Source organism: Homarus americanus, unplaced genomic scaffold (genome assembly GCF_018991925.1).
Source record: "Homarus americanus isolate GMGI-L3 unplaced genomic scaffold, GMGI_Hamer_2.0 scaffold18044, whole genome shotgun sequence".
Classification (NCBI taxonomy): domain Eukaryota; kingdom Metazoa; phylum Arthropoda; class Malacostraca; order Decapoda; family Nephropidae; genus Homarus; species Homarus americanus.
The window spans coordinates 163,300-235,388 of NW_024746240.1; positions in this window are offsets into that span (position 1 = coordinate 163,300).

The following is a 72,089-nucleotide window of genomic DNA, read 5'->3' on the forward strand; positions in this document are numbered from 1 at the left end:
TTATTTTTTTATTTTTTTTTAGTTTGGGAATCAAGGAAGTTTTTCTTGGAAATGGCAAATAAATGTATTTTTCAAGTGATAATTATCGATAATGTCATACGCCATGGTAATGTTGTATGGTTCACCGTGATAATATTTCTCGGTTCACAGCAGTAATGGTTCACAGTTCACAGCAGAACAGTTCAGCAGTAATGGTTCACAGTTCACAGCAGTAATGGTTCACAGTTCACAGCAGTAATGGTTCACAGTACACAGCAGTAATGGTTCACAGTTCACAGCAGTAATGGTTCGCATTTCACAGCAGTAATGGTTCACAGTTCACAGCAGTAATGGTTCACAGTTCACAGCAGTAGTGGTTCATGGTTCACAGTTCACAACAGCAATATTTCACATTTCACAGCAGTAATGGTTCACAGTTCACAGCAGTAATGGTTCATGGTTCACAGTTCACAACAGCAATATTTCACATTTCACAGCAGTAATGGTTCACAGTTCACAGCAGTAATGGTTCATGGTTCACAGTTCACAACAGCAATATTTCACATTTCACAGCAGTAATGGTTCACAGTTCGCAGCAGTAATGGTTCATGGTTCACAGTTCACAGCAGTAATGGTTCAAGGTTCACAGTTCACAGCAGAAATATTTCATGGTTTACACCCCAAACAATATCCGGGCGGTAAACACATTACTGTATATGATCGTGTCTTGGTTCACAGCTGTTGGTCAATACACGGCCGTCATGATAGGTGTTTTATGGGCTTATATTTCCTTGCAATAGTCGTCTATCTATGTTTATGTAATGTATGTCGACGATATAACTCACACCAAACTTGGCTGGTCCATTCACTGCCTATTATTCATATTTGTCTAAAGTTATGAGCACAGTATGTTATGAATCCTCTTTAAAGTATGATAGATTTCATTTATATACAGACGACGATGTAAAATGCACTTTAAAGTTGTGTTGGTTGTAATTCGAAGGTAAAGTTTGAGATATTCATTGTTGTATTATTTACGGAGTTGAATTTTATAAGTATTAATTTGTTCCTCGTCTCGCTTGTTATTAGGACTGGTCAGAGTCATTCTCTACCGCCGTCCTCTTGAAACCTGAGTGGAAAGTTGGATCCCAAAGTCAAGATGAGAAAACTTTCCTTGTTTAGAGATTTTATCTTTTTTAATTCATCTTGCACACACACACACAAACACACACACACACACACACACACACACACACACACACACACACACACGACACTTCCTCGTCAATTCCGACACATCACTCCTCTCTATATTCATGTACAAGAACTCGTAAAAGAGTCTATAGTCAAACTTCTACATCACAGTAAAAAGTAATACAATTCATATACGAAGTCTGCCGTGGTCACCAAGAACCATAAGCACATTTACAAAGATTTTTGCAGCGGAGTTTCGTTTCGATACGTCAAATCAAAAGTAAATGTCGGTGGTTTCAGAGACACGGTCAAAATATTTTTTTACAAAAACTTTAATAAACCACAGTATGTGTGTGTGTGTGTGTGTGTGTGTGTGTGTGTGTGTGTGTGTGTGTGTGTGTGTGTGTGTTAACTCTAGGTTCAATTTATCTTACATCAGTATTGGTCACCATTTCCCTGCCCCCCACTTAAGAAGATGGTGTACATACATCAGTTTCTGGGGACCGAGGCAACAGGTTAATGGAAGACAAAAAAAAAATTCCTTTCTCCCAACCATTACTCCCTCGATAGTTATTAATATGATAATATGATTGTCTGACCCGGTGCTGAGACTGGGGGTCGCTCTTCCTCTACCTTCTGAACTAACATACCATCAATCACTTCGTTAAAAGCTACTGAAACATAAGGGCCTAGAGACGTATTTTCAGTATCGTACCCATAACTGTTAAGATACTCCTGCACGTGGAAATCTTATATTCAGTTCTACCTTGTGTACCTCTATTCAGGGGAAACAGAGTCGGAGTTGCGTCCATTCCTCTGATAAAATTCTCCTTTTCTCTGCATCCACTACACACTCTATCTCCATTCAAATACAGTTACACTTCTCTTCTTTACCAGAGCACAGAAAACTTGACCCACACCTCCGATAGGCTATTTTTCTGACACACAAACTTGATCAACTTCTGTACTACGAGGTCGGCCTCTCTCTCTCTCTCTCTCTCTCTCTCTCTCTCTCTCTCTCTCTCTCTCTCTCTCTCTCTCTCTCTCCACCCACATATTTCTCTCTTCCTCACAACAAAGATATTTCCCTACCCTTTCTCAGCTCCCTGGCCAACACCATAACTTACATTACTTGGCCTGGCCGTTCTCAGCTCCCTGGCCAACACCATAACTTACATTACTTGGCCTGGCCGTTCTCAGCTCCCTGGCCAACACCATAACTTACATAACTTGGCCTGGCCGTTCTCAGCTCCCTGGCCAACACCATAACCTACATTACTTGGCCTGGCCTCTCCCAGCTTCTCAGTAAACACCTGCTGGCACATGCTCCCAACATGTAAGGCTGCCATGGGTACAGGGAACAGGGGACATGAGAGACAGGGGAGAGGGGAGAGACAGGGGAGAGGGGAGAGACAGGGGAGAGGGGAGAGACAGGGGAGAGACAGGGGAGATAAAAGGGAGGCTGGGGAGAGGAGTAAAAGTGCAGGAACTGGAGTTAAGAGAAGGGTGGAAGCGGGGAGAGAAGATGGAAGGATTGAGAAGAGTAGTTAAGAGAATGTGGAGAATGGGTGGAGAGAAGAGGCAGAGGATACGATGAGAAGAAGAGGGGTGGAAGGTAATAGGAGACGAATAGGTGGAGAGATTATAACACAGAAGGAGAGCGATAAGGCGCTAAAGAGAGGAAGAAGGGTGGAAAATCCGTAGAGAGGGAGGGAAGTAGTGAGGAGGGAGATAATTGAATGATAGCGAGGAAAAGGGATAGCATGAGGTAGGGAGAAAAGGGTGAGAGAATGAGGAACTGTGTGAGGAACTACCAGGGAAAATAAACAGGCTGCCATCCTTTATATTAATACTAAAGCTGAAGTCTCATTTAAACTAACCTAAACCTGTAACATAACATAACATAACAAACTTGGCCTAACCGAACCTAACCTAACCTAACCTAACCTAACCTACCCTACCCTAACCTAACCTAACCTAACCTAAATTGTAGATAACTGAAAGCTTCAAGATAAAGCTCGAGTTCAGTTTTGATGTCACTTTATTCACCAATTTTGTCTCCCAGTCTAATTGAAGTATAAGTTAGGATAAGGTTGCCACTTGAGAATCCAGGTTATGGTTGAAAGAGGAGGTGAGGTGTTTATGGGGCGTGTCATTGCTGATTCGGTCCCCAACCTAGTGTCGGGAGAAGACTTAGAGAGAGAGAGAGAGAGAGAGAGAGAGAGAGAGAGAGAGAGAGAGAGAATAATATTGGCAGGAAAACTACAGAACTGGTGGGAGATTTTTATGTTGTCAAACTATATGACCAGAGGTGTCTGACACGTGTCGATGGGGGTGGGGGAGGGAGGAGGAGGCAGGGGAAGATTGAGATACCATAAAAGAGAGAGAGAACAGGAAAGATTGAAAAAGGGGGAGTAGAATAAAAGAGAAGGGGAAGTGGTTGAGTAAGTGGGGGGCAGGAAGGAAAGGCAGAAAAAAGTATAAAGAACGAATTTACACACACACACACACACACACACACACACACACACACACACACACACACACACACACACACACACACACACACACACACACACACACACACACACACACACACACACACACACACACACACACACACACACACACACACACACACACACACACACACACACACACACACACACACACACACACACACACACACACACACACACACACACACACACACACACACACACACACACACACACACACACACACACACACACACACACACACACACACACACACACACACACACACACACACACACACACACACACACACACACACACACACACACACACACACACACACACACACACACACACACACACACACACACACACACACACACACACACACACACACACACACACACTACTCTCCTCTGACTTGTCCTCACCTTCTATTATGTTGTAGACTCCACCAGAACCGCCAGCGCCACAATAGATAAACAGAATTAAGAAAAACCACGTCAGTGCAAATGTCAAATCATCCAGTTTTCGTCTCCACCTCCGTCATCTTAAGTCCCTCGGAGTTCCATCGCCCTAGCTCCTCAGTGTTTACTCAACATTCATACTTTCCAAACTATGATTCCCCATCTTAGTCTCCCCCCGATATGACACAATGTAAACACCGAGGAAAAGTGCAGAAGAGGGCATGCGAGGTTATTCACCCCCCTCCTACTCCACACATCAAGAAGAGCTTAATACACTGGCCCCCTCAGCTCTCTCTGATCATCACCATGACCTCATCTGCCACTTTGGGGAGAAGCTTCTGCACCATCCTCGTTACCGCTTCTTGCTTCCACCCGAATTCCTCGTCCGCAAATTACTGTTCGACACTACAACCGCATCCAGCCCATACGAACTGCCCGTAAGCCAGATTACTTTAGTTCCCCGCTGACACTTGTATAGAAAAGATGTCTTTAGATACTGTGGAGGAAGTGTTCCAGCGAGGGTTGTTGCAGCGGTATGATGAATGCAACAAGTCTCTTGAGTAAAAGATCGAATGCTACAATATCATGCAAGTTGTAAGATCTGATGCTGCAAGTGACTGTTATTACTCGCCTCGGCAAGTTGATTGATTACAGTAATGATCATGGCCGTGGTAGTCCTTATGAGGGTTAATAACAGGAACCCCAGCCACACACCTTCCAGTGGATGATAACAGGACCCCAGCCACACACCCTCCACTGGTTGATATCAGGACCCTAGCCAAACACCCTCCAGTGGTTGATAACAGGACCCCAGCCACACACCATCCAGTGGTTGATAACAGGACCCCAGCCACACACCCTCCAGTGGATGATAACAGGACCCCAGCCACACCTCGAGTGGCTATGGAACAGACCCGTCAGCGCACCCCCTCAGAGTTGTTGATACAGGACCCCAGCCACACACCTCCAGTGGTTGATAACAGACCCAGCCAAACACCCTCCAGTGGTTGATAACAGGACCCCAGCCACACACCGTCCAGTGGTTGATATCAGGACCCCAGCCAAACACCCTCCAGTGGTTGATAACAGGACCCCAGCCACACACCTTCCAGTGGTTGATAACAGGACACCAGCCAAACACCCTCCAATGGTTGATAACAGGACCCCAGCCACACACCCTCCAATGGTTGATAACAGGACCCCAGCCACACACCTTCCAGTGGATGATAACAGGACCCCAGCCACACACCTTCGAGTTGTTGACATCAGGACCCCAGCCACACACCCTACAGTGGATAATACAAGAAAATTTCCCAAGCGACTTTATATAGTACGTGATCCTGATTTTCAACAGCGGAGGTAACGGTGACTTAATTTGTTAGCGGATACGTAAGACTCCCGAACAAGTACAAAGAGAGCGGTAACTATTACATAAAACTAACTTGGGCATACCTGAAGTGTGATGTGCTATGGTGTGTTACGGTCCCTCGCTGAGCTGTATCTTTCACCTTCCTGAAAAGAAAAAACAACCAGATTAACCTTATACCACGTTATATATTGGAAGGATCTCAAGGATGTGTTTGTTTGAAAGTAAGACTGTTTATTAGGTGACAGAGGATTTAAGAATGACCATGAACCTACAGTTGTAACTTTAGAAGTGTTCTTAAGAAACGGCTACAGTTTGTGGGGCAACAACGATTGGCGAAAGAAACCAACCGAACCTCACCAAATCATAAGATACGTAAGATCATTATATATAACTGTACACTGCCCTTCTCCCACATTCTGTCTCCAGATGCCGCGTGAAGTGCGTGTTATAGAAGAGTATGTTCAGTGGTTATTCCGTTTGTTTGTCTTCGTTCTAGCTTGTACGGACCATATTTTTCAGCTAAGGTGAAGTATGGACAAAATAGAGAGTAACTGCTTGATAATACTCATGTTTCTATCTTTGTTCAAGGGCTGGCATGAGGGGCGGTGAACACTGACTGGCGTGAGGGGCGGTGAACATTGACTGTACCTTAATTTGTTAATATTATCTTCATTATGACAAACTAATAAAAGCATCATTGAAATATAAATCAATGAATGTCTAAGTTTCCAAATCATTAAAGAGTTGTAATATTTCGCTTCATTTTATGTAAAAAAAAAGAAGAACGTTGAGTAACACATTATATTATCATCAAGACTTAAGACAAAACAAAGCTAAATATTCCCTCTTAACTTAACCGAGCCTCAAAAGTTATAAATCATATTATTAAATCAAGTTAAACGGCGGCAGCAGCAAAAACAACAGGTTATCCATTACTTGTGAGTTGATTGTGTCGAACGAAGTCTGGTGATCGGGTAATACTACACGTTAATCCAATTACCAATTAGCCAGAGTCTGTTATCCTTTTGCTTTGTTTTCCTGTTGCCTTCCTGATACACACACACACACGCTGACGGCCATGAGAGTTAAGTTTCATTGCTCGTGTAGTGATGATGTTGTGATCTCCATATTGATAGAGGGTGGCGAGGATATATGATACACTTATCCAGGAGTGTCGTTATATTAGGAAGAGTTGCGGATAAATAAATGAGGTTTAATGGGTTTTGAGAGTAAGTTAATGTTTGCCGAGGTGAGTAAAAGAACAGTCAACAGCGCCAGACAACTACGTCCGCCGAACGTTCGCTCATCATCTGGGAGGAGCATGTATTTGTGTGACTTAAAGCAACATCATAACGGGAGATGTTGTTGTTATCACCTGGACCTTCCCACACATGTTACTAACTTCATCAAAACATTATCGTAACATTTATTTTCTATCCCTTATTTACTGTCAAATATGTTTTCGTTACCTTTCCAACTTTATAAGAAAGAGAAATGGGAAAAATTAATATAAATACAAATAAATAAACAATAATATAAGCTATACTACTGTTTTCCCTTTGCACTCCGTTACTTATGTTTCTTCGTTGTTATTTCAATCTATTTAATCCTAAGTAACAAGGCCAATCCAGAGGTACTGAATGCAGTCATGTGGTGACGTGGTAAAAAAGCGATACACCTGTTGTAAGCTGCCGGCAACCTGTGTGTGTTTGTCTGTTCGTAATGCGACTCCTCTTGTGATATATTTTTCTCTGAACCCTAAACACGGAAATGCCTCCGAGGAGTTGTCTGTGGTATATACAGTATAACATAGACGTGTGTATATACGCTACAATACTTTTAGTTCGCTATCACAAAAAATTCATAAGGATAATATTGCCTGGTCATCATCATCATCATCATCTCTCTCTCTCTCTCTCTCTCTCTCTCTCTCTCTCTCTCTCTCTCTCTCTCTCTCTCTCTCTCTCTCTCTCTCTCTCTCTCTCTCCCCTGTGTACTGTAAGCTGTAAAGAGGAAGTACTATATTACTAGGATATATTTCAATGTATAGAGCCAAAAACAGCTTCTACTCCAACCTTATATAATCCACTTAAAGATACATATCCCTTACACGATTTACAAACATCTGCTTACTCATAGATACGATTCTTTAGCTGTGGATTAAAAGGTGCTCATAGCTTTAGGTTAATTAAAGTTGCTTCGTTTTCCTGTTTTTTCCTAATGACTTAAATGTTAATCTGACTAAAAAAGGAAATTAGACATTATAAATGGAGCCCGACAGATATGAACAATATAGAGACCACGGCCAAAATTACTGCTACACCGATAAACTTAGTCAATTGTGACAATAAAAAACAGGTATAAGTTATAAATAAAACAAATCCGAGGCGATAAAAAAAAGTTATGCAAATTGGATAAATAATGTAAAGGAGAGAGTACTTTTTTTTTCTCAATATTGTCTTTAGTGACTTTAATACACTTGCTCCATTAGATCTTCAAGTTCATTCGCCTAACTCAGCTTCTCATCCTATAAGCGTCTCATATAACCTAACCTAACCTAACCTAACCTAACCTAACCTAACCAAACTTAACTTAACCTAACCTACATCAACTTCTCATCATCCTATTATAAGCGTTAGGTTTCTCATTATACTTCAGGTTAGATCTAGGCTGTAGGTGTGAGGTGGTTAGGCTGTAGGTGTGGGGGATAGTTGACTGGAATGAAACCACAGTCGTCACAAGATATTTATGGGACATGGGATTTGTAGACCGGTTCATTATCACGGAACATCAGAACACCCCTAATCACCAGTCCACGTCATTTCTGCAGGATAACATTGCATAGTTTTCGCATTAGGCCAAAACTGGTGGTGGTGGTGGTCGTGGTTATGGAGCAACTCCCTTAAAAATAGAGCGCCAGGTTGTTACCGCTGGTGAAAACGTTGCATAATTTTTTGGTTGGATGAGATACAGGTAAAGCGAGAGAGCACAGTATAATTCACAGCACCACAATCAGCCTTGCTTCACCACATCACCAGAAAGAGGTTAAGTGTGGTTGTGTGGTTGATAATCAGGTGTAGGTTACTTAAGTGTATACAGTCCACGGCTTACGTGTAGCGCCAAAGGGTCGTAAAAATTTACTTAATGGTTGAGGCGAAAGTATAATTACACTTGTTAATAAAAAAAAAAGCATAAAACTAGTGTATTAAGAATCATCAGCAATAAAAAAATACAATTATGTTGATAAAAGTCAGGAGCCACAAACACCCTGTAGAAAACTTACTTTATTTCGTGTTTGTAACTAATGTTTATCACTTGAATAAAAAAAAAAAAAACCTGAAACGAACAAACAATTGCATCAGCATATACGAACACAAGTAGTAATATCCCCCGGAAATAATTTTATCATGTTTGTGTTATGTGACCAATGGTAGTTATGAAGCCTCAGCAGCCATATTGTGGTCAAATATATATCCTGCATGACTTTCACAGAGATGCTCCAGAATGTTATGCCCGGATGGAGGGACGGGGAAGAGGAGGAACGGATAGGGGGATGGGACAGGGAAGAGGATGGACGAACAGGAGGAAGGAGGCGGGGGGCGTAGAGGAAAGGGGGCGGAAAAGGGGACGGAAAGGGGGAAGTGGAAGGGGAGGGACTGCTATCCTCCGCCTGGGTGAAGCTGTCGACTGGAGTAAACTATTGGACCATAAACCTTGGTGTCCCCGCAGCTCACTCCTGAGTTATGGCCGCCCTTCAACCTCCAGAAAGAGAGACACAACGGCGTAAAAAAAAACACCTGGGAAAAACCTCTTGTTCAGCCACGTGGTTTAACATTAGTGCAAGAAAACAGGTAAAACTGGATATTTTAAATTATTTTTTGGGGGGGTTAAGGCTATTTATTTATATGTTTGTTCGTTGTTAGAGATAAAAGTTCTCTCAAACTTAATCTGATATAAAGTTCTCCATTTGGTCTTTGGCCTTTTTTCGGTATCGTGGTCTCCAGCAATGACGAATCTAGGATTTTTTCGAGGGGGAGTGGGGGAAATGGCTTAGGAATTCCCCAATATGTGTGACTGAGGGAGGGAGCACCCAGGCACCAAGCAAAGGATAGAATGGCCGATGTAAGGATATACCTGAAACACACGAATACCATTAAACTGTCACCGAGTCCGCAACTAATACTGTATATCTGTATGTATTAGTAATAACAGCCTTATACTAACTAATAAACACAATATCTATGTCTATGTCTAGAGCTTCTTTCTTCAGATCAGTGACGGATTGGAATCTTAGGAGAGACTTACTTCCCTACTGTAGGTACCAAGACTTTGAGGCCCTTCCTCACTTGTGCTGTGTCTCACTAGCTCCATTGTGCTTCCCAGCCTTCACTGTGCCTCCCTAGCTTCACTTTGTTTCTATACCTTGACTGTACTTCTTTACCTTCATTGTGCTTCCATAACTTTAGTGTGTTGAGCTTCACTACCTTCACTGTTATTCACTACCTTCACTGTTCTTCACTACCTTCAGTGCCTCCCTGTACTTGACCTTTCCTTTCCTACAAACATTGACGGGTGAAGGTCTAAATAACAGGAAAAATCGGAGAGAGAGACGTGTACACTGTTGCCTCTGGACGGAGTGGCCCGGTACTGACAAGGGACAACGTGTGATGAAAATATGTAAACAAACATGTACGAATGAAAGTGTACTGTACAAGTTGCACCTGGTAAATGTACTGCTAGAGACAGCTAGACCATCAGACGCCTCTCTCTCTCTCTCTCTCTCTCTCTCTCTCTCTCTCTCTCTCTCTCTCTCTCGTTTTCTTCGCGGCTACCAAGTTATATAGAGGATTTGGAGCGTGAAGGATAACTCATATAGAGTATCCTTCCATAACCTCTCTATCTTTCCTTCCTCCCTCTCTTTTTCCTCCTCACCCATATTCCCTCTATGTAACTACAAAACCTTTTCCATTGTGGCCTCCTGTCTCCCTCCAGTGAACGAGGCATGAAAATCTTGGCAGTTGGAGCACCTACAGCAGCAGCAGCAATAACAATAACAACCTCCCATTCTCTGTCTATACTAAGTTACAGAATAAGAAAATACTTTGCCTCAGTGGGTTTGCGAGTTTAAATCTTAAGGCTATTGTGGAAAACTTTATTTTTACAGTCGTACATTTACGACTATACAAGCAATAACTTTCACCATCAGTAAGGTATTCGTGGTATGATAGAGAATGCAAATCTATGTACGCAGGCTACCATTATCCATGAACAACTACGTGGGACTGACGACGTTACCCGCATGGGCGACAGTAGACTGATAAATCAGCTACTCTACAGTGACCTAACAAACAGTAAACGGAAAAGGTATAAGGACAGTCTTAAGACGAACCTGAAAAAGTGCCAAATCGACCCCCCTCACGTAGGAAAAGGTCACTCGGCACCGAAACGCTTGGAGGAGCACCACACGAGAAGGTGGCAATACTTTCGAGTTAGCCCGACTGCATACCGAAGCAGACAAGCGCCAGCGCCGAAAAGACACTGCCCCCCCCCGCACTAGATGTAGCCCTCCACATGTACAGTGCACCATCACCAAAGAGTGGTAAATTCAAGGCTGGTCCAGCTCTTGTGGCTGTTTGGTGTTTCTAGAACACAGAAGACTGTGTTTCACCCCACCACACCACACCAACCCAACACACCAACACACTAAACGCATCCCAACACATATTTCTCTCATCTTGGGACGCTATCTGATTGTCCCTTCTCCCTTGATACAGTTGACAGCCTCATTTCCTCAACACCCACTTCATCCCTTTCCTTTATGTTGACAGCCTTGACATAACAAGTGGCCCTCATTTTTAGCACCGACACGCTTGAGAGCTTCCCATCCCTTCACACATCACTTTCCCGGATGACGCCCCACTTTACCTTAACCTAACCTAACCTTTCCCCCTTAATACTACCAGTGGCTACCTTAACTCGCCTTGTCTAAAATTTGAAACAAGGAAGACAACCTCAGCCTGCAGCGAGATATTAACAAGATAAATAATAATACAGGTAAATAATAATGGTTGCCCCTCGTGTAACGAGGATGGCCCTCCCTAGGGCCACCTAGGCTTGAATTTGTTTAAGGTGCAGAAGCTGTCCCCAACACAACAACCACATCCTAAGTTAACGAGCTGCATGACCCAGTGTCAAGGAATAGTCCGAGAAGACCGGACAACTCGTCAACTGCACTGGCTAACCATTACCCCAGAACACGATCCGCAAATCGATTAACATCCAGGTCCCCAATTCCTGCTGGGTAGACAGAGGCAAATAGCGTAAAGGAACTTGCCCAGTTTCACCCTGCCCGGGTATCGAACCTGGGTCTGCTTGCTTGCGAGGCGAGCATGCTGACCATTACACCACAGGGATAAAACACGCAGAGAAGACACGTTGACCCCCCCCCCATCATTATTATTACTTAATCTTTCTTGTTATCTTTCAACTTTATTGATCTTTTTTATCATTTACACCTGAGGTTATTTTTACTTCCTGTCACGGTTAAAACTTTTACCTTCGGGTCATTAACGGCCAACCAATCAGGGGTCGTCTCTGATATTGAGTTAAAAAATCAAAATGAGTCAAAACATGGCGACCCGTCTTTGGCCACCACTAGAAAAGTCTCCGTCTTGATTACTGCCGACACACCCAGGACGGTGATATATATATATATATATATATATATATATATATATATATATATATATATATATATATATATATATATATATATATATATATATATATATATATATATATATATATATTATCTGTACACAATTTAAATCTTACGCTGAGCTTGTGGGCTAAAAATGAGTTTCAGAAAATAACTGGTAAAATATAAAGATAATGAAATGTATAACTTCTGTATGTGTGTGTGTGTGTAATAGTAGTAATAATAATAATAATAATAATAATAATAATAATAATAATAATAATAATAATAATAATAATAATAATAATAATTAATGGTTTATTGGAAAGCACAGCAGCCAGAGGTTGAAAATATACACTGAAATAACAAATGACTTAAAGTATTAGGTATGAGGGCATTGGGGAATGAATTGTTTAACAAAAGCTTTCATTACAAAAAGGAGACGCGGAGTTAATATAGAGGTTATATATGAGTTACTGACAATTTGGTGCTGTAGAATAAACAAGTGGTTGTCGGCCGCAATGAGTCAAAAATAGAACTCGAATTTAGTATTTTGATTGTAATGTAAATTTCAAATTATATATTAATTTTGAGGGTAGAAAAATCTCTCAAGCGACATTGTTTAAATATATTCACAAATTCTCAAAATGAGGAGATCGAAGAGATTGAAAAAATACGTAATTCTGTGAAAAAATGTAATTCGAGATCAAATGAAAGTTAACAACCTTTACGGGGTTCATTTTCTCTCATCAGAATATATTTATGTGTTGCTCATAGTTTAATTTCTATACTTAAATATTAGTGCTGTAGAAATAACTGTTTAAAATTAGTGTCATAGAAATAAGCTTGTAAGAAGTCCACCGGAAGGATTGTTTGAAGTTAAGGTGTTTTGGAAATTAATTTTATCAGGAACTATTGACTGCAAATAGTTAAAACCAGAAGTTAATGTGTAAGGCAGATGTTCCAAGTATGAGTGCGGTGAAACTCACAGAGACAAAGATATCAAAGGTGTTTATACTTAGTTAAAAAAGAAAGCATGGTAGAAGACATAAGCAGATGTTACAGATTTTGTACAGCCCAGGACAGTGTGTGAGTTGTACAGGACACACACACACACACACACACACACACACACACACACACATATACACATCAAGAAGCGCTCAACACACTGATCCTTTCGGCTCTCTCTGACCATCACCACGACCTCATCTGCAAATTTGGTTATTAGTTTCTGCACCATCCTCGACACCGGCTCCTACTACCACCGGAGATCCCTCGTCCGAGAATTGCTGTTGACACCACAACCGCATCCAGCCCATACGTGCACGAACTGATCGTTATAAGAACAGCCCAGTCCCAACCATTGTAAAAATTATCAACAACTCGTAATCAACCAGTGTATTCACTCCCAGTAAATACTAGTTCTTGCACTTTCACTATGTTGAAATGCACTGTAGTTTGAGCTTTTCTCCATCTAGTTATTATATATCTTATTTGTATCACTTATGTTACTTGTATATTATTTGTAATTCGAAACCCATTCCCCAAATATGTAACTGTATATTTTCAGCCTTCTGGCTGCCAAACTCTTTCAATAAACGGATAATTATTATTATTATTATTATTATGGATTAGACAAAGTTGGACATCACCAAAAAGACATGATTATCGTAGAATTTTGTCATGAAGAACAAGATATCAGCACCAAGGACCAACATCCCCCCCCCCCTCCCTTATGTTTCTCTGGAGACCCCGTCGTGAATAAGATGTTGTAAGCATAAATTAATAAGTAGCATTAGAGAATTACTGCTGCCAATACAAGATGCATTAAATATTAGAGAAAAATGCACAGATTGATTTTTTGGTGTAGCCTTAAACTTTTGTTTTCTTATTATTGAGATATTGCAAACGATGTTCAGTATAAAAAGCTTCGAGCTGCGTCCCAGTTAAGGTAGAGTCTCAGTGTAAGAGTGAAGTCATTTTGGCACGGTAAGTCGTAGTTGTAGTTTAAGTCTGACAATTAAGTGCATTATTTACGTCATGAACACCAAAACATCTTACCCGGCCAAATTAGTTCATCATAAGACACATTTCCATACAGTCAACCTCACTATATATATCATCTTCAGAGAACCAGTAAGATATATATCATGACATCACTTCATTACCCAGTCATCGGCCATCTGACCTGTGTTTCCTTGTATACAAATAAAGCAAATTACTTTACTCGTTTTGGTACGTGACATTTACTTAAGAAAGATACAAATGAAAAATAAATATTCCAACATCAAAAGAGCACTTCTGTTGACAAATGTGAAATAATAATACTAACTGAATAATTCTCTCAGCAATGATACTGAAATGTTTACATATATGACGTCCCTCGCTAATAACAACTAAACTCTCTGACGGTGAACAGCCCACACTTCTGTTGACTGCCTCGGTCGTCTCCCGGATACTCCTCGTCCCTGATCTAACAGCGACATTCCCAGAAAGACACACTAGTAATTCAATTAGTATACCGTCATTTATTGGTTAAATGTAACCATCACTCCGTGCAATCCATCCGGTAATTACTTTATAAGTATAAAAGTCATTAATCCTACGACCACCGTCATCTACTAATTAAGTGAAATCATCACCCCGTGTTATTCGTCTGGTAATTAGTCTTAAGTTATAAGCCACACGCAGCGTCATGCCCTGCGCGTCGCTCTGCCCCGCTGCCATATACGGTAATTGGTCAAATTTCTCGCTTGTGATGAAGGTAAGAGTCAGGAAAGAGAGAGAGAGAGAGAGAGAGAGAGAGAGAGAGTTTTGTCGCCTCACAACAGACACCGCACAACCATTACCATGTGAAAGTGAGAGAATGTGGAGGAGAGAAGGAATGTGAGAGTGAATGTGAGGAGGGTGAAAGGGGGAGGAATAGAAGGAAAAACAAAGTAGACGAAGATGAGAATAGATATACGAGAAGAGGATGAAAAACAATGTGGGGAAAGAGAAGGAATTGAGATGCGAGGATTGATAATAAGGGGAGGAAGGAGAAATTAAGAGGGGACAATAAAAGAGAGTAACTGAGAATAGAAGAAGAGAGAAATGTGGTGAAGAATCTGAGGCGGAGAGAAAACTAATGACAACAAAACATCAGAGAGAAGGAAAAACAGTCAGGGTGGATAATAGAAACAAGAAAATAAACGATAAAAGGGGACAAAGAGCAGGAAGACTGGTAACTGGCTCAACAACATGTGAACAGGACAAGCGAGAGGAAAAGGTAACTAATAGAGAGAGGAAGGGACAGGTAAAAAGAGGTAGAAACAGGTAGACAGGTAAGAACAGGTAGACGGTTTTTGTTTTCAGTTCCTATAATAAACAACAACTGTATTGTCAATGTGATATTGATGATCACAGTAAAATCTAAATAAAGTCGAGAGAGAACGGACAGCTACAGAGACCAGCAGAATAAGAAGCTTCGTTTCATTTGTGTCTTATTGAAATATCTTGTCACCTGTGTTATCAAAATTGTCAAATGATCATAAATAATACCTAATATGAACAGTTTGAGAAAGCATACATCTACATGGACTTTTTTTTTTACATTGATTTACGCGATTACAAGATTTTTCAATGTAGATTAAGTGGTTGTGATACCTGTTTATACCTGTACTTTAAGAGATGAGTGTTGATTCCTAAGATGCCGTGACCTGTGGGATTATTCACCGCTCACCTGGATTCATTCGTTGCGTCTCGCTCACCTTCAATAGTATAATTACAAGAAAAAGTGATCTGTGTAGTAAAACTTTTCGTCCGAGTAAAGGAAAGAGTTACGCTACCTTCCATGACTAAATTGGATGCACTAATTGAAACTGGAGATGACTATGTACAGTATTTATCATCTTGTGAGTGAGTTTAAAAGTATACATTATTTACATATATATTGCATAATGTTTATAGCCAATCTTCATTACATTCTCCCATTACAGTTTTACATTATCTTATAGGGATATGTGTTAACTGCCAGTCCTTCTCTCTTCACCTCCCTAGTTGAGTGGTCCTCTGGCAGAAGGCTGGATCCAGGTCACTTAAATTTATCTATCAACTCTTCCTCCTTAATTTCCTTTCAGACAAAGTTTGTCTTATGTTTTGTAGCCTCCTTCGCGTTCACATTTATTTCAAGATTCAGCCAAAATTATCTTTTAAAGTTTTCTCTCTCTCTCTCTCTCTCTCTCTCTCTCTCATATACAGATCCGCTTTATTCCATTAACTTTCTTTATCATACATAATTCCAGACTCAATTTTCCAACTAGGTCATAACATGTACATATATATCTACCCTGACAGTGTCTTTCATGTAAGAGAACAAGAGAATATTCCTTCAGTCTCCTGTTCATGTTCTATACAATCCATCTCTCCATCATCCTTCTCATCCCTTTCATTATTAATCATCACCAATAGTTGGTTTCCTTTCATTCCCTCTATAATTGTTTGTTCGTTCCTTCTTTCCCCTCTCCCTCTCTCTCTCTAGTTTCTATCTGACTCATCCTTAATAATACATGTAATTCTGAACTACAATACGTCAATTGATTTTTATTATTAATTCAACCAATAAAATCTAAATGAAATAACTCCAAATTACGCTCATGATATTCTCACATGACCTAAAGGCGAAGATACAAGTACCGCTGGATTACGTGGTCTGGCTTTTTTTTTTAATACGAACACGAGTTAGCGACAGCAAACTACCCACTCAACCGCTGGAGTCCGATACGATATGAGGCGACGGAGACCGGTATGAAATAGTATTATTGACAACTGTGGTTATTTGGGTGTGTGTCGACATTGGTTTCGACCCGCAGTAAGTCGTATCTGGGAGGGTTATTACGATGAAAATGTGGATTGCAATATGTTTACGTTTGGCATAACCCCTCACATGGGCGCCTTCACTGTGTCCCATCAACTTTAGTGGTCCACAGGAGCGGGGTCACTGCCTCCACCACCTACACTACTGACAACGGCTCGTTTAGTCCACTACGAGGCAGAGTGTACCAAAACAACCTCACTATATTCTTCTTTCACTGTCTGGTGGGACACACACACACAGTGAGACAAGACGTGTTTGTAGGCGCTCCTGACTGGCAGCCAGGCCTTGTCTCTTTGGCCCTGACCCACCTGTTATATCCCAGCTCCCTACCAACCTCACTACACCGGGATCTATCAGCAAAACATTCAAGTGATCAGTGCAATGATTCGTTACCAGACAGTGATCTGATAGTGTATCCAAGGAAAAACACAAAAACAAGTGTGATTCACAGCAGTGTAACACCAGACCGTGGGCACTTTGTCGGTCACCTTCAAAGTGCCAGTGACAAGGATCACCACGGTGTTTACATGCAGTATACCATGGTTACTGTGTCGGCGACCCCTAAATGCCGATGACAAGGACTTGCGGTGTTTACGACTAGACAAATAACAGATGTCTACCAATGTCAGTGGCCCTCAAAGCACCGCTAGTGAGTTTATGGCCACCGGGGACAAACACTTCCGTCTGTCCACAACAACAGACATCAGCAGATGGCCACCAATTACTGTACTTACTCCAGGCGCTCCCTGTACCTTCTAAGGCATGGGAACGGTTATCCTGATGGCAATGTTATCGTGCAACTTAAATCACTGAACATATTCCATGCTCGCAGCCGCAGACAATGACGTCATAAACAAAAGCCCATCAGGACCATCACCTCCACTAGAAAACCAGAGAAACCTACACCTGACAGAGCACACCAATACACTGAAGTTCCACGAATATGGCATTATCATCCCTCTTTTATGCTCTCCAACGTCACTTCCTTAGCTAATAAATTTGACGAACTGGCAACCACAGTCCGATCAGTCGCTGCCAACGTCGTTGCCATATGTGAATCTTGGTAAATTGTTCCTGAAACGTGTCATATTGAGGGATATCAACTCTTTCATCACCTTCGTTCACATGGACGGGGAGGGGGCGTTGCCCTCTTCTGTCAAGATGAATTATGCCCGTCACGCCTGGATGTTCATGTCCCAGCTGATGTAGAGGCGTTATTGGGTACGGGTCGTACCACGGGCCCATCCACGCCACACTGCTTCTATCATATACTGTGTGGTATACCATCCACCTCGCTCACCCACCAGAAACACTCTTATCAATCACCTCAATGCCACCTCAGAGTTAGGTACCCATGCGCCAAGTTAGTATTATGTGAGGATTACAATGAAATTGACACCACTGTTATCCAGGACCAGCTGTCACTATCGCAAGTTGTGAACTTCCCCACACACGGTCAAAACACCCTTGACCTTATCTTAACTGACTTAGCGGACCAGTACCAACCACCTCAACCAATGCCTCCTATCGGGTTTAGCACACACCTATCAGTGCTCTGGTCTCTAGCTGCCACTCCCAGTCAAATACAGAGACCCTACATCAAGACCTACAGACCGACTAATGACTCTGCAGTGTGTCTTTTCGGGCAGTGGATAGTTCACCATCCCTGGACTGAAGTACTCAGTGTGGATGACGTGGACACCAAATGGATAAAATATTCCAACACCACCACGGAAGCTCACCACCACTTCTTCCCCGAGAAGTCCGTCAGATCTCACCCAGCTGACTTGCCCTGGATCACACCTCGAATCAAAACACTTATGCAAAAGAGAGACAGCGCCTTTTATTTCAATGACCACAACCGCAACAGGTCCCTTCGCAACCAAGTCATCCGCGAAATACGCACCACAAAGAAGTCCCACTACCCAACCAAGTTGCAACATCTGAAGCAACCTCCTACGCCGACTCAAGTCCCTCGGAGTTCCTGTACCCAAGCTCCTCAGTGTTTACTCAACATTCATACTTCTCAAGCTCACCAATGCCTACCCCGACTGGTCTTCCTTCCTAAAAGCCACACAACGTAAACACCAGAAAACGTGCAAAAGAGGGCATGCAAGATTGTTCTCTCCCCTTCCTACTCCACATATGAAGAAGCGCTCAACACACTGACCCTCTCAGCTCTCTCTGACCATCACCAAGACCTCATCTGCAAATTTGGTGAGAAGCTTCTGCACCATCCTCGACACCGGCTCCTACTACCACCCTAGATCCCTCGTCCGCGAATTGCTGTTCGACACCACAACCGCATCCAGCTCATACAAGCACGTACTGATTGCTATAAGAACAGCCCAGTCCCAACCATTGTAAAAATTATCAATAACTTGTAATCAACCAGTGTATTCACTCCCAGTCAATCATACCCTTTTGCACTGTCACTATGTTGAATTGCCCTGTAGTATGTATGACCTTCTCCCCACCTAGTTATTATATATCATATTTGTATCACATACCTTACTTGTATATTATTTGTAAATCAAGAGACCCATTCCTCAATTATGTAACTGCATATTTTCAGCTTTCCGACTGCCATACTCTTTCAGTAAACCGTTAATTAATATTAATTATTATTATTTTACACACACACACACACACACACACACACACACACACACACACACACACACACACACACACACACACACACACACACACACACACACACACACACACACACACACACACACACACACACACACACACACACACACACACACACCTCTATCCTCCCAAGAAAATAACAAAGTCTATTAGATCTGGTAAGATTGAATTACAGAGAAAAATAACTGTTTCTTGTCTTCCTTTCCACCGACCTCGCCTTCACCTGCCGTTTTTACGACTTGCTGATGTTATGGGCTGATGGTTACTGTTCCGTAGGTCATTTGTTACCTCGCCTACGCCCTCTCGCCCTCTCCTCCGCGTTTCTGGCTTGGTTTACGAGTCTTTTTTTTTTTTTGTTCCTTGGTCGTTGTGATTTCGTTATGTTTCTCTGGTACTACTGGGTAAGATCTCTGATAAACAACATGATAAAACTTCAACAAACAAACTCATCCTTAATTCACATACTGTAAAAGAAAGTGAATTAAGACGTCCACTTGGCCTGAATAATTTACCACTTTTTTCACTTCATAGTACTAATAGAATTATCTAACTACGTTCTACCAAAGCTATGTCTTACAGTCTACAGTTTGAAAAGATTCTGTAGTTTAAAACATAGATGGAATTTATGTACTTTGGCTTATATACAAACTTGCTGTAGACTATACATTGAATTAGATACAAGTGGAGGGTACCTTAGGAACTCGCTCTTCCTCCCTGCACGCTCTCATCAGACTTTAGTCATTACTCAGAGTCATTAGTCAGTCTTCAACTATACAACTGCGTCGCCCCGTGCTGCATCACCATTCATATATCAACAGACAACAGAGTTAACGCTACTACCATTAAACATGATTGATACTGATAACAATGCTGTCAGTTATGGAGAAGACAATCAGGGGACGACAATAATTTGGTACAGTCTACGTCACTTATATTCCACATACACTGGAAGCCTCAAAATTCCTAACTGGCAATGAGTCGGTGGTCAGCCAAGGTGCACTGTTAACGCTTACCCCGAACACGTTAAGCACGGATAAATAAATTTCAAACATTATTTTCTTAATGTCTAAAACCTATCCATACATTTGTTTTAGTTACGAACATGATAGAATATATATTACGATGTTGGAGCTTGGAAACAGGCTCATTTGCATCGGATATTCCACCAATGAGCGTTGACCACAGGGGTTGACAGACGCTCACCGTGCCTCGAGGCTGGCCGGGAATTTGATAACATCCGTGTCAAGTTTACCTGGATCCCGTCACACATAGGAATAGCTACCCGAGACACTGTTAATCGACTTGCCAAAGAAGCGATACAAGAAGAGGACATAGAAGCCACCCGCGCCATCTCCCTCAACCATCTTAAATCTCGAATCCACAACGAGAGGCATTATTTTTTTTTTATTGGGCACTCCCCTACATCCTTGTGTAAGGTGAGGCGCAGAAGCGTTTACAGCGCCCAACAGGAAAGCATGCTAAGTTCATGCTTGCCTTTATGCCTCATGAGTTAAGGGCGCAGAAGCCTGAAGAGTCAAGGGCGTAGAAGCCTGAAGAGTCAAGGGCGTAGAAGCCTGAAGAGTCAATGGTTTATGTCATTAAGTTATTGGAAGCTCCAACAACTTTCCCTGAATACGAATTAGCAACTTTCGATTTACAACAGGTACCTACTTTACTGCTAGGTGAACAGGGACTAATGGGGGCATTCGACAAACACTGGACACACTGGTCACACCTGGGAAGCGCCACACTACGCCACTATGACGCAGTAACCAATGATGACAACCACCACTACAAAGAGTATCAACCTCTGACTCGCGGTCCTAACAGATTGTGTACACCAGACTACGCCAAGGGTACAGGTACCAACATTGGCAACCCTGAGCTTGGCCGCACATTCTCACTTGCCCTATGACCTCCTACAGTCCCCAAGCCGTCACCAACACCTCGTCCCTCCCTGAACAAACACCCCTCCTCCTAGAGACAGGCCTGGCACTTGACATTATTAGGGAACCAACCACGCTTTGCCATAAACAGATGAATTATATTGGGAATTCTCTCCCCCATACACTCATCCATCTGTCACTATCCTGTATGTAACTTGCTGACATAACCCATGGCCCTTCAGGCACTAGCGTCCTTAATGCATGAGTCACTAAGGCAAGCATGAACTCCGCATGCTTCCCTGTTGGGCAATGTAAACACTTTCAAATTGCGACGAGACCACAAGCAACCAAAGGAACAACGAAGGCAGAACCAATGATCTTAAGCATTAGTTTATGCCAAATGGATGACTAAGAGAATTTGTTCTATATGTCTAGAAGTACTATTAGTAGTTACCTTGTGCTGGTGGTCGCTGAAGCCATGGCGCCGTAAAGGGTTTACCTCCTGGCATCGTCTTGACACTTTTATGACACCTTATGACACTTGGCGACACCTTGCTGCACTCCATGACACACTTTACACCTTGCCATAGTTGAAGACACTTTGCAACACTTTACGGCATGAATGGCACTTTATGCCACTTTGAGAGACTAAACAGTACCTGACGACACATTTCGACTCTGAATAACACTTTTGTATGTTGTTTGGACACTTTGTGACACTTATAAGTCCTCATGACACAAACATTTCACATCACACTAATCTTCATAACACTTTATAATGCTTCACAACACATATAAATTCTTTACGTTACTTACGAACACTTTATGATCAATGTGATCACTTCACAATACTTATAATAATCTCTACGGCATTTAAAAATAATCTTTGAAACTTAAGACCACTTTGAGACACTGATAATTACTTTATGACACGGATAAACACTTTATGACACTTGCACATAATTCATGGCACTTACAAACACTTTACTACACTGAAGAACACTAAGCCTTCGTGCACTTCCTTACCGGCACTAAGGCAGTCACACAGCAATGCCTGGCACTGCGTATGCTTCGTCTTGTACAAGGTCTTTGTTGACATTCTCGTAAACCCGAAACCGCTAGACGAGACATTCAAGACTTGAGCGAACTGGCCAAACCTTGTCTCAGTGCTATAACAAATGAATTTGGTCGTGTTTTACTCATTCGTTTCTCCATACAAGTAGCTTCAGAGATCTTTGTCTTTATCTGTTCTAACTATATAGTATTGGGCAAGATTACAGTATATGCCAATATTTTAGTTCGTATAATGGCTCGTTTTCCAATGATTGAGTCTGATGTATCGAAAACAGATCACAGCTGGTCCTGAAACATTTACGTCAACGTCAACTGGTGACAAAAAGTATTCAGAATTTTTATATTGTTTGTCCAGCTATATTTGTTTTTTAAAAAACAAAGAAACAAACAAACTGGAAATATGATAAAACTGCAATAATCATAACAAATAAAGATAGAACACATTTTAATTTTTCTTATTCCGAAAATCAACGGTTTCGAAGACGTGCGCTGTCACCAGGTACCCCTGTACAATGTTGCCAGAAGCATCTGGCTGGAGTTTCAAGTACATAATAAATGAGATAATATAAAGGGGCTTAATAATGCCGAAGGAAGGAAGGACATGCCTTCAAAATAATATCAACATTATTTATGGAATATCTGGCCAGCAAGAAGGTGATAAGTATCGTGCCTCCGTCAGTAGGCCGTGGAGTGGAGTGGTGGTCCAGCAGGCGTCAGGGAAGTGTTGTGTGCTGGGACATCTCATGGTGTTATGGATGAGTGTGCGGCTGCACATTGCTCGGGGGAGGTGGGGATACCAATCTTCCAAGCGAAATCATACCCGATGATGAGTCGAGCAGCAATCACGTCCCTCTTCCGCGACCCTTTCCCGTACACATACAAGAAGTCAGGAAGTTTACGGAGGGCATCGTACCAGGTGGGCGGGGTCCAGGGGAATGGTTGCTTCCCGAGACTGCCTGTGACGAATTCGTGTTCTAATGAATTTGTTCGAGGGACAACATAATCAGGTGTGATCTTGGTAGAGCCGGTATTGGCAAGTCTATCTGTTGCCTCATTCCCGAGACACTGACTTGACTTGGTATCCACAGGAATGTCACTGGACAGCCATACATCCTGAAGTGAGTATTCGGTGTATGAGGTCCTTGTTCTCCCCTGGTCCACATGTGATCCCGCCGAGAGCAGACCTAGAATCACAACAGACAAGCAAGGGCTAGGGTCTCCCGACTTCTTCCTCAGCGAGGAGAGCAGCAAGGAGGGCTATCAGCTCGGCCTGAGTGGAGGCTGCCCTGTCTGAAACTCTGAGGGCGTGTTTAACAGGCTCTGGAACACCAGCCCAGGCCCCGTCCCAATCCCGGTTCCGGTCCCTTTCCACAACTTATCTCTCTTCTTCTCCCATTGTTTTTCTCCTGCCATACGTCTTACCTTCCTCTCTTCCTGACTCTACCTTACTCTCCCTCACTATCTCACACTCCTCCACTCACTTTTTCCCACTTACACACTCTTTTACTCTCTCTCACATTCTCGCATTATCTTTTCCAAAATTTTTCACTCATTTCCCAATTCTCCCTCCACACCCACACACTCTCTCACTCTCTCTCACTCCCTCAATCTTTTTTCTCCAAATTTTTTCTCTCTCACGCACCTTTCCCACTCTCCCTGACTGTCACACAGCTTACAAACGTTCGGGTTTAAGCCTCTCACAATCCCTTGATAACTGCCTCACTCAGCTTGTGTTTACTTATCTAGAAATGGAGAAAAAACAATTCACATCGAGTTTGTTGTGGACCTTCTGTAGGTACAACTGAACGAAAAGAAGAAAGTCATTTCGGGAAGTTGAAGCATTGTTTTTCTTCCCTCCTTTCACTCTCTCCCCCTCATTTCATCGGTGAAGTATTATGATAGTGGTGGTAGCAGCGTGGGTGTGGGTTTATTGGATAGTGGTAGTGGACTGGTAGGTTTATCAGACAGTGGCGTGGGTGGTGGTTCATCAGATTATGGTAGCGGTGTGGGTAGTGGTTATCAGATAGTGGTAGTGGCGTGGGTGGTGGTTATGAGATAGTGGTATTGTGGTAGCGGTGTGGGTGGTGGTTTATCAGATAGTGGTAGTGGCGTGGGTGGTGGTTCATCAGATTGTGGTAGCGGCGTGGTGGTGGTTAATCAGATAGTGGTAGGCGTGGGTGGTGGTTAATCAGATTGTGGTAGTGGCGTGGGTGGTGGTTAATCAGACAGTAGTAGTGGCGTGGGTGGTGATTAATCAGATTGTGGTAGTGGCGTGGGTGGTGGTTAATCAGATAGTGGTAGTGGTGGTTCATCTATTAGTGAAGTCGTGAAGGCTGTCAACATCACAGAGTGGAGGCAGTGATCGGAAGAGCTCGACTACTCCGTCATTACTCTACTCAAGGAAGACCCAACTTGGTCCAGCTTTGATCATGCAAATTACTCCTCTTTTCCCCCTCCTCTCTTTCCCCTGCGTCCTGCTGTTCCTGCTGCCCTGCTGACGGTGAACTGTGTGGAGGCGTGATACTGACCCTAGGTGAGGCCACGAGGTCATCACCGTATACAAGCAAAGTCAAGAAGCTAGACGTAACGTTCAGAAACTTGTAAAAAAAAAATCCCTATGCTCACCTCCACAGATTCAACACACACACCGCCTTTTCGTTACAAATAATTTCCATCAATAAATAATGTATCTAGAAAATACAGATATTGTAAGTAGCGACGACTTTTAATAATTATTTTAAGAAAGGACCGTATTCAGTAAGATATTATTTACCGAGAAAAAATAATATTTGACATTTCACGCGTGCAGCAACTGGCGGCCCGCTGAGGTGGTTGGGTCACCGAGCAACAACACCATCATCACCATCATCCCTGACTCACTGCATCTAAAAATATGACGATAGTTACAAAACAAATCTGACCTTCCAAAATGTAATAATAATAATAATAATAACACATTTCTGAAAATACTAACCTGAAAATGCATAAAATTATTAAAAAATAAATAAAAGTCAGAAACAAGAAATTAATGAGCTGTTATTATCTCTCTCTCTCTCTCTCTCTCTCTCTCTCTCTCTCTCATATCAAACCATTCTTCAAACACCTTATCAGCACCGTGTTATCTCCTCTATTTCTCTATAACAATGAATACGCATTTTGTTTTATTATCGTTCCCTATGTCTCTCTCTCTTATTCCCTTATTACTCTATCTTGTTCCTCATCCACGTTTATCTTCCTCATCTGCTTTTCTCCCATTCACCACCATCATCAGCCCTTACGTCCACTGGTAATCTTTCTTCTCCAGGTTTTTCCCCAATAGTGTATCAATAACCAATACTCTTTATCGGCTCAACATTTGCTCCTTCAGGTTCGTGTTACATAAAAATAAAAAAAATCGTCTCTACTCATTAGGAAGCTTCTTTATAAGGGAGGAGAGGTGGAACTTTATAAAATGGAAGATAAACGAAACAACGTAAAGTAATAACAATATCAATAAACAAAGAACAAATACATTATGTACAGCTAATCCATTGAGTGAATACAAAATACAATAAATAAATAAATTATAATTGACTCTCCATAAAGGACAATCCGAGTTAATTACATTTCACACCTTAATTATTACTGCAGCTCACACCTTGATTACATAATTACAGTCCTCCCTCTCATAAGATCATTAAGTTTACGATCTCTCCCCTAACAAACAGTAATTTTCGCCTCGTCTATGTCTTCAATTATTATTAGTTCTTTTGGTATGAATTTTAGACCTAATTTTACCTGTATTCACGTCAAAGGTAAAAAATAATTAACGAAACACTTTCATAAGGAAGAATAATTCCAACGTATTAAAATATCTATAAATTCCTTTCTATAATAAAGATGAATTTAAAGACATTTTACTTCATTATTTTTCACAAATAACATCAATACAACTTCATTGAATAACTTAGCTCTGAACCACACAGTGAATACATAAGTGGGTTTACCTGTCATAAGATCCTACCTGAGACTCCTTATACCTGTTCACTAGTCATGGCTATCCCCCTACCGCCCTTGTCCTCCCAGAAATGCAGGTACTGTACTGGCTCACGTCAATACTACATGCAACACCAGGGAATGTATGCTATGTGTCGGTAATACTCTAGAACAGGGGTACATGTTAGATACTGACTTTAGAGAACACCCCAAAAATATATGTGAGGATTTGTAATTTTTGTGATAATAGGTTATTGATTTTTTGCGTACACTGTCACAACCATAACTACCATTACTAGTATCACAACCAACACCACTATTATCACAACCAACACCACTATTATCACAACCAACACCACTATTATCACCACCAACACCACTATTATCACAACCAACACCACTATTATCACCACCAACACCACTATTATCACCACCAACACCACTATTATCACAACCAACACCACTATTATCACAACCAACACCACTATTATCACAACCAACACCACTATTATCACAACCAACACCACTATTATCACCACCAACACCACTATTATCACAACCAACACCACTATTATCACAAACAACATCATTATTATCACCACCAACACCACTATTATCACAACCAATACCACTATTATCACAAACAACATCATTATTATCACCACCAACACCACTATTATCACCACCAACACCACTATTATCACAACCATTACCACCACCACCACCACCACCACCACCAGACTTCAATAATCCCTCCATACACTTGTAAGAGCTCACGTGTCCATAACTAACATGTGTATAGATAACTATATAAATCGTTATAAGTGGATGAAAATAATAACTTGAGATACATCAACTTTATCTCAAACACGCTAATAACATAACGATTATTACCCAACTTATGCAAACGTTGAATAAATGAAGCAGTGTGACATCTCCCAGAAACATTTATATATAAAACAAACATTCGGGTGACATTGCGTTATAAATATTATTATTATTATATTCCTAGTTCTCGTTCCCGCTGTTACGTTTTCTTTAATTTTCCGTCTGTTTGGATAACTAACTGACTGACTGACTGACTGTAATTGTCCATCTGAGTGTCCACTTGACCGTGGCTCGTCCTCTCCATAACCGCTGGACTGCCGTTGGAAACAAGACCAGATTAAAGAAACATCACCTGTACAGTATAAAGCAGCGTCACAGTAATTGCAAGGTTCAGGGTCACCAGTTCTGTGTGAGTGTGTTAGTTAATTAATCATTGAGAAACTGTTACAAAACCGAGCACTTGACTACAGCAGCCACGACTTATCTCGACAAAATAAAATAAAGGTTGAAATTACTAAAAAAAAAAAAAAAATACTGATGGCACTAAATGAATACAATGAGTGCGACAAAAAAATTACGATTCAAGCGAGAAAACAAATACTTAAAAATTACAATGATGTCTCAGATCTCTCGAATTAGTAGTGAATAATCATTGTTAATTAAGGAGAGAGATTATTATTGACGAAAAAATTAAGTGACAGCAGACATTCAGAAAAGTTAAGAACATTATTTTGAGATTTACGTAACGAGAAAGATAAAGTTTTGACGATGGTGATTAGTTTAAGTTATAAAAGTGAAGCCAAAGGAGGAATTGATGATGTTTAAAAAAAAACAAAAATAAAAAACCTCAGAGTTGACTAATATACAAGTAAGTAGTGAGGGAATATTAAGAAAATACATAACTAGAAAAGTTTTATGTTAAGTGAAGTCAAGAAGGAGAAATGCAGGGTGTGAGTGAAGGTCAAATCATTGGCCTGTCCCTATACCCCTCCCCACCTACACCCTCCTCCCCTACCTACCCCTCCCCTCACCACCTGCATTCCCTCCCTACCCTACACCTCCCACCCCCCCCCTCCCCTACCTTCCCTCACCACCTGCATTCCCTCCACCACCTACCTCCCCACCTACCCCCCTCCTACCTACCTCCCTCACCACCTGTTCCCTCCACTACCTCCCCCCCTCCCCTCCCCTACCTACACCCTTCCCTCACCACCTGCATTCCCTCCTACCTATACCCCTCCCTACTTACACCCCCTCCTCACCTATACCCCTTCCCACCAACACCCCCTCTCATGCACCCCCTCTCCATCTACACTCCCTCCCTCTGCCCCCTCCCACAACAAGCCTTCCCCTACTTCCCCCTACCCCACTTACCCCTACCCACCTACACCCTTCCCCTATACCCCCTCCCCTAGTCTCTACTCACCCACCCCTCCCCCATGAACAACCTCACCCACCCACCTTCCCACCTACACCACCTCCTCCTCCAACCCGCTCCCCCACCTACTTCCACCCCCTCCCCCCACACACACACACATTATACAGTAGATGAAGCTGTAAGCCCCAGCTGTTACACATCGGCCCTAGGTTAAAGGGATGTGAAATGGCGTCGTCCTATCGTTTTCTTTGTTCAACTTAGTGAATAATATTTCTTCATTAGACAAATCTTAAACGTAAATGTCATTTTTTATATTTAATTATCCATTCGATTATTATTTTTTTGTCTCTAAGATTATTTTTCTCTGCCTTCAGGGATGAGAACGTGGTGTCATCTTTTATATATCAAATTAAACAAAGATTTATCCGTGTGTACGAGAAGTCTTCTGACAAGAAAATATATCCACGTGAACTCTATGTGAAATCCTTAAGAATTCTGTCAATGTCAGTCACTCGGACAAAGAAATCTAATCAAGAGTTTTCAGAAGGAAAATCGAAACTTTCAGTCTCTTCATCAATCACAAGCAGTGACCGTAATGCACAAAATGAGAGTTTGGTGTATTAGTGGTCTTGATGAATGACGCAGCAAATGGAGTAAGGATGAGGTAGGTGACCGTATTGCCGACTGTGGTTGTTGGCTGGCGAGTCTGAGGAACACTTTACCACAGTATAAGTTTCATTAACATAACGCCAGCAGAAGTATCACAATGTTCCACACTACAACGGCAATGTTATAATAACCTGAACAAAAATAAGAATATAATACCATGAGCAGCATTATAATAATTAACACCCCACAAAAAACAGGTTCCTTAACAGCATCAACCAACACTAACATCATCAATATTGCAAACCCTAATTACAGTCTCCCAACAACCACCAAAACACAAGGTGACCAGCCCCTGCCAGCACCATGAGCCGCCACCAGCAGCCACACGTTATCTGGCTAAACATGTCCCCGAGGCACATGTGACTTTGAGCTTGGAGAGCCTTGACGATGGAGGTGGGCAGTGTTGAAGCTCCCAGTAAGAGCTACCGTTCATCAGCGCCGCCTTGTCTTAGTAGTGACACGTAACACGAGAGGGGGGGGGGGGTGCCAGCTAGGCTTCCCAACAAAGGTCACCTCTGAAGGTTACGGCAAACTGCCAGGCTTTATGGTAAATATCTTTAGGGCTGAGGGAAGAGCGGGCAAGTGAACAGAGGAGAGCCAGATAGGAGGTCAGAGGAGCAGCGACAGCTGTTAGATCTAAAGCGGATTGGGAGTGATAGAACGAGCGCCTGGGGAGGAAGGGGAGAGTCAGGCCAGCAGGGAGCATGAGTGGGTGGGAGAAGCACGTCAAGTTCAGGGATCAGGAATGACCCCACACGTCAGGGACCTGAGGAGGGACTCAGAGAGTTAGGGATCATGGAAAAGGAACAGAGACCAGGGAAAGTAAACTATAAGAATTGGTGTCTGGTTAAGCAATACTAAGTCTGGGACTAAATTCGATATCGGATACATATACAGAGGTGATGAGTTGAACATAAAATGCTCATCATTCATCTGCACGCTAACACTAAACCATATAACGTTCTTTCTAATTTTTACTAATGATAACAGGTTAAAGGAAATATACCTCATAATTTATCACTCGTTATGAAATATTTAACACAATCTTTTATTTGTATTTTTTTTCATAAATAGATAACAATGAGATTTTTGTCCATAGTTACTTATTATTTCTCCACAGTATGAGTTAAGAAATATCATGGGTTCAGCATCATGATTCTTAATGCCCTCACATCGATTAACTACCTGGCGAATCTCCCAGAAGTTCACGGAGTTTAGAGAATCCCAGGAGTTATTGCCAGGATAGAAAGCTGAACCTAACGCTGGTAGATTGGACCAACTGTCACATAGAAGACCGAACACCTCCGCCACACTCTAACATATTTTACTATACTAATTTTTACTTTTGCTGTTGTTTAATACATGAAGAACATCTGCCTCACAAACTACCGATTAACGCCGCTCCATCCATCACCTCCCACGCCTGCCTGATCCAATTAATGTCGTCAATTGAATTCTGATCATTTTACCGAAGCAACATATCGGGAAAAGTGTGTTTATAAGATTAGTTTCACTCCATAGTCACTTTGATAAGAGAATACACATAACAGGTAGGTTTTATCAATGTATACTTTTGTGACGGTTTTTGAGTTATGTTGGCGTTTACAGACATACAGACAGACACAGACGACATTTAGACGCGATACAGGTAATGTCCCCTGACGGTATAAACCCAGATCAGACTTTCACTTTAAGTTTCTCGAAATAAATGTTTTTTTTTTCTGATATGGAAATATGTCGGACCAAGTTTTGCATAAATTTAATATCTGATACACCTGAGCTTTTACAATCTTTTCATTCATTGTGTCTAAAAATATACACGACCTGACTATATTACAAAGATGAATTAAAGATGAATTATTTAACTTCTTTCTTTCTTTCTTCCTTAAAGCTATTTTTGCTTGGTGTGTTGCCTTCCCTAAAATGCCCAGCTTATACCTAAAATACTTAACTTATCTCTCTCTCTCTCTCTCTCTCTCTCTCTCTCAACAGCCCCCCCTGGAACATGACCACCAACACAATATAAAGCGGTGTGGACTTTCTTACAGTGGCGAGAGGACTGGCGGCGGACCGGCCAAGTGTTCCTCCCAAAATTAGTTTGGCCGTCAGCCAGAGCCCAGACCTGTGTTTTGTGGTAGAGGGTCGTTAGTGAGTGAACACCACCACACTCCTACATCACCATACCACCACATTCCTACACCACCATACCACAACACTACCACATTCCTACACCATCATACCACCACACTACCACATTCCTACACCATCATACCACCACACTACCACATTCTTACACCATCATACCACCACACTACCACATTTCTACACCACATACCACCACACTCCCACATTTCTACACCATCATACCACCACACTACCACATTCCTACACCATCATACCACCACACTACCACATTTCTACACCATTATACCACCACACTCCTACACCACCATACCACCATACCACCACACTACCACATTTCTACACCATTATACCACCACACTCCCACATTTCTACACCATCATACCACCACACTCCTACACCATCATACCACCACACTCCCACATTTCTACACCATCATACCACCACACTCCTACACCAACATCACACCATTGCACGTCTACACACACATACAATCCCACACCACCACACCAGATATCTGATTACTACCACACCACCACACTATTACACCATTGCAATGTAGTTAGTGAGTCTCTATCAACATACCATCACATATAATACAAATACCTCCACCTCAGCGATTACTATAGAGACAAACAAGATACAATGATACTGGCATACACGTCACTGAAATAAAATATATTCCCATATATTTCATTTCTCTGGTTAAACACGAACATGAAAAAAAAAATTATCTTGTGCAGGAAATCTGTTTATTTACGTGGTTTTCCTAATTACGGGGGACGTCATATTAGGGTGACTACCAGCCAGATTACAAATGTTTACTTGTATGTTCGTCTTTGTCGTTATGTATGTAGATATGACTGAAGAGACAGTTTGTGTTAGCGGGTTACCAGGAGTGACTTGGGATTATAAGGGAGATGTATTGTGTCAGGTTTGATTTTACTCTGTTTTATAGAGTTAAAATGTCTATGTAAGTTATATAAATGTTATATAGATCATCTTCACGTAAAGTTTTCAATAACAACATTTCAGGCGCAAATGTGTTTACATCTTTAAACCAGTGGGAGTAAGTTTATTGAAATTCCACTGTTGCAAGTTTAAAATAATTGTAACAAGTTTAAAGGGAGTATCTGAAATATTTACAAACAAAAGAGTAGATTTATTGTAAATACCAAAAATTTTAGTGCAATGAAAATTCATCATATTTCTTATTTACATTGAATGATCGAGTACGGAAGGATGTTGTTCACTACTGCTGTATGATATTCTGGAGACTTTTAGAACAGTGAAGAAGTGTTTCCCTCCGCTGTGACAGTGACCTTGAACCAAAACTTTAATCACTTTTTCTTAACTTTCAACACAACTTAGGTAAACAGCTTTAATGGCGTTTATAAGATAGTTTCTCAGAGGAGATGAGGCAAATATTGTTATGTATATAAGTAATATTGTATGAATATGTAACAAGGATACATATATTATTTTCCCCGGGAAGAACATCAGCTAAATGGGTAATAATAGTGGCCGAAAAATGTTTTAATTCTTGTGTACTTGTCTGGAATAATGAGTGGAGTCAGAAAATACAATGAGTAATTACTGTCTGGAATTACATATTCCAGTTGAGTCGGTCTCCACTTCTCATTTACTATTCATTTTCCTTCTAATTGTCTTGTCTCTTGGTGCCTGTATTTTTATTTAATTTCCTCTATCTTATCTATCGCGTTCTTACTCTTTCCTCCTACTCATTCCTACTCTTCTTTTCAACTTGTTCACACTATTGACTGCCTTCCCTCCATCACCCCCAAGCATTAAGGCGGGCTACTACTCCCTCAATTACACCATTAATTATTCCCAGTTAGACTACAGATCAGGACCTCAATTAGACAATGATTTAAACAATGCTCGAGTAACTATCACCCCCTCCCTCACAGCTCCAGCCACAATGTGAACCCAGAGTGAGATGAACACAAAGCCTTCACCTGCACCTAAGAGTAAGAGGACCCAGTCAGGTGTTAGTCACAGGAATTCAGGTTGGAATACTCTGACGAAGATCTGTGTTGGTCTGAAGGGCTTTGTGAACAGTTTGTGACTTTATTGTGTGAGTCGCTTCGTTTTATTCTTCTCATTTACCTTTCTCTCTACCCTCCAGTTTTCGTCTCCACCTCCTCCGCCGTCTAAAGTCCCTCCGAGTTCCCGCGCCCGAGCCCCACATTGCTTACTTAACATTCATACTTCCCAAGCTCACCTATGCTTCTCCTGCCTGATCTTCCTCCTTAAATGCCACACAAAGAAAACACCTAGAAGAAGTGCAGAAGATGTGGAGTACTATTTTCTCTCCCTTCCTACATCATATATCAAGAAGCTCTCAACACACCGACCCTCTCAGCTCTCTCAAATCATCACCACGACCTCATCTACAAGTTTGGGGAGAGGCTACTACACCATCCTCGAAACCGGCTCCTGCTCCCAGACCATACGAGCATATACTGATCGCTATAATAACAGACACACACAAACCACAGACCATTACCTCCAGCATTACAAGATAATTTCAGGGTCTAAGATAAAACGATACTGTACGTTGTAAGGTTTCGTGTCCCCATAACGGTTTCACAGCTAGCATGGTACCGGTGATTTAGTTGACCCAATAAACAAACTATTAAAATCTATTCGCACACCATAACGTACTAATTTTATCCTCCCTTACACCAGAACACATTTGCATAATCCGTTTTCATAATGATAGCTGTTAACATTTTCCTATTTGAGATGTAATGATGATAACTCTGCTTGATAGACAGTTAAATGATATCAATAGTAATTACATGGGTAATAACACCTCGGACTACTGCGGCGCTACTGTTGAACACGATATAAATTACAGACATTAACTTTCCGCTTAAGAGTATTAATGTTAATTGAATAAAATAATTACACGCTCAGTGACCTGTTTCCCATGACAACAAATTCTACAGAAAATTAGATCGTTATGTTTTTGTTTTTTTAAAGTACGTGTCTTAAAGTGTACTGCATAACTAACATGCACATAACATTGAATTGAATTAATATAAAAAATTATCTGCTACGAATTAACAGTCAAGGTACAGGAACACGTAAAGTTACAAGGTGAGGTGAAGATGCAGGTACAGATATACAGGCAGGTACAGATATACAGACAGGTACATTAGTATTGAAGTGTCGTGTTATAAGCTACATACAGTCAGATACACGACAAAAAAAAATCCACTTGCTTACTGATCATCAAGAACACACAGGCCGTCCAGTGTCAGGTTTATCACTTATAAAAAGGGTGTATCTCTCAGTGACAAAAAATTCATTAATAGTATTATAATCTCAGACAAGACACCTAGATATTCAATCTGTCTAGTCACGACTATTGATGTTTACAAAGGGGGAAAAGACAATAACAGTGATTAGTGTTCAATACATACCAGGAAATTAATAATACCAGTGACCCATGTAAGTAAATTAGACTACCGACTCAGCTCAGCTCCTCCACCTGGCTCACTACACCTCACGAACTCAACTTGAGCATGACAGTACAGTAACTCAGCCCAACAACACTGTGACCGGGGTGCTGCTATACCTACACCTGCCAACACCACTAAAAGTTAACAAGTATCTACCAGTAATGAGGTTGGAGAGCAAAGCCAGAAGTGACAATAGTATCGAAATCTGCTTTACTCATCGCCATTGAGGGTAGTAAATGGAGGATAAAACTCTGATGTCCTCTTAACTGGGTCTTCTGTGAGTCCATCTTACGTGAACTGACCCTAAACATTATTTACTCAGGTGTACACAACTTATGATAAACTCCACCAATGTGATTTGTAGTTGCGCTTAACAGCTTTATTAACGCATATCCTGACTGACTGACCGACCCATAGAAAGAATTTTTCTCTCCTACGCAATCAGGCGACGCTTCTACAAGTATAAAATCCAGGCCTCATACACAGCTGTAACTAGTTCTTGATCATCTGCTGAAAAATATAAACTATTCTACTGCATCATTTTAAAGAAAAATTCAAAATTTTCCTATCCATGAAAAAGTCATCACTCATTCCCCCAAACTATAACGCTGCATCAACACGTGTTACTACAATAGACAACGTGAACACAAACGTGAATAAATCTACTAAACAAATGGAAAATATTAATTAATTTACAGATTTGAATATTCATATACACTACATACTCACATTAGCCAGGAGCACTGAAAGGTCATGTTCATCTGGGAGCTGTCACTTACCTTGCTTACCCAGAATTGTTGAACGTTTCATCAGATTTTCTCCTCACTCTAACACTTGCCTCAAGCAACACGAAGAACAAATCAATTTTAGTATTAAGTTGCAATAACATTCAGTTAACATTCAACCACAAGGAGTATTGTTTATCATGTTCTACGATAGTGTTAATTGGTCTTTGTTCTGTGGCAATATTTTCTCTGCGTCAGTGAGTTAAATATATGACATACACCTTGGGAGCCCGTCATCTCAGGGCCTCCAGACATACGCTCTGAAATACCTCCCAACCTCCCAGCAAGAATGACCCAAAGCCGATTCTGTATTATAAGCAATCCTAAACTGTACACCAATTTTATGTATTTCTCAAACATTTCGTTATTTTCATTACTAAGTTTCCTCCACCGTAATTCCAACTATTTTCAGATTTAAACGATAGAATATTAATCTTCAGGTTAAATGTTCAGTTAATATCTGGACCATTAACAATCCAACAGCCCGGAGATAAACTCGTGTCATGCAATATAAAAGTAGTAGATGTTTCTGAAATGAAAACTTAAATACCTTGAAGCGAATTTTTGTAACAAACTATAATTATGAAAGGTTAAGTTATCGTACATGAATATTGTATTTTTTTCTCGGATCATTTTTTTTACGAAAGAACACTGGTACTGAGATTGGTAGCCCTGACATGTCGCCTTGGTTGGTATTCCTGCATTGACTATGGAATTATGTCATTTTTACTTAGTTCATTTAATTTATTTAGTAGTCTTAAGTCAGTTAGGTTAGAATAAGTTAAGTTACCGCTATTAAATAAAACGTTAAAACGAATGAAAATGTTCTCTTATAAAGTTAAAGAATTATAATACTTGAATTAACAGGAAGATAACATCATTAATCTAGTACATATTCCATACAGTAATATTATCAGTACATCTATTACGTTTATAATACACTTGATAATGATCCTCCCTATATAAGATTAGACGACACAGTAATGTAGCTCAGTACTGCCTCTCTGCTCCACCTGGTCTGACGGCAATATATCCCGGTCCTGTCTAACTTTTTAATACGCTCGAAAAAATTTTGTTTCACTTTTTCTCCCTCCCTCATCTTTCTTTTTCCCTCCAGTTATCCCCTTCCCCTCCGCACCCTCATCAAATTCCCCTTTTGCCTTCTATTTCATGTCCATTTTCCACTAATCTACGTCCACCTTCATCCAGTTCTTTTCCCTGGAGTAAGACTAAATTGGCCATAATCACGGCAGTCATTTCTCTGTTTACGGGGCGGTAATTAGCGTTTACGTGATCAACCTGACCTTATGACTACTTACCTTTCCGTTCTAGGCAGAGTAAACGGTGGTGGTGATGACCTGTTGTCTCGTGGTGGTGGTGAGCTGTTGTATTGGTGGTGGTGAGCTGTTGTATTGGTGGTGATGAGCTGTTGTGTCGTAGTGGTGGTGAGCTGTTGTTTTGGTGGTGATGAGTTGTTGTATTGGTGGTGATGAGCTGAGTGTCGTGGTGGTGGTGGTGAGCTGTTGTATTGGTGGTGATGAGCTGTTGTGGTGGTGGTGAGCTGTTGTATTGGTGGTGATGAGCTGTTGTATTGTGTGAGCTGTTGTGATTGGTGGTGGTGAGTTGTTGTATTGGTGGTGATGAGCTATTGTATTGGTGGTGATGAGCTGTTGTATTGGTGGTGATGAGCTATTGGTGGTGATGAGCTGTTGTATTGGTGGTGATGAGCTGTTGTATTGGTAGTGATAAGCTATTGTATTGGTGGTGGTGAGTTGATGTATTGGTGGTGGTGAGCTGTTGTATTAGTGGTGATGAGCTTTTGTATTGGTGGTGATGAGCTGTTGTATTGGTGGTGATGAGCTGTTAGTTATGGTGATGTTTTAGTTAAGATCCAGCCGTCACTAACTCCTTTCGGTACACAAGAAGGCCAGCACAACACTCGAAAACCTTACCTTTCTCAACTGTAAAATTGGCTGTCCTATTCACCAACCTATTCTATTCCCTCATTGTCACTTCCTATTTGAGTTTTTCATGCCCCAGGAGTCAATGGGATCAGTTAACACCAGAATACCCGCTTCTATATAATGCTCATTAAATTCACGTGTCGTTTTTTACCTTTGGAAGTAATATATGAAACTGGAATTCGTCAGATCCATAAATATAACGCCAAGAGATTAATTAATTTTGTTATACTGATGAGGTCACGAGAGTAGTGAGGATAATGCCCTCTGTTTGTGTCTAATGACCTATAACTACTGTATATGTCTGCAGAGGAACATATACAACAATAATAATAAAATCAAGAGCTGCTATGGTTTATAATGACAAAGTAAAGGTCATAACTCTAAAGATGGCACTACCAAGTATGAGTTGGCACCTCGTTCAGTGAAAATCTATAGTTCTAATGGCACTCGTGACTTGTGGTGGTGAGGTTGGCATTACTGTCAGTGGTCTTGAGTGTGGTACGTGATCCTCAATGGAATTTCTACAATACAGTGACCGCTGATATTATGGGACATTACTCTGCAGTGAACGTTGGTGAATGACATACTAAAGATACCATGAACGATGGCTGTAAGACACTAAAACGAATGCTTGATGAGTTAGACGTAAGTGAGGATTGGTCAGTGTTATCGAGTCTATACTGTGCTCCCACCTCCCCTACCCTCCCCCCCCCTCCCCCCGCCCTAAGGAGTGCCTCAGTACAAATCGTGTTTCCCATTATCATCATTAACATTATTCTCCCACATTAACTTAATAATTAATTAGTAAATATAAATTGTGATAAATACCTAGAGCGATTTCGTTTTTCTTTGATGATTTAGTTTTAACACCAACCAGATAGATACGGTCTGATGTCTTCACTTTTAAGACCTTTCTCTCCCTGGAGCCATAAAGTTCTGTTGCTAGAACTAATGTACAGTATATCAGGGTCAGTTGTGTTGTAATAAAACAAGCCCCGTTAGCCTGTACCTCCAGAGTTTAATATTTATATACATGAAGGTAATTATCCACACACACACACGCCACGCACGCACGCACACACACACACACACACACACACACACACACTACATTATTTTACATGACAAAAATTTAATAAAAAAAAAATCCAATTAAGGGCAGTTTTACTACAGGTCATTTTTAAACGTCCAGCCTCGCTATTGTTACTATTAATTACATTAACTTGGTTTTCACCGTAAAATAAAAATAATAATAATACCATTTTCGATAAGACTCATAAGCCAGAGTATTATAATAAACAACAATTGCATTAGTCCTATATTCTCGATATTTTTGTATAGCTTCCCATAAATACAAACACTTATTATTAGTTACACCTTGGTCTCAATAGTGAACAAGAGAGATTCCTTGGCATATTAACCTTTCAACCAAAACATTTATCACAATTTTTAAAGGCTTTTCTCGCTCATGTGTTTGTATTAACGAGAGATGTAAGGATAAGAGGTATTCAAATTTACCTTTAGCATTAACCCTAGTAGAGAGATGTAGTGAAGTAATAATAATGATAATAATAATAATAATAATAATAATAATAATAATAATAATAATAATAATAATAATAATAATAATAATAATAATAATGATAATAATAATAATAATAATAATAATAATAATAATAATAATAATAATAATAATAATAATAATAATAATAATAATAATAATAATAATAATATAAAAAACACATAAGTTCCCACCTCAATGATATATGTAATAAGTAAAATTAAAAAAGGGGTTTGTAATACAATACATATTTTTTATCATAAACTAATCCGATACAAAATATTACCTGAGCACATAATTGTACATTCAGGTGCGGCAATATACAATACCCTGATGGAGCAGTAGTGGGAACCTTCAATACTCACTCCCATTCTCACATACAGTCGGGTCTTGTTTGGGTTATATTTAGCGAGATAAGTATAGTCTCTCTCTCTCTCTCTCTCTCTCTCTCTCTCTCTCTCTCTCTCTCTCTCTCTCTCTCTCTCTCTCTCTCCTACTTCGCCATAGAGGCACGGGAATGTTTTTATCTGCAATTTCCCCCCACCAATAAGAACGCACATAACACCCACCAATAAGAACACACATAACACCCACCAATAAGAACGCACATAACACCCACCAATAAGAACACAGAATTAAGTCATACTAATTATTACCATCACATTTTTAATTCAGAATCATTCACTTAATTATTGACAAAAAATTTTCTCCCAACTTTGATGTCCTAAAAAGCTAATTTCCAAAACTAGTTAATAATTTTTCATGTTTACTTAACTGTGACGACGGGATATCATGGAACTGTGATTACTTTTATCTGCCCGTAAATGATTGTCAAACATAATATTAAAATTGTGTTCACGAGAATTTCCTCAGATTTCTTGACAAAGGAAGTCATACACACACACATGTACACACACACACACTGGAGGCATCAATTTTTAATGGAAATAACTTTCTATGGGTTCCTCGTTTGTTAATTTGGGATCTTGGGAGAAATTCCATCCTATCTAACTGTATTTTTACCAGTATGTGTCAAGTAATTTACGGGTTACTTACTTACGGTAGAGACATTGTGAATCTGAAAATGGGCGAATGACGGTACATTTTTTTTTCTGCATTCAGTGAAAAATTTTTCAATAAATCTAGCGGATGTGTGTGTGTGTGTGTGTGTGTGTGTGTGTGTTAAAGTACATAAACAAACACGATGGTGTAGGATTGTAACCTTGTGGGTGAAGCCTCTGACAATTGTTAATATGAATGGCGAAAGTGAAGCCCTAGACAGTCCAGGTGTTTATCGTCCATACAGTATCAACAGCTGGTAAACAGAAGACTAACAAGAACGCTTCATGTGTCCAAATATTATCGAGGCAGTTGTAGTCCTACGCGTACCTAACAAAAATTAACTCTCTCATTTCCTGTATTTATAGTCTACCAGCATTCATATATATATATACAGTACACTATATAAGAATAGGCCCTATAGACATTTTAATATAGGGAGCAACCAACACTAATACGTCTGGAAAACATAATATAATGGTAGAGGTTGGATGACGCACCTCACCCTTACGCAACCCTATACACCCTTGCATCTTCCTATGCCACCCTTCTAGAAACTTCTCGATCACTCCACCCTCCCTTCCCCACTTTTGTCTGCCCTCACACTTCACCACGACCTCCTACCTCCTACCCACGGCTACGGGCACTATCAAGGTCTCCTGTCTCAGAACCCAGAGTTACTTTTTATACCTAGAACTATACTATTTTTTACACCATTTGCCACTTTTGTTAATAATTATGGCCTCTCTACTCACTCACTCCCCCCCCCACACACACAACGTGCTATTCATATAAACTAATATACACTGAAACCAAATTGCTGTTATGCTGTTTGTTGACAATATGCTTTTTTTATAATATAATGTATACTGATGCCATGCTGCGCTAGTATACAGACACACTGTTGTTACACACATGAATAACGAGAGGACATTGTCACTACAGGTTGGTCATTATCCTTTGTTGTTTTATTGCCAGGCAAATTAATTTGCAATAATGAAGCTGCTCCCATTGCGGTGTGGTGACTTAACCCAACACAAGTAGGGGCCTAATCACCTTGCCATTCCCAGCCTCTTATGGACTTGACCTACCGCTAATTAAGACCTTCACGTGGAAAAACAAAGTGATCAGATAATATAAACAGAAGGATCTATGTTATATCAAGGCTGCCATCACTGTGTACTGGGAGGAGGTGAATGGGATAATAACCCAAGTTCCCGTAATGAGATGCCGGGCACGTAGAGAGGAAGGATAACAGTGTTGACAGTGGTAACTAGACCAGTCCATCCTCCCGCTGTGTTTACTAATACCAGTCCTCCTCCTCGGGAACATCAGGCTGGATATAGACACGTGAATAACACCAATAAGTCTCAACACAAAAAGGTACTAAAACATATACACGACCCATCAAGCCAGAGAAAGACGAATCCTTAAAGCAGATTATGTGAAGTTGAATTTCATAATAGAGGAAGCCAAGTGAGGCAGGAGAGTGGTTACCGTGACAGGCGATGGTGAGTCTCAGTAACTAACGTCCTTCTCTCTGGCCTCATGGCTCGTACTGACAATATAATATAAACACTGAGGCTTCATCCATGGGGAGGGAGACCTGGAGTAACACTACAGTAAGTTATGTAGAGCAGCGGCCTGACAGCACTAGTAGGCTCAACACTGAACAATAGATGGCAGCACCTAACGAAAAAAATAATAAGTCTTTTATCTTTATTTCCTCGGAAAAAGGCAGGAAAGAGAGGCTGTTGTTTATGAGGCAATACACTGCTGGTGATGTAGGAGCTGCTTCCTCAGGAGGTAAATGTGGAGGAGAATACAGATAAAGTCGGGAGGCTGAGACAACACCCAGCCAAAATAAAAATTCTGGATCTACCGTCACGCAGATCCTACACCGGAAGACGACAAGACCCTGCTGGTGCTGGAGAGGCAACAACTAACCTAAGATCCTGCAGAGCTTATACTATCTATCTATCTATCTATCTATCTATCTATCTATCCCTAGAGTAAATGGAGAAAGGTTTTGGAAGAGGCAGGTCTACCGGAAGACTATGGTAGACAGTAAGAGGGCCGGTGTGTACGGAAGGGGGAGTGGGAGGGAAAGGATTATTGGGAGGGAGGGGGAGTGGGAGGGGAAGTGGGAGGGAAAGTGAGTGGGAGGGAGGGGAAGTGGGAGGGAAGGTGAGTTAAGGGGAGATCTTGCGTAGGGAGAAAAAAATTTTGTGTTGGTGTGTGTGTGTGTGTGTGTGTGTACATTATGTTAGTATTCCTAGCTCATGTGTACACTAGAAATTATTCTCAATCCCTGACGTGCCAAGTTCTTCGTTATGGTCTTAAAGAAACGCCTAGTGATAGACGTTTCTGTTCAATATGTAAACATGTAATAGAAAAACGAATACGATGGTGGATTCAAGACACTTTCCTTAGGCTAAACGAGTGTTCATCTTTTTTTTGTATCGTGAACAAATTTGCGTCTGAAATTTAGTCTCAACCCAACGAAAACTTCCGACTTCCCGAGGCCACAAATTTTTTACCCAACTTTCACCAACTCGCTAACATACAGTCGACCCGAGAGGCTAAACCTTCCTCCCATCATACTGCCGATACACAGTCGACCCGAGAGGCTAAACCTTCCTCCCATCATACTGGCGATACACAGTCCTTAACGTAGTTTGTTATTAAAGTTATACAATGTCTTACTATGATACAAGTCTCCGTAACAATGAACAACACAATATAATTCATCCTCTATGGTCTTCCCTCTCTCGTGCCGCTGCTGCTCTCCATTCCACTTCTTTCTCACAACTTGACTCTTGAAAAAGTTTGGTCAAGTCTTTCTTGATAACCAAAATACTTCAGAACCTGTTTGTAAAGTGTGACGTCAGTATACACATCTCCCCCCATAACCTGAAGAGTCTTAAGATTTTGTTCCTCACTCCATTTCTTATTTCACTGTATATATACCATTTCCAGATGACAACAATAACAAAACTAATTGGACTGTATCAACGTCTGGCGAACATAATCCTAAAAATTTATCTCATTCGGAAATTCTCCACCTGTGTCTCCAACATCCACACACCTCCACTGGATCTCCACTATCCCATACCTTCACCCGTTCTTCCTCATCCACACCCTCAGCTGGTCTCCGGGCGGCCTCCTGACTCCCCCTTCGTTGCTACTAATTGACTTGGCAAACCGGAGTCTTTTTTTTTTATGTTTCTCCCCAAAACTTAACTTTTTAAGGTACAAGTTTGATCTGTTTTAGGCTAATGGATCTGGAAAGTTTACGTAAAATGGGAATTTCAATCTGACTGGGAAGTGGGTGCTGAGTGGCTGGTGGAGGAGGGTTAACTGTGAACTGTTGTGGTGGAGGAGAATGGTTGACTGTGAACTGATGCAGTGGAGGAGGAGAGTTAACTGTGAACTGTTGTGGTGGAGGAGGAGGGTTAACTGTGAACTGTTGTGGTGGAGGAGGAGGGTTAACTGTGAACTGTTGTGGTGGAGGAGAATGGTTGACTGTGAACTGATGCAGTGGAGGAGGAGAGTTAACTGTGAAGAGTTAACTGTGAACTGTTGTGGTGGAGGAGGAGGTTAACTGTGAACTGTTGTGGTGGGAGGAGGATTGGTTGCACTGTGAACTGTTGTGGTGGAGGAGGAGGGTTAACTGTGAACTGTTGTGGTGGAGGAGGAGGGTTAACTGTGAACTGTTATGGTGGAGGAGGAGGGTTGACGGTGAACTGTTGTGGTGGAGGAGGGCAGACTGCTAGCTATTGTGGTGGAGGAGGAGGCTAGCTTGTGGTGGAGGAGGGGGTTGACTGTTAACTGTTGTGGTGGTAAAGGAAAAATGGTGGTAGCTGAAGGAGAAAGGCAAAGGATCCAAGGGGAGAGAGAGAGAGAGAGAGCGAGAGAGAGAGAGAGAGAGAGAGTGTGTGTGATAAAATTTATGAGAAAAAAAAATTTACGCAAACCGATAATTTAACTTCTCAGGCTTGGCTCCTTCTATGACGCCACCATTAAACATACACCTGACCAGGCTGATAAAGATCCGAGTAAGATAACAACGGAGTTTTGCCAGGCTAGGTTAGTTTATCCGCCAGGTGCACCCCCCCGTCCCGTGGATACTGCTGGAAAATTAAACTGTAATTACCTGTGTTGTGGGGGTAAGTCTCGAGGGCAAGGGAAGATGTCATGTTTACGGCCATTTAAGACTCAAGTTCATTTTGGTTACACTGACGACACTGCAATTATCAAGACGTATTAAAGACTGATTAAAACGCAGCATTACATTTGTCGTCACACTTCATTGTTATATTACTCCCGGGCCTTACTGTAATGTTGAATGGCAGGTAGAAGTAATGTTGTAAATATCAGGAATATCGCATAGCCGCGGGTGTAAACTTAACCAGGGTGGTAAGCTGCTACTCTCACTGAGCTGTGTATTAATTATGATCACTTTCTCGGCCATCAAAGTGAAAGTAGTTTGTGAGATACTTTCCCTACCGTCAGTGAAAAGCATGTGAATTACTTTTGATACTATGCAAATAAGCCATAGATGTACTTACATAGTAGCCTTTTAATCTTCGTTCGTCTCTTGCCATTAGTGTTATTAACCTCGCTAAGGGTTATGAAAATATTAACTTGAGTAGTGACTTGTATAAGATAAAAGGAACTGTAGCAAAGAAGATGATTGTGAGTCAGAACTGATAGTAACACAACACAGTAATAGACCGCTCAGTCAGTTAAAGGATTCCTCTGAGCGAATACATTATATATCACAACGTATATTAAATCAGGTTGATGACTCAGGGATAGAAATGTATTGCGTCATGGTGACTTATCAGATTAGAGACGTGTTGAGCAGCGAGTTTAATTTGTATACAAGAAGATTGACAATCATGCAAGGTGTTGGCAATGGAAGGAATGAGAGAGATTAACAAATGTTTCGTCTATTCGAGGTTAAAATATGTTTATTCTAGAAAACCAGGGCGCTCAATGTTACAGCGAACAGGTGCGTTTTCGCGAAGATTAACACATATATGACTTAGATGAGTAATTAAGAGAATATGGTTATAAAACTTCCCAACTTCAATGTATGTTTTAAGATTTTAGATCTCTGGTAATCTTAACAACCAACAGTATTAGTGTAAACATACAGACGCAGAAACGATAAGAGTATCAGGAATGTCAGACTGAATCAAATGCGTATTACACACTTATTTTTCTTGGTAAATATGAAACATATTTTGTAATTTTGTGTGCAGAAAGTTTAGATATTTTGTATGTTCTTGCGAATTTAGGGATATTTTTTTCCAGTTCTAATGATTGAGAGGAGAGGACGTAAAAATGATTCTTTTAACTCCAATCTCCCCTCTTCACTTCAACTCCCTCCCTCACTAACACATACCTCAGAAAGTAGACAAACACAACCACGCTCTTTTCCCTTTCCCTCTCCAATCAAAAACCTGTCCGTTTCCTTTACCTCCTTCCTTTTCATCTCTCTTCACCCTTCCATTCCACATTTCGGTGCCTCTACCCCACACCTCCTTTCCTCCGACACCGTGAGCTCCCCCGCAGTCGTTCTATTACTAGGTGATTCCGTGTCCCTCTCCCCTGCCTCCCCACCTCCCCTATCAGTCTACACTCCCCTGCCCCTTCTTCCCTATCACCGACAGTTTGGCTCACAAATATCCAGACCACATAAAGAGAGACACCTATTCTACCTCTTGTGATAATTATGTGACTCCAGACTAACGTGGCTGACTCGTAAAGTCCACCGTGCTCTGGGTATCATTAGGTTACTAGCCAAGACACACCTAATGTTTATCAAATCACCCACATACATTGATTTACTGACTTGGTGGAAGATTAGAGTGGCGAGAAATATTAAAGGCTCAGGATGATATATTTAATTTTGGGGGTAAAGATAAAAACTATATCTTGTTGTTTAGTGAGATGATCAGCGGTAGTTAGTCTTACGTCTCAGTTGTGGTAAATCTCTTGATTACAGGAAGCGACGGAGACCAGAGTGATGTAAACACTGCCGCTGCCATTAACCTTCTGGAGGGAGTGTCTTAACTCTGGATATTAAGGCAACACCTGGTAAGAAAATGTATGAGCACAGCTATTCGAGGACAGGACGAAGGACAGTGGAACAAGAACAACACCAGCGCCTACCTGCCTGCTTTCTCAACTCATATTTATCTACCACTTAAGTCCCTCGTTTGTGTCATTTCATCTACAACATAGTATTGCCTCTATTTTAATTTAAGGAACATCATTGTTCATAAAATATTATACAGCATGTACTGAACATAAGCAAACAATGGTCTTATTTACCTTATTTCTGTCTATAAACTATAATCCGTAAATTATTGGTACGAATAAAGCAAAAATACACCTTTCGTGTATATTTATGCAATGGATGCTAAGAATATAAACGTACACGGCTCATGACAAGATCGTTCTCTAGACAATTACTGTTCACGTTTCCTATGATGAGGTAGCGTGATGCCGTAAATAGTTAAAATAGTCATGTTAAAATTAAATCCGTTTCTTAAGCACCATGTACGTTTTCTATGGAAAGTGAGCTTCTCGAGAGATGACGCGGCAGTCAGGGGGCGGCAGTCAGGGGCCGAACGTAAATTAAATGAAGTAGTCCTCCCAAAAAGTAGTGTTAGCCGTGGGGGTCAATGTGACGCGAGGTTTTCCGAGCAATGTTACTCGACTTGATTCAGAGCGGTTGGTAAGTTCTACATCTGCGACCTTTGAGCATGAATGTGTACTCTATATAAGTTTTCGAATGATGTGAATCCTCCGAGGCTTCAAATTATAACACGTGACTCGAAGAGGAAGTCGTAAACAAACACCAACTGGTTATTACATCAAATGGATTGAGTAATTATCGAGAAACCATCATATATGAGAGGTGAGATCATTGCCCTTTACAACGGGGTATACGTGACGCTGAGATAGCAAGGCGAACTGTGGTGAGCGAACCCACAGTATCACGATGGGTTAGGCGCCAACTGGTGCCACACTGAAACTTACAAGTTACAACCACAAATGTCTTACCATAGGTGGACGGGGGGTTCTGTTGCCTGCAAGTCACTTGATTTGAAACCTTAATCCGGTGTTAAACCAATGCAATTTACACATCAGTAACATGGCAGATCCCATGTAGACATATATATTTTATATTGCTATAGCTGTTCACTCTAATATCAAGTAATATTTGCTATGTCACTCTTCATAAATCAGATATTATCGTGGACAACATGAGTTGGCATATTGTGAAACTCCGTTCGGACAACAACGTAATGGTGAACTGTCAGTTTTGAGGTCTGTCTCAGTTATTATGTTCCGAATCAGGTCAATTTAATGTATATATCAGTGTTATTGTATCCATCAGTCAGTGGCTAGTTTACATATGCCTTACTTCTATCCAGCAAAGCACATACATTAATATCACTCGATGGATTTCTTGTTATAGTGAAGTATTTAGTATGCCATTCAAGGACGACTCGCTCCCCAAATCCTACCCCCATCTCTAACTGTTGCTGATATGGCGAGCAGGCTTACCAACCTATGATGATGCACTGGAGATCTTACCAAAGCAATTCGTCTAGGTTTCAAATTGTCGCGACGGAAAATCTAGCTATACTTTTAGGGGGAACTGTACAAGTTCCTCTACAGTATATATCTTCCTTGCCCGCAACATCGCTGGGTCCATCCCTCCCCCACCTTCAGAAACACACACACCAGACAGCCAAGGTGTACTGTGAATGCTTAACCCAGAACATGTCACCATGGATAAATAAATTTTAAATTTTATTTTATTTCTGTGTCTAAAACCTATCCATGCTGAAGATATCTAGGTCCTGTGTCTTCCAGAAACGTGGTACCTATGCGCTGAGTGTCTCCATAAATTGTGCGTTAAGAACCTTTCCACGCCTGTGGACATGCACGTAGACTAGGTCAAGAATGACGTTCCTTACCAACCCCTCGACCTCTTCCTCGATGACGACAATTTTTTTTTTTTTTTTTATTATTGGGCACCCCCCTACATCATTGTGTAAGGTGAAGCGCAGAAGCGTTTACAGCGCCCAACAGGGAAGCATGCTAAGTTCATGCTTGCCTTTATGTCTCATGAGTTAAGGGCGTAGAAGCCTGAAGAATCAAGGGCGTAGAAGCCTGAAGAGTCAGTGGTTTATGTCCTCAAGTTATTGGAAGCTCCAACAACTTGTCCCTGAATACGAATTCGCAACTTTCGACTTACACCAGGTACCTACTTTACTGCTAGGTGAACAGGGACTAATGGGGGCTAGGAAGTAAGTCCAAACAACTTCCACCGGCCCGGGAATCGAACCCGGGACATCTCGCTTGCGAGGCAAGAACGGTACCGCTTCTACCACCGATCCCCCGATGATGACAATGTATATAAAATATATAATGGTTGCCCCTCGTGTAAAGAGGATAGCCGGCCCTAGGGCCACCTCAGCGTGAATTTGTTTAAGACGTAGAAGCTGTCGCCAACACAACAACAATACCCTCCCTAAGTTAACGAGTTGCATGACCCAGTGTCAAGGAATAATCCGAGAAGACCGGACAACTCGCCAACTGCACTGGCTAACCATTACCCAAGAAAAAGATCCGCAAATCGATTAACATCAGGGTTCCCTATTACTGCTGGGTAGACAGAGGCAAATGGCGTAAAGAAAATTGCCCATAGTTTCACCTGCCCGGGCGAGCATGCTGACCATTACACCACAAGCCGTCACGTGCCTACAATACAGTCGGTATTATATGCCGGCAATACCGACGCACACGCCATCACAAGCACACTAAAAATATGTCCATCAATAATGTCAATGTCTATGTGCCCCCTCCACCTCTACTGTACCTGTGCCTGTCCTACCACAACACCCCCACCCTCCTTGTGGGGGACCTCAATGCCCGACACCCCAGTCTCGGTTCCCTGAGGCCCCGCTCAAACTCCCGGGGAACCTCCTGGCTCTCTTACCTACAAACCACTGATGAGCCTCTGCCCTCCATCACGCACCCACATCGGGGAGGGAAACTTGACTGCATCGCTTTCTACTCTGACCCTCACCGCCCACACTCCACCCGCATCCTCCACTCCCGCACAGTGACCATTTCCCTATCCACACTACCCTCCAGTACGTGAGAGTATCCGCCCCACCCAAGTGCCCTAGGCTCAGCTACCCCTTGCCAACGTACCTGCCTTCATCACCGCCATTGCTGAATGGTTTCAGGGCTACACTGCCACCACCACCGACCAACACTACCTTGTTCTTATCAAACAATACTCCTCCGCCCTGTTTCAACCGTTAACCCAGGAGTCAGTGGAATGTTCACCGCGACCTTCATGTTAAGGCTATCCGAGAATGGCACCAACTAACTGTCAACCAGTGGAGGAAATCTCCTTGTTCCCCAGATGCTTCTACGCTTCTGTCATCACTCTCGCATGGGAGAAGCAGTGGTTTGATTTCGTTTCTTTTACTGACCAGTCTACATCTATAGGTGATACCATTAACCGTGCCTGGGGCACCAACGCCAGGCCCGCGCTCCACCCCAGACCTGCTGCAGTGTCGAGGCACTCTCCCAGACGTGGCAGGAGGCTGCCTCCGCGCTACCACACATTGTAAGTGACCTCACCGTCGCTCTGCAACCACAACGCCAACAGCGCATCCCCGAGTGCCGAGACTTACCCGCAGACAGTGACGTGCCTTTCACTCGTTGTGAACTGATAAATACTGTAAAGAGTGGTCGGTCCAGCACCCCAGGCGATGTCTTAAATGCCCTTATTGCCACCCCTCTCTTATTGTACTGGACAGCTGCCCCATGCTTGGAAGACCAGTTAACCTTACAATAAAAACAGAAAAAAACTACATGTCATCAAGACAACAGGTAACCAGGATATAATCTTAATATATAATAAGGAAACATTTTAAATAGTTTGCCTAAAAAAACGTGTTTTTATCCCCCCCCCTCATATATATATATATATATATATATATATATATATATATATATATATATATATATATATATATATATATATATATATATATATATATATATATATATATATATAAAATAAATAAATAATTATAAAAAAATTATAAAAATTGAGACAACTTTGATTATCTGAAATACTGACTTTATCTCTGAAGTCCCTGAACTATCAACACGTCCAGTACTGCCCAGTAAGACTGCCATAATTTACGTTCTCACACTAATACTGAATTTAATCCATCACGTCTGTGGCGAGTGAATACGAAATCTATCACGGGCGGATTGACAGACGGACGGACACTGTCATATATCCATAAAATTTCGATCCGGGAGGAATACTGAGAGAAAGAAATTTATGGCCGGTCAACAAGGAATGGCGCTCCCAGTGTAGATTATTATTTTTTTTTAGATTGCCCCCGAGGGGGCTAGTTTATTGGGCACCCCCTTACATCCTTTGCAAGGTGAAGCGCAGAAGCGTTTACAGCGCCTTTATAACTCATGCATTAAGGGAGTAAAAGCCTGAAGGATCATGGGTTTTGTCAGCAAGTTACATAAAGTGACAGAAGGATGAGTGTGTGGGGGGGAAAATTCCCGGTACAATTTATCTGTTTATGGCAAAGCGTGGCAGGTCCCTAGTGTCAAGCCTATTGTGGGATGCGAAGGACTCCAAACTTAGCTGATGAATAAAACGATAATCAATGAATATGATAACTTGGACGTACCTAAGATATGGTTTGTTAATGTCCCTCGAACAGTTGTTTTAACTCACACTTACCTGAAAAAGGAAAAAGAAAAATCCAATTCAGATTACCTGCTATCAATCCCACACACACACACACACACACACACACACACACACACACACACACACACACACACACACACACACCTGTATGATTATTTACACTTCACTTACAGGAACAACTAAGGCAGAACCAATGATCTTAAGCATTAGTTTATACCAAATGGATGACAAAGAGAATTTGTTCTATACGTATGGACTCTAGAACATAGCAGTAATATTGTCAGTAGTTACCTTGTGCTGGCGGTCGTGGAAGCCCTGGCGCCATACAGGGTCACCTCCTGACAATGTCTTGACACCCTATGGCACTTGACGACACCTTGCTGTACTCCATGACACACTTTACATCGTCCGACATCAATGACACGTTACGACAATTTGCGAGATCACAGCACCTTACGACACTTTTCGACTATGAATGACACTATTGTATGTTACTTGCAAAACTGTCATCTTTGGACACTTCATGAAACCTTTGAATACTTATAAACACTTCATGACACTTACAAACACTTTACTACACTAAAGAACACTAAACCTTCGTGGACTTAGAAGCCTTCCATATCAAGATAGGTTAAAGAAACTAAACTTGCATTCCCTAGAAAGACGAAGAGTGCGGGGAGATATGATAGAAGTATTTAAGTGAGTGAAAGGAATCAATAAAGGAGATATAAATAAAGTTCTTATAATATCCGAGCCGGATAGGATTTGTAGCAACGGATTTAAGTTGGATAAGTTTAGGTTTAGGAGGGAGATAGGAAGGAACTGGTTCACAAATAGGGAGGTGGACGAGTGAAACAAGCTTAGCAACTTCGTAGTAAGTGCTGGAACGCTGGAAAGTTTTAAAGGGAGGCTAGATGGATTCACGGATGATAGAGAGTGGTAGTAACTCTCGACAGGAGCTGCCATGCACATACCAACCGGCCTATTGCAGACTCCTTATTTTCTTATGTTCTTATGTTCTTCCTTACCGGCACTAAGGCAGTCACACAGGCCTTTGTTGACACTCGTAAATCCGAAACCACGAAACTGAGTTTGGTCATTCACTTCTCCACACATGTAGCTTTAGAGATCTTTGTCTATAACTGTTCTAATTATATAGTATTGGGCAAGATTACATTTTATGCCAATATTTTAGTTCTTATAATGAATCATCTTTGGATGATTGAGTCTGATGTATCGAAAACAGATCACAGCTGTTTCTGGGCCCTCGAAGCGCTTACGTCATCGGTGTCTCAAAATGGTGTCAGTCAACTGGTGACAAAAGTATCCAGAATTATTTTTATTGTTTATCCCGCTTTATTTACTTATTAAAAACAAAGAAACAAACAAACAGGAAACAAACGGAAATAAGATAAAGCGCTAGAACATATTTAAATTATTTTCTCATTCCGAAAATCAACGGTTTCGAAGACGTACACTGTCACCAGGTACAATGTTGAGGGAAGTATCTGGCTGGAGTCTCAAGTCCATATAAATTAGATCATATAAAGGGGTTTAATAAGACCTAAGAAAGAACTTGATAGACTATTTAAAACACTTTAGGCTGTCAAAGGAGACTGCAACAGCTGTATTTTCAGGAAAAATAGCGAGCTTCACTTAACGGTTATCTCCTTTATCGATCTCCGTTTTCTGTTGTGTGTGTGTGTGTTGTCTCAGGACGAACAATCCAGACCACGATTAAACAAAAGCTACCAATAAACTCTACAGTCCACACATCTGTCTGGTATATTGTGTGGTTTAATATTTTACACAGATTACAGACAAATCAAAGAAAGTCAGTCACCTTAAACTTAAACTTTTGTTGTTTCCATCTGCAAAGCCAAACAAAGGTGGGTCTATATTGTTGACTGGGTGAGTTACGTCAAACATTTTCAATATATCCCTCACGGTGGATAAAACCTCCATCAGTAAGGTTAGGAAATAAATGTATAATGTGGGTTTAAAAATCTATCACATTAGTTTTAATCACCATTTTTATTCTTACGTTCATCAGCTCACAGTGAATTGAGAGCCATAAGTCCCAGAGACCAAACTGCCTCAAGTCCTGTACCTCTGACGATTACCCAGTAACCTTCAACACCTTTCGCTGGTGATGTGGACTTGATGGGGACACTAGTACGAAGTGGGTTCGATCCAGTGGTACAAAAATCCAACAGTGTAGTAACGATGTCAACACTGGAGCCAACGAGATAGGAAAACATGCAGGAAAACACCAACTACCAGATGGGCCATAACTAAAACAAATGCATGGATAGGTTTAGAAACAGAAAGAAAATATTTTAAGTAATTTATCCATGATGACGTGTTCGGTTAGGAGTTTCAGGGCCGCAAGTCTCTATGGCTCATTAGTGGCGTGGACTCTATAAAAACAACATATTATAATGAGGGGCAGTTGGTTGGATATACAAAATGAAAAGTTCTAAGGTATGAATGACGTCAATCTCAATGTTTAGGGTAAAATGCTAAAGCCTGTTGTAGTGAGAGAGCAACAGGAGGAAGAAGTTGTAAGTAAAGATAAAGTTATGGACGACGTAATGTTTTCTGGACAAATTTGAGGACGTGGAAGGGTTTAAATCGATTGTAACTGAAGACTAAACTAACACACGTCACTGGTAAGGTCAAGGTTGATGTATACGTCACTACGACTCACTCAGAATTATCAGAGATGTGTTGGTTAGTGTATTCCGGAGACGCTACTTACTGAATGTTACATTTAAATTACCAGGGACTCTGACTCCTACCTCAGAGCGCTTGTGGTAGGGCGAGAGAGACGTGAACAAACAAGCAGAAAGACATAACAGAAAGAAGTATAATCAGGGTAATAAACCATAAGAAAGAAACACAGCCAGACAAGATAACAAGCAGACCAAAAATTAGCCACGTAGAATGAAACTGTTAAACGAAAGGAAATGAAGATAATAAGACGACATGGAAGAGCGAACAGACAGACACGATAAAACAGCAACCCAAACAACCAGAGGACGAATAGGAGAATAAATTGGTTGACAAAAAAAATCGACAAAGTCCTGTTGTTGTACATGGATGGTCACCATAAAGTTCACTCAGGTTGTTTATGTACACACTGGTAAGTCTTTCTGCCTTCTCCCTAATGAGCAAGTGTTAATCTGTTGCCGAGCACAGTCAGAGATCGAGGAAACGAACGTAATAATAATAATAATAATAATTAACGGTTTATTGAAGAGCTTGGCAGCCAGAAGGCTGAAAATATACAGTTACATATTTGGGGAATGGGTTACGAATTACAAATAATATACAAGTGACATAAGTGACACAAATAAGACATATAGTAACTTAGATGGGGATCAGCTCAAAATACAGTTCATTTCAACATAGTGACAGTGTAGGGAGCAGTGTTTACTGGGAGTGAATACACTGATTTATTACATGTTATTGATAATTTTTACAATGGTTGGGACTGGGCTGTTCTTATAGCGATCAGTTCGTGCACGTATGGGCTGGATGCGGTTGTGGTGTCGAACAGCAATTCTCGGACAGGGGATCTCAGGTAGTAGGGGCCGGTGTCGGGGATGGTGTAGAAGCTTACCAAATTTGCAGATGAGGCCGTGGTGATGGTCAGTGAGAGTCGAAAGGGTCAGTGTGTTGAGCGCTTCTTGATATGTGGAGTAGGAAGGAGAGAATAATCTTGCATGTAGGTGTTTACGTTGTGTGCATTTAGGAGGAAGACCAGGTGGGGGAGGTATAGGTGAGCTTGGGAAGTATGAATGTTGTGTAAACACTGAGGAGCTCGTGTGCAGGAACTCCGAGGGACTTGAGTCGGCGGAGGAGGTGGAGACGGAAACTGGAGGATTTGACAACTTCACTGACGTGTGGTTTCCAATTTAGTTTGTTGTCTATGGTGACGCCGAGGAGCTTCGTGGAATCTACAACCTGGAGTGTGTTCGGACCTAGGGTAATGGAAGGAGGTGGGACAATGTCGGAGGAGAGGTTGATGTGCATAACCATTGTCTTGGTATGGTTGATGGTGACATGGTTGTTGGGCCCAGTTTTGGAGACTGTGTGTGTGTGTGCGTGTGTGTGTGTGTGTGTGCGTGTGTGTGTGTGTGTGGTGGGGGAGGGTTGATGTGAGGGGTGTGGTAAACGCGTTAAGACTGGCTTTTAAATGCGCCGTAGAAAAATAAGATAGTTGCGAGTCACCATAAAGCTGTACACGTAGAGAGAACTGTGTGGGCTAATGGGAAATAAAAATCCTCACACATTCTAACTTTCCTTAATATCTTAAGACTTATACAAAAACTTACGAAAACAAAATCATCAAATGTGAGGATGAGACAACGTTACTAGGAATTCAACTTGTGTGTGGGCTGGATTAAATGACTCTTAATGATTCCAGTTTTGGAAGAGTTTTCAGTGAAATCGTCAATGTGCAATTTTAGATGTTAAATTATATTTCTTGCCATATCAGCCGTGGTGTTTTCAGCTTTACAGTAGGATCAAAGAGGGTGGTCTTCCTGGAATCCACAGAAATACACGGGTATATATCCTCACCAAACCATAAATGTTGGGAAACTGTTGTCAGGATCAGTTTCCCTGATAACCATCGATAATAAAATATAATCGTCAAGGAATCACAAGCATACACGATATACAGTATACTGAGTTAGTTATAAATTATTGTAAACACACTATTATACATTTCACAATACCTCAAATTCGTAATTCGTAACCAGCGCTTCACTTTATCGAAATTAATGGCTTCCTAAAAATTTCTGATTAAACTTTTCATGAGTAGCCTCTTCGTCAACTTAGTGGCCGACAGTCTTCACCGAATCGTTGACGCTCAGGGACTAAAAACAGTCACACGCTGCAGGAGTTCTTGGCTGGTTGGCTGTGAGTTCTTGCAAATATGGTCATCATTCTTGGTCATTATCGAGGCGGTGATCAGCACTTGAGATTTCCAGGTAAAACGGCGTACCCAGAAACCTAGAGTGGTAAAACTGATACTCCAGTGACTTACGGTGTGAAGAATCCCATTAGTGAGGCTGTAGATTCGCTAGCTACATAATCTCCCTCTCCCTACCCCCCCCAAAAAAAATAAACCGAGTTTCTTTCCCCTTATAAACCCTGAGAGTTATAAATGAGGTATTCTCAAAGCCATACCTGTGTGTAGAGAAGCCTGGAAATACAAAATACGTTCCCCAGAGCATCACCAGTAACTCACTCGTTCCTCAGAGCACCACCAGTAACTCACCACGTTCCTCAGAGCACCACCAGTAACTCTCCACGTTCCTCAGAGCACCACCAGTAACTCACCACTTTCCTCAGAGTACCACCAGTAACTCACCACGTTCCTCAGAGCACCACCAGTAAATCACTCCTCAGAGCACCACCAGCAGTAACTCATCATAACTTACAGAGTTCTTCCATTACTCAGTCCTCCAGCCTCACAGACTGTGGTCCTAGAGTAGTCCACTCACTGTCCATCGACGTGTCAGTGTGAGAGAGAGAGAGAGAGAGAGAGAGAGAGAGAGAGAGAGGGGGGGGGGGATACATACAGGCAGGCAGACAGACAGACCTTCATTGATGGTTCGAGTCTTGAGTTTGTTTCTAGGTTTTTTTTTATATACACATTCTATCATCTAAACATTACATCATTATTTTATCAATATCAAACAAAAGTCAAGGTTGCTAGTCAATCATAAAGTTCATTCCACTCTGTCAAACTTCTACAATTACCACAAGATCCTTAAAAAAAAATAATCACAGTTTAATGGGATTCTTCTTCTTCTCCAGTGAGCACTTTCCTTCGGCCATGACCAGATTTTTTTAAGATTTGCTCCCAAGAAACGCAAGGGCTAGTTTATTGGGCACCTTCTTTACATCCTGTGCAAAGCGAAGCACAAGAAGTATCATGAGACCTCTCTCTCTCTCTCTCTCTCTCTCTCTCTCTCTCTCTCTCTCCTTTATCATAACCTGTACCATATCCATCGTCTTGAACTTTTATCTTAGATTCGGCCTTTTCTTAAGCCCTGACTCCAGTACCCCTCGAGGTCCACCACACAACAATGGTGGTGGGAAGGTCGTCCAGCATCCTGAACTTACTGCCTTAATGATGAAAGTTGGAAGAGATGGACTGCTGGCGAGAAAGTGATTATTGAATTCCTTCTGGAAGCTTGGTGAAAGTGCTTGAATGTTTTTTTTTCTTTCACGCCTTTTCCTATTTTTAAGACAGTTACGGTAGTCACATTTAAGTTAAATTGAATTCGATTGAATTGAAACAAGTTCTATGTCAATAAATCAACGACACTGAAAAAAATAAACCAATTCCTGATCATTTATTCAACCAACACAAAGTTAATCAACCGGAGAGGCTATGACAGGCAACTTACGCAATGACGTCACGCAATCAACAGATTAAAGCGTTGTAACACAAACAAAGAAGAAGGAGAGCTGGGGGGTCGTTTATGTTTAAGCTTAGTGATGAAAGTTCAAAGAATACTGAACATGGAGAGAGACAATTAGTGGATTGCTAGATGTTAATGGAGAGATTGCCTGCTTGCGTCTCTCTCTCTCTCTCTCTCTTTCTCTCTCTCTCTCTCCATACTGCATTATCAAACGCTAATATCTGCAGGTAATATCACGGTACTTACATCGACTTAATTAAGCTTCATTTACCTGAAAGCACCATGGCTTTTGCTTTTAATCCTCCATTATTTATGTTTGCCAATCACATAAACTTTTCTCCGCCACTTCCAATTCCATCGTTTCAGTGATACGAAACTTACTGAGAGGTGTGTTGTCTCTGCCGCCCGCTTATGTGAATTGTTTAGTTCGTCCTGTCGAGTATCTCTCCTCTCTCTCTCTCGAGATACTTCAACGTGGAGAGAGAGAGAGAGAGAGAGAGAGAGAGAGAGAGAGAGAGAGAGAGAGAGAGAGAGAGAGAGAGAGAGAGAGAGAGAGTCGTTATTCTCTTGTAATATCTCTTAGCCTTAACACACTTCAACTCAGGTATCTCGCAAATTGTTTTTTCTCACCAATACATCAGTTTCGTGTCACCTCCCTCATTTTCAGTGTCATCTTCACCCTCACCATCATCATTATCATCATGTTTATTGTTGAGCCACATGGGAGTGTAGGACGGTACACCACTACCCAGGTCTATATTCATGAACCTTGGCTATGTAACTTGTCGTCCGTCATCTACGAGACATTTTTTGTACAGCAGAATATTGGGTAACAACTCGACCCTCATGTGCCAGAATACATTGTATAACCCTTCGATATTTATGAATGTAATTGAACCTTGTGTAACAGAAGATTGTGTGAGACCTCGACCCTCGTGTACACAAACACAGGTGTACACAGAACACTTCAGGTTAACGCTACTCGTCTCCCTCTCTTGATGGTCTTGGCTGTGTGCTGTGTTGGTGGACCAAAATATTTACCTCGTCTTACCTCACTCGCACTGTCTCTTTGTCTTTCTCGGTTTACTAAGGCTTTCCTCCCCTGTTGCTTCTCAGTTTGCCACCCTTGTTCCTGTTAGTGCAGCTTTCATAGCCATGCATCTTCCCTACCCATGGACCTTCCCTCTGCCGCCTCGCTCACAAACAGCAACTTTATCTTTTCCTTCCTCGTGACACAGTCATCTTAGTCCCCGTAACTTAACCTTGCAGCTGAGTATTTGTCCTAAGCGTTTGTATTCGTCCTCCTCCTATAATACTCGCCCTTACACCTTGTAAACTTTGTCCCGTTTCTTCTTGTTCCCACACCGGAAAAATCTTCAAAAATGATTATTCTCGAAGATAAAATCGAAAGTCGTGAGAGTGGTTCTGCCTTTCTTTAAGCCTCCCTATACTTCAATAAGACATTTAAAAACAATAGACAACTTCGTTGTCACTTTGTACGCTCCTAAGGTGAAATACCAGATAGGTTATAGGTGAACTGTCGTGATAGTCACAGCTGAAAGCCGCTCACTGTGTAGCTCAGCATCATGGTAGTAAACACCCTGTCGGCAGTGTTGTCAACTATAAAAACTGGGAGGACCAACTACCACGGTTTAGCCTCCATATACGAAGATCTTTCCATCTCATCTCGTTATCGGTATCTCGTTTTCTTCACCCTCTCTCTCTCTACCTCAGACAAACGCACGGATATGAAAGAACAAAACATAACAATAATGCTAATTTTAGACCATTAGAGAAATAAGGCAAGAAATTCGAGATACTTACAAATATAACTATACAAAACACTAAGAGACCTGAGAAGAACGATTGACATGACTATGAAACCTACTGGTAGAACTGAACATTATAGACAGCAACAGAGAGAAGCAATGTTGTTGAGGAATTAGTAAGAAAAGATCCGAACTACAGTCAGAATTAAGAGGACGGGGCTCTGTCTTCCTCACGTATCTTATTAACAATCCCGATGGTCTGATATTTCGTCTTTATACACATAGACTGATGGTCTAGAGGGAAGAAGTCAGACACAAACTGAAAAACCAGATCAATATTTAGAAGACAATGATTTTCTTTCTTATTAGTAACAGGGACTTGAGCCACTCTGATACATCATATACATAAGTCAGTGAATAAAGAGGTTCTACTGATGGTCATATATGTTCTTCACGTTTTGATCAAGTGACAAAGCTAGATCAATTTCCTCACTTTCTACACCAAACGAACGTTCAATAAATGTTCCTCCCACCCCCTAACCCCCTCCCCTAACACCCCTCCCCACCCCACCGCCACACAAAATGACATTCCCAAGTTTTCAATTTCGTCGACCCTTCACATCAACTCCCCCTATCAATATTTCCAGCACTCACCGCCCTTCCTACTCCATCACTCCAGTACATCACCTACTGAGCGAGGTGTGAATGCAGCGCACCTCAACACCACTGTCAAAAAACACTTTTATAAACCAAAGAATCCAATAGGCCTTTCTGTATTTTTGTCTCTCCATCTATCTCTTCCTTTTCTATGTGTCTTCTTTTCTTTCCATCAATTTTTTGGGGAGAGGGGGGTAGGAGAAGGGAGGTTCGAGAAATTAAGTGGATGATTCACTAACTACAGGTCGTGTTATGTACAAAGGAAAGAAGAACTAGAGTGAGCTGAAGATTATACTCTCATCCCATGATCAACCCAGAGGTGAAGCAGAGGTCGACTCCCTACCATCTAAATGTATATTGAACACTTTATAGTCTATTCTCTTTGAGGCGAATAATTTTTATATACATATACAAGAGTGATGTATATAGTCGTTTTAAAGTCATGGACAATATAGTGTATTTTTCACTAGCCTAGGTATTTCTGTGTTATAGGATAATCATAGGCCTATTGTCTTGTTATCGTAAATGTCCCTCTTCCTCTGCCTATGGACTTTTTAACTATGGAGGCTACAGCTAACGTGAGAAGTATTACCAATACACGAGATAAATAAATAATGCAAAACAAGGAAATTGGTTTGACCCATTTTGTTAGTTTTTCTTCAATTAGTCAATCAAGGTTTCAACTTAATATATGGGTGACCATTGCCTATGTATTATGTAGATTAGTAACAATAAAACGATTCATAATCATTTATTCATTCATTGTCTTCTACTTTCACTTATATTTTCCTCCTTACAGTAGTTGTTTCCTTTCATTTCCTCTCCCTGTATGACCTGAGCTGGACATATTACTTATCAACACTGAGGCAAAGCATTAGGTTGGACAGAGCACCGTTCCTCCTCGCCTCTGGTCGATGGCAAAGATGAAGACTGATGCTACAATGGGAAGTGGTGGATATTGATGGGCCAAGGTGGTGGCTAAGAATAAAATGTCCTTGTGATGGTGGTAGTGTTGGTGATAGTGTTGGTGATAATGGTGGTCGTAGTGTTGGTGGTGGAGTCATCAGTAACACTCCTCATCTTGCACCAATACGCTTCACACTCATACTGGGGTCCAAGCTTCACCTCTCTCCCTTATATTAAATTCCTCTCCTCATCCCCTATCATTCTCCTGGCCCCTCTCATCTCTCTCTTTCTCTTGATTATTATTCTGAACATTCTCTCACTCCCTTCAGCCAACCTTCTCCTGTAATGATGGTGTTTATTCCCTCGTGCTCACCCTGAGAGGCCACCACTTTTACTCCTGTACACACCTCCGCGTCCTGCTCATTTATCAAGGCGAGAGACACAGGACATCAATCTATCTTATTTACAATTCAAATGATGTAGATTTTTAACACTGCTCTATTCTCTGGTATTATCACTGATTCCGTTAAGTGTGGTAAATTTACGGTAGGGAGTGTATTTAAGTATTTCTTCTTTTTTCATTTTGAGTACATAAAATAATAATGTATTTTTGTATTGATTAGTTTAATTTTCATTGAAATTCGTGTATTTACAATGACACGGTAAGAACCTCTCTCCTTCCCTGACAGTAATTTTCTTTATCAATCTATTAATCTCAATTCACTTACCCCCCTTCCCTCTCTCTCTCTCTTTTTCTCTACCTTCTTCTTCCCCTCTACCAGTGTTTTCTCTACAGCCACACTTGACGTTATGCCAGGCACAACACTTTAATATATGTTACCGAGATAAAGTAATTCTCTGGCCATTCATCAGGGAGCACCATTAATCTTGCTCCCCTTGCCCACCCACCCACCGTCCACACTAACATTTCCAACCTTTCACTCACCTTCGCCCTACCTGGTAACGTTCCCTACAGCACTGTCATTAGATTTTTTAGTTCAAATAAATTACCTTATTCCAAGACGTCAGTAAACACACAGGTACAGGGACTGACACACCCAAAGGTATTATTACGAACTCAGGTAATTACAGGTAAAGTTTATCTTCATTTCCCTCGTTAGTTACTGAATAATTGTAACACAACTCATACAACGTTAAGCTCAAAACATTCACCCTACGAGTTTATTCTCCCCCCAAAAAATACTTTATTTCTTCATTTTTCTTGTTCCCTCCCACTATATTGTCACTTATAATTGTCACTTATATTTCATTCTTCTTTCAGTCAATCCATCATATGAGTTAACTCCCTCACCTGTACTTCACCCCCATCACTTCCCTCGCACCATCCTGCTAGTTCACTTCCCATCAATACTTCAGTACAGTATTTCAATTCCCTCGCTAACTCGACTGAATACATCAACTAACGGTACAACACGTCAAAGTCTAGCCTCAACTATCCTGACAGAACCCGCTTCTTCCTGCACCGCCCACTGTACCGGCATAATACAGTCCTTCTGAGTGTGTTAGAGTGTTAGTCTAATATTCTAATACACATTATCTCTCCTCAAACATGCGAAATTATTCTTGGTAAAAAAAAAATTATCATATAATAATTTACTGAAGGAAAAGGTTAATTTTTTATGACACAGATGAAGAACTCCAAACCACCGAGCATCTCCACGTCGTACAGAAGAACATTGTCAACATTCCTCGTCTTCTCCGTCACTCATTCTCCTCTACAAGTTCGTAGATTATCTCAGCTAATTTCAGAGCTCCATATAACATATTTCCCTGCGAGAGTTTTTCCCTCGCTTTTGTCTTTATATCAATTTACTCTCTCTCTCACGCACACACCGTTTACTAACTTATATTAATAATTCCGTCCCTTCCTAAGTGTTCTGCTTCTCTCTCTCGGATCTGCTTCCTCAATGCTCGAGAGCCAATATTTGATACTCAGTATTAATGTTCCTTACTGAATACTTAATCCATCCATCACTAGTTAAGGCATTATTTAAAACTCACCTTTGCATATTTTCCCACTATTTAAAAATTTATTTATCTTTTATCTCATCTTCCTTTAATCAATCTTCCAATTATTTTCTGGATTCTCAGTTTTCTCACATCCAATTTTCCTTTTCATCTCTTCAATTTCTTCATTTCTGGCCACTTTCCCATAATTTCTTATCTTTTGGGTAAACTCTTTCACGGTGTCCTGGCTTATGTGAGTCAGCCTTACTGTATGAGGACAATGGAAAGGACCGATTCTTCCTTCAACAGTGAGTGGATGGTGACGACTGTAACCCCTTCACCTCCTTGTCATAGGAAAGAAGGGATAGAGTGGATAGAAGAAAATAACATGGCCTAGGGAACTGGAGTGGTATGGGGATAGGTTGGTGGGTAATGTGGTGAGGGATAGTGAACTCAATGAAATGATTTTTTTTTTTTTTGTGGTGGTAATGAGACGCAGCCGCCATGATGGTAGTCCTCAGCCTTCTCTCCACCTTTTTCTCCTCTCCCAACCAGTTCCTTTGATGTTTATGTTATCTTTGGGTGCTCTTATCCTCACCTTTACCCAATTCTTCTGAGGTTTATATTATCCTGAGGTCCTCTTGGTCTTATCAGTAAGTTGGCTGTATTGGAAGCTCTGTTCATGACGACGCACAAAGATCGGGTTCGAGCCATTGATAAGAAGAACGACTTGATTCGCTATATCAGAGATTCACTATAAAAGACGAATCTGATTTTATGCACAGCTTATCTCTCTCACGTGTAACCAACCTTGAGCGTCAACAGATGTATATGGTTAAGTTAATTATTCCATTTAAGTTACTTTAACATGGATTTTGGTCTATTCGTGTTGGATCTGTTATTATTATTATATTTTCAACAGTTTCCAAGTTGTTTTCCAAAAGTCATAAAGTTTTCAGCAAAGACAAAGAGTCGTGATGCTGTTGGTCATTCCTGATCGTCCATTCGGAAGGAGTCTCTGTCATATTTCAACACCAGTCTAAACTTCTTCATCAATTTAGTCTCCCACAAAACTTTGAAATTCAGGCATTACCAACGTTATCACAATCAAGACAACACAACGATTTCTGTATCTCATGTTTGTGTTTTATCACTTGGACGACTGACACTCAGACCCAGAAGGACAGACAGACAGACAGACAGACAGACACGTTTCAGCTCAAGCACAGACAGGTAAACAACGTAATGAATACAGTTAGCAGGTCAGACACCCCAAAGGATACATCTGGAGCCACGAGGAGTGTTGTTATGTGTACAGTATTAAGTGTAATGACTCATTATACATCATTATACTGATATTCATCCTCCTCGAGTGTCCTTGATGGTATTCGTCTCATTATTCAAGATTTCAAGAATCATCACAATGGGTCAACGTCTCCATTATCTATTAAATGTGCCTTATACGGTGTTGTTGTTCCTATTAGAGGTCTTCCCCTTGATCCCCATTACCACCTAACAAGTTTCCTTCCTCCTTTTTGGTAATTTCCTCCCTCCAACATATAAATAGTCTCCCCTTCCCTATGATCTACTTAAACATTGATGTTGTTGATGTGGATGGAGCTCCCACTTGTACTCTCCACACACTCCCTCTCTTCCCCATGAACACACAGACACACGCGCACTCCCTCCCCTTCCTCTGAATACACACTTCCTCCCCTCCTTCTCCCTCTGAACACACACACTCAGTCGTGTTAGTGAGGGTCTCAGTCTCCCCCCAACTCTTGCCAACTCACAGTGTGTATCAGTGTCTCTGGGATTTACCTTCACCTACCTCTACCTCTAATTATGTCCCCCTCTTACACACCCACACCCCCACACCCCCACACACACACACACTGTATTTGTCTTGGTTAAACTTACTAAGGTTCGGAAAGAAGCAAGTTGGAAGGCGCCTAAAGGAAACCTCCCATCTCAAACTATATAAACTATATAAAATACTAACACCACACAGAATTGATTTAAAAGTAAAATATGCTAAAAAAAAATTCATAAGTAACTGAAGAAATATGTTTTTTTTTTTTTTGTTTTTTTTTTAGAGTTTGGAGACGCATATTCGATAACACCAGCTGGGATTTTATAGCAAGAAGAAAATCTATTAGAAAAATCCCTGACGAGTTGACATTTTAATCCTTACGTCTTGTTTAACTATTAATGTTTATGGATATTTTTAACGAGTTCTTGTTTTTGTTTTTTCTACTTTGTATTTATTGATTTAATTGTGTTCTAAAAGTTCGCTGATGTCAATAAATAACTCAACACTCAAGATGTTTTTGGTGTCCCTGGTGTTCATCTCTATTATGTACACACACACACACACACACACACACACACACACACACACACACACACACACACACGCTACTATCTGCCAGACGCTCCCCCGGCTTGACACAACCACTCTCCCTGCTTACCTACCAGCCCCCCTTCCCACTGACTTAGTAGAAGAATTTGACGTAGCAAAACGCCTGGACAAACTAAAATTAAAACGCTCTACCACCCCCATTGACTTACCAATGAAACTCTTCAAGGAGTTCTCCCCGGAGCTTGCCAAACCCCTCTGCTCCATCATCAATGCTTCTCTCAGTCAAGCCAGATGCCCAGCTGACTGGAAGACCTCTTATGTATCACCAGTGCCCAAGTCAACCAGCCCACAATCCTTAAATCAGCTACGACCTATTGCAATCACCCCAATACCCAGCCTAATCTGTGAAAGTTATGTGTTCGACTGGGCTTATGCTGATATTGCAGGAGTCGTAGACCCTCAGCAATTTGGCAACATGAAAACTTCCTCCACCACTCACTGTCTTGTCAGCTTTCTCGATTACATATACCGCCATCTCGAGAAACGAAAAACGTCTGTAGCTGTCGCCTTCATTGATTTCACTAAAGCGTTCGACCTAGTCGACCACAATATAATCATCAACAAAGCTATTGACCTCGGGCTTCGGAGAAGTCTTATACCATGGCTTACATAGATTTCAGTGACCGACGCCTGTACGCTTCCGAGGGGCTGTCTCCACCTTTCAGTCACTCACCTGTGGCGTCCCCCAAGGCACCAAGATGGGACCACTCTGCTTCCTTATGCTCATCAATGATGCCCTAAGAGAAACCCCTGCTCGCTGGAAATATGTCGACGACTCACCATTGGGATCAGCGTCAACAATTCTGCCCCCAACTATACCGCCCTTCAGGATTTATTGAACAGTCTCCAAAACTGGGCCACCAACAACCATGTCACCATCAACCATACCAAGACCATGGTTATGCACATCAACCTCTCCTCCGACATTGTCCCACCTCCTTCCATTACTCTAGGTCCGAACACACTCCAGGTTGTAGATTCCACGAAGCTCCTCGGCGTCACCATAGACAACAAACTAAATTGGAAACCACACGTCAGTGAAGTTGTCAAATCCTCCAGTTTCCGTCTCCACCTCCTCCGCCGACTCAAGTCCCTCGGAGTTCCTGCACACGAGCTCCTCAGTGTTTACACAACATTCATACTTCCCAAGCTCACCTATGCCTCCCCCACCTGGTCTTCCCCTAAATGCCACAACGTAAAAACACCTAGAAAAAGTGCAAAAGAGGGCATGCAAGATTATTCTCCCTTCCTACTCCACATATCAAGAAGCGCTCAACACACTGACCCTTTCGACTCTCACTGACCATCACCACGACCTCATCTGCAAATTTGGTAAGAAGCTTCTACACCATCCCCGACACCGGCTCCTACTACCACCTGAGATCCCTTGTCCGAGAATTGTTGTTCGACACCACAACCGCATCCAGCCCATACGTGCACGAACTGATCGCTATAAGAACAGCCCAGTCCCAACCATTGTAAAAATTATCAATAACTTGTAATAAATCAGTGTACTCACTCCCAGTAACCACTGCTCCTTACACTGTCACTATGTTGAAACGAACTGTAGTTTGAGCCTTTCCCCATCTAGTTATTATATGTCTTATTTGTGTCACTTATGTTACTTGTATATTATTTGTAATTCGTAACCCATTCTCCAAATATGTAACTGTATATTTTCAGCCTTCTAGCTGCCAAGCTCTTTCAATAAACCGTTAATTATTATTATTATTATTATTATACACACATACACACACACAGAAGTAAAGAAAGAAAGAACGCCAGCAAAGTAAATCGCCTCCGTCACTATCTTGCCAAGTCCAGCATAAAACTTGTTTCATATACAGTAAATTCTCAGGGCGAGGCATAAAGCTGGCACTGTGTTTATGACCCAACACCCGGCACCCCTAGCTAGCACCCACCACTAGCACCCCTAGATGGCACCCACCACTGGCACCCCTAGCTACCACCCACCATGGCACCTAACACCCGGCACCCCTAGCTAGCACCCACCACTGGCACCCCCACCACTGGCACCCCTAGATGGCACCCACCACTGGCACCCCTAGCTACCACCCACCAATGGCACTCAACACCCGGCACCCCTAGCTAGCACCCGCCACTAGCACCTAGATCGGAAGCTCCTCAGTGACACATAACACCTATAAGTCTAGCTATCTAACCCAATATAATCTTAACCTAACCTGGTATTGGCACTCTAAGATGGTATCCAACACTGGTAATCCTTCGTGGCACTCACCAGAGGGACTCCGAACTGACACACAACACTGTAGTACCAGATGGAGGAACTCATAGCTGGAACCAAACACAAGCACACAAGTCTCACAACATTAACAGTCCTAGTTATACACAGCACTTCCTCCATAACGTAAAACAACTGCTGTTTAATCCTAAATATTACAACTTTGAGACTAAAATAATATTAAATTTAGCCAAAATGTGTTTACACATTTTCATGTTTTACAAGCATATTGTGTACGCTTGTTTAACGTCAACCGCTGAAAGTCTTGCGAGTTTGGTAAAGTTGGTTAAAACACAAATTCTTGACATTTTCTATCCTAAAAACTTTTGCTGAAGGAAGGCACGGACAACCAGCGAGTAAAAACTTTATAAAAGTTTGTAAAATATATTTTTTCTTTCCTTGTCCCTGACATAATGCAAGCTTTACCTAGGTTCATCTCCCCGTGTGTCTGGGATCATAAAAACACAGTATATTCTGTACCTATTATTTCAACTTAGCCCCATGATGTTTACACTCCGGTTATGAATCACCTAAAGAAAGAATATCTGGTGTTCCTCTCTGTCGTAGTTTCATGGTAGTAAAATTAGTATCATTCAGCAAGTTTTACGCCAGGTTAAGGAATATTCGTGCATTTTTCTCTCATTATCTTATTTACACGAGGCGTCCCCCAGCCTGAGTGACAAGCCCTACCCCTCATCTCCTCTCCCACTCCCCTCTCGTCTTAAACTTCTGATTTTTAAACAAGTGTTAAATATGTAAATGTCTGAAGTAAGTTTCAACAAAAGATGTGGTCTTCCAAGGAGAACCTTCCCAACTTTGACTATCCCAAGACCAAATCTTTTAAAAGAACCTTTAAAACTGCTCCCGAAGCATCTAATGTACACGATGCTCACCAACTTAGGGTTAGCGTTGTTTTAGGACGGAGCTTCATTGTAAACCTAGCCATCGAGATCAAAGAAGTTTTTGTAAATGCTTTTTTATGGACCAGAGTTCCTCCTCTAAGAATACTATGGCGATGGCGATGAGGATAGAGCTTGGAGAGGAGGTAGGTATCTAGGTGCACACACACACACACACACACACACACACACTTACTAGCGATTAGGACTTCGGTATACAAACTGACACCCCATCACCCAACGCCCTTCTCCCTCCTTCTAGAGCCAAGTACTCCCCTTCTCTTCCTCCCCTCCCATACAACGCCCGGTGGCAGTTCGTTCTGGGATTAAAAGCGTTTCTATGTAAGGTGGGGGGAAGCTTTCTGCCTGGATGGTGTAATAATAATAATAATAATAATAATAATAATAATAATAATAATAATAATAATAATAATAATAATAATAATAATAATAATAACGGTGAATTCATTACGTTGAACAACTTACGGTAAAAATAGAGAGCTTTACCTGGTCAGCCTTTTATGTCGAGCGTATAATTAACCTTACTCAGGTAGCACTGTTTTAAGTCCGTCATTATCATTACTAACGGGTTTTTTTCAGACTCCGATCACTGGACTCTTTTTCAGCCCATGGCGAGAAAAAACAATTAATGCGGGAGAGAAAGAAAGAATAAGGAAAGTGGTATTTTACATAAAAAAAAATTATACTTTTATAAATACGTCAATGATGAATTCCTAGATAATGAAAGTTATTGGGTATGCCGTACGAGTCGCCCCTCTGTACAGAATATGTCTTTAGTATATAATGTAGATCAGGGAGAGTAGGGAGAATGCTTCTTGCTCGACATGGAATGAAAATGTGTTATTCATATCAACATTAACTATGATGGTACAGACCTTGGCGGCACTTTGGAAAATTCTGAGTGTGTGTTATGGCATTGTCGGAGTACATCTGTTAGACGTTATCAGTGCCTGCAGATTTAGCTATGATATTAATCAACGCTACGAAACCAATGTCCCTGTCTCTTAATCTTCGGCCCATTCATTTTAACCCTTGAAGTAATAGTGTTTATTGATTTTATTCTCTCTAAAGACGTATTATTCCAGTCTGTATTAAAGAGCATCTCCAAGCATCACGTAGACGGCAAGAATAACAAGACGTGAGGTGGTTAAGGATTCCAACATAGCGACATCCACAAGCAAGAACCATGTGAACACCGACTCTGGATGTATTGAGAGGTTAATCCTGTATACTAAGAGGCACTTGATCTATTCAGTCTTGGTCACATACAGTAAATATCAGGCATATTAGATACGGTTCATGCATCTGATTTCCTGGGAAGATTGATGGGCTGAGTATGCAAGTCTTTAGCTAAAATACTATACTCCACCTCGGCAAATCGATACATATTTAGTCTTGACAATTGGTATAAAGTGTTTTTGTACGTACAGGAAACACCGATCTCCTCTGTTTACAGGTGAGTGACAAGGTGAAATGAGGGAGGAAGAAATTATTGGAAATTTGAGAAAAATTTGAGAAAAAGGAGAAGAGAACCCAAAGAAAAAGGTTAACATAAAAGAAATTGGAGTTTATAAAGGAAAAATATAATATAAAAAAGAAACAATAAAAAAGTAAAACAAATAAAGGATAGATAAGAACTGAACTAACAGTTGTAAACAAGAGAGACGTAGAATTGAAAGTGGAGGGAGACACCAGACTGAAGTATAACAACGAAAGATAAATGAAGGTTTGGGGTGTAAATAGTGAACATACAACTGGCCACACACACACACACACACACACACACACACACACACACACACACACACACTATACATCTAGTGTACACAAATAATCCACACAGTCAACCATCATCATAAAACAAAGTTATCCCAATTTTTTCCTCCAATTAATAGATTATTTGGGGAAATTATTTAACGACCGACATGATGATTACTATCCTCCTCCTCCCCCAAAAAAAATAGAACGTTTATTTAGAATTTTACTTACATGCTAATGCAGCTTTGTTGGTAGGAGACTATTATTATAACCAACAAGATTGGCATAAGATTCGCTCGTGAGTCGGAAAAGATTTGCATAATGTTCTTGTTATTATAATGTCTTGATTTTAACGCATTTTATTGTTATTTAAAGCAAAGGTAATTGTTATTTTCGTGATAATATAGAAGATGTTGACAGTCATAATGATAATGACGAGAATAATTTTATCAGTGATGCTCATTATGGTAACAATGACACTAATCTTCAAACCAGAACCCCCCCCCAAAAAAATATCAGATTACGTGATTATAAAAATTATTAGACGAGACAAAATCATTAGCTTCCTAATGAATAGAGGCGACGGTTTTTTGTTTTCGTTTTTTTATTATTTATTTTTATGTAAACCGAACCTGAAGGAGCAAATGTTGAGCCGATAAAAAGTATTGGTTATTGATACACTTTTGGGGAAAAACCTGGAGAAGAAAGATTATTACCAGTGGACGTAAGGGATGATGATGGTGGTGAATGGGATAAAAGCAGATGAGGAAGATAAACGTGGATGAGGAACAAGAAAGAGTAATAAAGGAATGACAGAGAGACATAGAGACGATAATAAAAATAGTAATAGTAGTAGTGTCATTATTATTATTACTTCAATCACTATTCATTATATAACTATTCTGCGTCGTTATTCTAATTTTCCCCAATAAGATGATATATTTTCCACCGAGGATTTACACAAGTGATCAACAGACCGCCACTAAAATATTCACAAAAACAACAAATACACAAATAATTTTTCGGTCACAGTGGAATATAATTTACACTTTTTTTTTACCGCCGTTGTCCCGTAATAAAAATAAATCTACCAAATCCCTTCCCTCAAAAAGTTGACTTATTTATTTTACACTAAATATCCGTAATACCAGCGTGAACAACTGGCGTATATTTTGTGCCAAATGATCACTCACAGAACCACAAATTTTACAACTCTTTTTTTTTGCGATGGCTCTCTCTCTCTCTCTCTCTGTCGTGTGTGTGTGTGGGTGGGTGGGGGGAGGGGAGGCAAATTCCATTCCTCATTAGGTCACAACTCGGCCTCTCTATGTAATAACACTACCATGACCGTTTCTCTCTTTCTCTCACTCTACCTAATTCTCTCTCTTTCTCTTACACACTTTAACTCTCTGTTTTATTCACTCTCTTACTCTCTCTTACTCACTCATACAAAGCACCAGCGGTAAATCCTACAGCTTAGAGGACTCGAAGCAAGGCCAACATGAACGTGGGAGCGAAGGTTGTTGTATATTGTGTTGTGAGGGAAACATTGTTTTGTAACTTTAGGTAGCGACATAAACTGATTAATGTGTAAACCCACTATCCTAAGGGAAACACGGTAAACACACCTCACTATCCTCAGGTAAACACGGTAAACACACT